The following is a 72,089-nucleotide window of genomic DNA, read 5'->3' as shown; positions in this document are numbered from 1 at the left end:
GGGCTATATACACACTTTTGGAAATTGGGTGTTTCATTCATGAATTTCCAAAGTCTTTGTTAAGCTTGCAGAAGCAATAATGTCTAGCCAGGATATGAATAAGATTTAAAACAAGGTAATGTTTGTCCCAGATATATTTATTAATAACAACAAGGATAAGAAGAAGAATTAAAAAATATATTTATGTAGGGAGCGGTATCTCCAACTACAACTACTCCATATGCTTCTAAACCACAAACGCGCATAGTTGCTTCAGCAAGGCAATTAGCTACTCACTGCTAATTATCAGCTCAGTGCTGCCAAGTGGGCAAATAGCTAAACCTGAAAATAAACTGCAGCAAGAGGCGTTCTAATAAAGGTGAATATGAGTTATTCTCTAAACCCCACTTCATTATCAATCAACTGGAATGGTGATTTGAATGTTATGCTGGTTTCCATGCTCTTAAAAAATGTTAGAAATACCAACTGCCTTCTCAAACCATAAACTATAGTCTGTCAGCTTAAAGGGACACTACAGAAACCCAGACTACTTTATCTCATTGGAGTGGTGTGGGTGATGTGCCCCTGTCCCCTTAATGTAAAACATTTTTGAAAAACTGAAATAATTATATTGCAAGGTTAACTCCACCACTAGTGGCTGAGAGGCGATTCCTGATGCTTCACAGCTTTGAACTTTGCATGAGGAGGTGCAGTGTCTTGAAAATGCCCATAGGAAAGCATTAATTCAAAGCTTTCCCATGGGGAAGCCCTAATGTGCACACAGTGCTTGCCGCGCATGCACTTTAGGTGCCCCCTTTGCTGTGAAATTTAAAGGAGCTGTCCATTTTCCAGACCACTTTCATCTATCGACAAAATATAGGAGGAAGTTTTTTTTTTTTTTTTAAATCATGCATGATGTGCACACAATTTAAATATGGAATTTTTATGGTTTGAGTGTGAATAATGAATTAGTGTGATGGGTCTATGGTTACTGTCTTTGAACAGACCAGCAATTAATTTTAAATAAAGATTAGAATACATCTGCCAGATAAAGTGATGGAGTAGGCAGATGTTACATGCCCCACTGGCAAAGCACACTCCTGTCAGTCTTCAAAACTACCAAAGGTCAGTCCTGGCTAAGGCTGCTTCTGTACTGCGCATAGATGCACAAACAGCATGGAAGTAAAGTACTCCTAATAGGTTGTACTGTTAGGGTTGATGGGGAAAACTTTCAAATACTTCCATTTAAACTGAAAGTACACTCCACAAATGCTTCATGTGCCTGGGTACTGCAAGGCTAGCAATCTTTTTTTTGAGACATCAAAAGCTGCCATTTTTAAAAGGCTTAATTGCAGCAATTTTAATGGAAAATTAAATTGGAGGAGAGGGAGCGCAAAAATAGCTGAACTGTAAAATTCATTCTATCGTGCTGTAGGCCCAGCTTAGCTTTAAATTGCCTAAATTTTGCAATTCAGATTTTAAAGCGGTAGAATTTGGAGTTTAGTGCTCAAAGTTCAACAACTTCAGAAGGTAGATCAAATCTATCTCCCCTTCCTTCACTTTACATTTTGTGGTTAATCTTTTTATTAGACACTTGCAAATCACCAGAGTTCAATGGGAGAGATATTGAGATAAGCACTATCTACAAATACACCTCCTAAACCAGGGGTCAGCAACCTATGGAACGTGTGCCATGCACAGCCATCATGGCTACCAGAGCTAAACAGGCTCTGGCCTATCAGGAGTCCTAGTGGGGCTTCAAATATCTGCTAGAGCAAACTGAACGGTGATGGCAGGTGGTATGGGGCAATCCTCAATTTAAGCATTGCAGCAATTAGAGGAAATGAACATCATATCACTTCCTCCAAGCACTTGTGAACGTGAATCCACACTGTAATAAAGTAGCCCGCAGTAGCTATCACAGCTTCTGCCCTTGACCTGCACCTGGGCAGCACGGACCCCACTGGACTCAAGAGAAGTCACCTACACTGGATATACACAAAGCTGCAGAAGCCTCCCCTCATACAAATAATACAAACATCCCACACATAAACAGACAGTCCCCACAAACACAACATCACTGACAATCCACATACAAATGTATATGCACCCCCCCAAAAGCAGCCTTTCACGTACACACATCACTAAATACCTTATGTGACAAAGCGATACACACAGACACACAAAATTCCACAAGAAGCTCCCATTCACAGGTATCATACAAAATACCACATATTACTCATTAACATATACTATATAACAGTCCACAAACGCACAAATACAACGCTACAGAGCAACGGCAACACCCATACATAACAAAAGCAGTATATGGCAGCATGCACACCTCAATTTAAAAAAAAAAATAGGACAGGCACGCTAAGGGACTTTAAGATCTTGTTTTGGCACAGTACTACCAAAAGGTTGCCTACCCCTGTCTTGGACTGTCAGTTCAGCTGGGCCTTCTGCAACTCTTGATTCTCTGCATGCAATTTCTCAGTTTTGCGTTTTTTTTATGCTCACTGTAACATTTTAAAGAACCCCAAGATTTTAAGAGTAAATATCAACTCAGCTACTCTCCCAATGGAATCACATTTCCAAGCTAAACTCATTAAAGCACCATAACCCTAAAGCCTGCTGTAATGGTTATGGCACTTGGAGTGCTCTGCGTCCTCCCAGTAGTCGGTTTCAAATTTGGGCCCGCCAGTGCTCAGAGACTTTGATTTGTTAAAACATGCAGTTGCTCCTACAGAAGAAAACTGGATGTGGCGCAGAAGCACATGGGACCCAAGTAGGGTCCCTTAAAAATGATTTGGCAAATTATATCAGGATGGCTGCAAAGCACCATAAACAATACAACAGATGCAGTGGTTATGTATTTTGGAATATTTATTTATTTTAATTTGCAGATTTTGGGTGATACATCCAGGTATTCAGTACTCCACAATGATAGAGAAACTTTAAACACGTCAATATTCTGGGATTTGGCCAGTTCTTGAAAATAAAACATTTTTCCTAGGAAAAGCTGCTGACTAAATATGTTAACTTCAGCCAACTGTCTGTGCAAGTACAAAACTAGTGGCCCTTGTCTAGGTTGTCTCCATAGAAAGTTATACAAATATAGTGATATAAACACAAGCTTCCCATCCTGTGCGAATGTACCTAACATGCATAATTATGTGCTCTGTGATACTCCTACATTTTCAGATGGAAGAGAACAGGTCACCCAATTCCCCTTTGCTGTTGAAACAGGCAGCAGAATAAGAGACTCACATGGAACTTTAGAGCATACCAGCTGATAAGGAAATATAAACATATCTAATGGCTGCCAGTCAATCACTACACAGGTAAATTGGGACCAATGAGCACTAGAGCTGATGCTAGGGATCAACCAATTATCAATTTGCCCAATTATTAGAGCCAATATTTGGCATTTTTTAAATAATCAGCATTACCTCCTATAGTCACAGCCTGTTAGCCAATGAGGTGCCATGTTGCACGACATTATGTCAACCCTCCCTGCGGTGAGAACCCTCGTGTGCAGTCCAGCTCAAGGTAAGGAGGTGAAAGTGTGGATTAGAAGAGCATTACTGTCCAGACATGGTGACTTTAGTGAGAGTGATGACTGATTCACTTTTAGAATTTTGCCCATTATTTTTCAAGGCAATCTTGGAGGGTGTGAGGTGGTGGTATAGTTATGTGTGTTGTCACAGCTCTAAACAAACCACAAACAAGCTCATCTACACCCCCTATCCCCTCCTGCACACCAACTCATCTACAGCCCCCCCACTCCTGCAGGCTAGCTCATTCACAACAGCACACTAGCTCATCTACACCTCCCCCCCCCCCACTCTTGCACACCAGCTCATCTACACCCCCACCCCTCTACACCCCCCACCCCTCCCCACCAGCTCATCTACACCCCCCACCCCTCCCCTCCAGCTCATCTATAACTGCCCACTCCGGTACTCCAGCATCTCTACCTCCCCCCCCCCCTCATGAACACCAGCTCATCTACACTACCCACACCTGCACACCATCTCATCAAATCCCCCCACTCCTGCACACCATATCATCAAATCCCCCCCACTCCTGCACACCATATCATCAAATCCCCCCCACTCCTGCACACCATATCAAATCCCCCCCACTCCTGCACACCATATCATCAAATCCCCCCCCCACTCCTGCACACCAGATCATCAAATCCCCCCCCCACTCCTGCACACCAGATCATCAAATCCCCCCCCACTCCTGCACACCAGATAATCAAATCCCCCCCCACTCCTGCACACCAGATCATCAAATCCCCCCCCCACTCCTGCACACCAGATCATCAAATCCCCCCCCCCACTCCTGCACACCAGATCATCAAATCCCCCCCCCCACTCCTGCACACCAGATCATCAAATCCCCCCCCCCACTCCTGCACACCAGATCATCAAATCCCCCCCCACTCCTGCACACCAGATCATCAAATCCCCCCCCACTCCTGCACACCAGATCATCAAATCCCCCCCCCACTCCTGCACACCAGATCATCAAATCCCCCCCACTCCTGCACACCAGATCATCAAATCCCCCCCACTCCTGCACACCAGATCATCAAATCCCCCCCACTCCTGCACACCAGATCATCAAATCCCCCCCACTCCTGCACACCAGATCATCAAATCCCCCCCACTCCTGCACACCAGATCATCAAATCCCCCCCACTCCTGCACACCAGATCATCAAATCCCCCCCACTCCTGCACACCAGATCATCAAATCCCCCCCACTCCTGCACACCAGATCATCAAATCCCCCCCACTCCTGCACACCAGATCATCAAATCCCCCCCACTCCTGCACACCAGATCATCAAATCCCCCCCACTCCTGCACACCAGATCATCAAATCCCCCCCACTCCTGCACACCAGATCATCAAATCCCCCCCACTCCTGCACACCAGATCATCAAATCCCCCCCACTCCTGCACACCAGATCATCAAATCCCCCCACTCCTGCACACCATCTCATCAAATCCCCCCCACTCCTGCACACCATCTCATCAAATCCCCCCCACTCCTGCACACCATCTCATCAAATCCCCCCCACTCCTGCACACCATCTCATCAAATCCCCCCCACTCCTGCACACCATCTCATCAAATCCCCCCCACTCCTGCACACCATCTCATCTAGTCCCCCCACTCCTGCACACCAGCTCATCTAGTCCCCCCACTCCTGCACACCAGCTCATCTAGTCCCCCCACTCCTGCACACCAGCTCATCTAGTCCCCCTCTCTTGCACACCAGATCATCAAATCCCTGAACCCTTGCACACTAGCTCATCAAACCCCGCACTCCTGCACACCAGCTCATCTAGCTCCCCACGCCAGTTCAAACCCCCTCCCATACACCTCCTCATTTACCCCCACATAATATTGGCAAAGGTTATCAACACTTGCCCAAAAAGGAAATAATCGTTATCGTATCAACTCTGGAAAAATTATATTGGTCGATCCCTAGTTTACTGCTAGCTACCTTCTTTTACAAGAAAACAATATTCTTATAAATAATATAAATACCTGCATTAACATACACCCCTAAGAAAACCAGATATGCGGGTAACTGCATACCTAATATTTGGACAGTAGGCATCTGCTAAATTCTAGGAATGCAAAACAATTAACTGAGAAAAGAGGAAAAAAAGAAATCTAATAAAAAAAATAAACACAGAGAAAAACAAAAAACACTGTCATAGAACTTGTAATTCTCCCTTAGTGTCTACTACACTGACGTGTACCGTAATTTACATAACATGCCAAGATAAGCAGAAATTTCAATTTTAAAGTCAAAATAGCTGAACTGGAGTCAACAATACTTTCAGTTTGCCTACTCTGGTCTTAAAGGGATACTGTAGTACCAGAAATATAATGCTGTATTCCTGGCACTACCGATCCCTCTGCCTCCCCCCTCCCACCCAGTAAATAAAGGGTTAAAAAAAACCTTATGTCCCTCGGTGCTGGGTCGAAGCTCTGCCCCCTCCTCTGTCCCGCAACGAGCAGGGTCTAACGTGCATGCTTTCAATGCTCTCCTATGGGGAAAAATCTGACGCTGGAGCGTGAGGACGTCTAGCATCAGATAAAGGACCAAAAGTCTCTTACGATTCCGGAAGCCCTCTAGTGGCTGTTTGGTAGACAGCCACAGAGGGCAGACTTAGAGCTGCAATGTAAATATTGCAGTTCTCTGGAACTGCAATGTTTAACATTGCAGCACTGGGTGCAAAAGGGACACTGCACCCAGACTACTTCAATTAACGTAAATGATCTTTGAATTCTCACTTTACTAAACAACCATGTTAGTTAAAGGGACACTATGAGCACGCAGACCACTTCAGCTCATTGAAGTGGTCTGGCTGCATCGTCCGAGTCAACTTATCACTGCAATTGTAATTATTGCAGTTTCTGATAAACTGCAATAATTACCTTACAGGGTTAACTCCACCACTGGTGGCTGTCTGTCAGACAGCCACTATAGGGACTTCAGGGTGGTTAGTCGACTTTTCGTCGTGCTCAGCATGAGGACATGTAGCTTCATCTCAAACCCCATAGGAATGGGGAAGAAAAGAAAAGAAAGTAAAACAATAATTTTACATTGATAGTAGAACTTAAGTGAATCATTCATACACATTAAGCAAATGTATTTTCTGTAATACGATATCTATATATATATCTATAGATATATATATATAAATAAAAGAGTAGACAATTATATGTACATCAAAAAGGTTCACAAACGATACAGAATCCAAGTAACTTTAAAGGGATACTATAGTCACCCAGACCACTTCAGCTCAATTAAGTGGTCTGGGTGCCAGGTCCCTCAGTTTTTAACCCTTCACATGTAAACATAGCAGTTTCAGAGAAACTGCTATGTTTACATAGCAGGGTTAATCCAACCTCTAGTGGCAGTCTTCCTGACAGTCGCTAGAGGCGCTTCCCCAACGCTGGATGCGAAATTCGCATCCAGCGTGCAGAATGTCCGCAGGAAAGCATTGAGAAATGCTTTCCTATGGACTTTTAGAATGCGCGCGCGGCTCTGGCCGCGAATACGCATTCCGCTCCACTCGGGAGCAGACGTCGGCGGGGGAGGAGAGGTCACCAGCACCAGCGCTGGAATAAGGTAAGCTGCTGAAGGGGTTTTAAGCGCCACGGGAGGGGAACCCTGAGGGTGAGGGTCCCCCCAAGGATGACATAGTGTCAGGAAAACGGGTTTGTTTTCCTGACACTATAGTGATCCTTTAATAACTTTAATAACTGAAAAAATCCTGCATAAATGCAGAAAGCCAGTCTTTTAGCCCCTGCAGTGTTTGTGGGCTATGTTACCCATTAGGCTGGCAGAGCATTATGGAAAACACAGTCTGGATAGTTTGCGTACGTTTCTGATGTCCATATTATTATATTTTATAAAGCGCCAACAGATTCCGCAGCTCTGTGCAATAGGTATAACTATTAAACTTTAGCCCTGCAGTGTTTGTGGGCTATGCTATCCATCTGGCTGGCTGAGCATTATGGGAAACGTAGTCCACAAAGGATGCATTACCAAATGTTCCCCATTACTGCCCTTACATGGCTGTATATATATCCCTGTGTGTGAGGCAGTGCCCAGTAATACAGCCATTATTGGAGCCCACCCAGACCTACCTTGAGGACAGGTGTCAGGTACTCTGCCACCTCCAGGGCCTTGCCCTTCATGGTGTTGATGACGTTCTGCATGGCTCCCTCTGCCCCTCTCACAGTAACAAGTGATACTGGAGGAAAGAGGAGCACACTGTCAGTCACTGTCACACAGCTACTGGATAGTGGCCCCCGGGGGACAGCACGCAAGGGGTTAAAGGGAGAGGGCCACTGTCGCCATAGCAACACCCAGCTTCCAGCCACACACACACACCCCCACTCCCCCAGTTCTCACCTGCTGTCAGGGGTCTCAGGATCTGTGGCTTCTACTGGCCCCGCCCACCTTCCGCTCTGACAGTCACATGGGAAGCTCCATACCCGGATATGGTGTGTGTGCGCAGGACATGAGGGAGGGGGGGGGGGTGTGAGGTCAGCTCGGGTCCTGTGCAGAGCTCCATGTTTTTTTTATGTATATTGTAAAACGTGTGAACATATCAGCACATTATATTTATTGCACAATAAAATTATCTTCAGCTGTAAGCTTGTTTCAGAGGTGTCTTCTTCCACTCTTGTCTCTGTTGCCTGTAAGTGGTGTACTTGCCAAGTATCCCCATTTTATAATCGTAAAGCGCTTCAGAATATGTTAGTGCTGTGTAAATGTTAATAATAAAATTAATATCCCCCTTCTATAATTGTAAAGCTCTGTGGAATATGTTTCACCATGTAAATGCTAATAATAACATTAATAAACCCATTGTATAACTGCAATGTGCTGCGGAATATGTTGGCGCCATGTAACTGCTAAAATTAATTATATATAATAATATATCTTATGCGTATGGTAAGAACTAAATTGTGAGCGTTGTGACTGTACGTACTGTTGATTGTACTGTGACAACAAAATTATTTTGATCAGGGCTGATATATGTTTTGCAAAGCTTGTAGAGCTTTAAATTAAATTGACAAAATGTCCACATTGACTATGCTGCTGGCTGTGAATAGGACAAAATCGAATTAAAAATAACGTAATAGTGTGGTGGAATCTCGGTAAAAATAAATTTAGTAGGCCGAGATTACCACGTGGCATGTGTACGTGCATATGCTGACGTATCGATCAGTTGGTTGCACGAGGCAAGATACGATCAGTAGTGTACGGAGCATGTGCAAGAATACAGGATATAGTATTCCCCCTCCTCCATTGTGCTGGACAAGCCATGCGGTCAAACAGGAAGTTAATTCTTATTTGTGTTGATTGGTCAAGGGAATGTGCGGGTGGAGCTTAATATGGGAGGAGTTATATGCCTATATAAGGAGCCTGCACTATTGTCCGGGGCTCAGAATTTGCTGTATTTTGGTGACATTAGTCCCTCTGAGTCCCGATCGGTGATCCAATAAAGAATCTCTTCCTTCCTGAAGAAACCTGTGTCCATCTCTCTGTGCTTGGCTTCCGTCAGTTTCTCCGGTATCATTTGGTGCATTGGCCGGGAAGCTCATCGTTCAACGGTAGCTGAGAGGCAGAGGCGTGAGACGGTCTATCTTTGCCCACGTTCTCTACGGCTGCACCCCTGAACTTCTGCGTCGACCTCCCTTCGTCTCGGCGCCACTGGTCTGTTGTCCAGGAGATCATCGGCCTCTACGTGAGAAGTGCTGGGGTGTCCCCGTCGATGAGTGTGAACTCAGGTTCAGGAACGAGGAGGTAAGACAACTGCTGTTTTAGACGGCAGGACCCGCTAGGGGTATACCGATTGTGCGGTAGGCCCAAAGGGGTTTTTGAATCTGTATCTGCCCCCTCTGTCGGAGGGAAGGAGCGAAGGCGCACCGCTCGATCGAACGCTCTTTAGTCAGACCGTTTGATTCTGTTAGTCAGGCAGGGCGCTCTGGTGTAAAATAAGCCCTAGCCGGACACCGGTGTCTTGTCTAGACTAGCGTTCTAGGGTGTATATTTTGTTCGCTAGGTCGGAGGGACCGGGAGACTAAGCGGCGTCTGTGTAAATTCGGTTCGCTAGTTCTCATCCTATCTGGGCTAAGTGGGAAGGCGTGTAAATTTGGAACCCACTAGACTTTTGATAGTACGACTAAGAGGCGTCTGTGTAAATTCGGTCCTCTAGCTCGTTGTATAGTGCGACTAAGAGGCGTCTGTGTAAATTCGGTCCTCTAGCTCGCTATATATGTGGTGATTGGGCAGTGTGGCTAACCAAAACGTATGTAGATTGTTTTTAGGTAGTCCATTCAAGGTACTGGCCAATAGTTTAGTTGGGAATTGTAAATGTGTTAACGATTGTTTTAGTAAAGTGTATATCTTGTTAGATAGCGCGAGCTCAGCCGTCTAGCGAGAGTGTTAATAGTGTGTTGCTGTATCATAGTGCACGGTACCATAACCCTGTATATTTACTGACATTGCATAATAAGTACTAATCATTGTCGTCCATTGCATGTTTAACACCATAACCACTAATAATTGTATTGTGACCTTAACTTGTGCTTTGACCTATGCTAACCGTACTGTAACCGCTATTTGTAAAAGACGATGTTACTGGGGTGTGTTATAGACGGGTAATTCATATATAGAGAATTATAGCGTGGGTGACTGTATAGTTACGCAAAAGGGCATAATATTGATTATATAGTGACTGGTGTAGCAGCTGTGTGTGTACGGGAATTCCCTGAGTGTTTATTGTGTTATTGTGTACGTTTCACTTGGTAACCGTACCACGTGGTGCTGTTGCCAGAGGAAACGGGTGTGACTGTTGAATAAGTACGCGTGTATAGTAATCGTTGTCGACGACGTTCCATTGTTAAAAATGGGTGCGTCGCAGTCAACGATTCCGGATCCCTTAGGATGTATGGTTAAGAATTTTAAAAAGGGATTCAAAACCTGTGATTTTGGGGTTAAGATGTCTTCTGTGCGTTTAGTTACTTTGTGCACTAGGGAGTGGCCTACTTTGGTTGCGGCATGGCCGCCACGTGGCAGTTTGGATCTAACTCTGGTACAGCGCTTACACGTGGCTGTATCAGGTAGGCCTGAACTTTACGGCCAGTTTCCTTATATTGACTGTTGGAGACAGGCCGTAAATGACTCGCCAAAATGGCTCCAGACATGCCACGAGGAGCAGTGTCGCCTCATGGTAGCTAGGACTTGTTCGTCCACTAGGACTGGTGTTAGGCCCATTTTGGACACGCCCCCTGAGTCCGAGATCCCTTTGCCGCCCCCTTACTTTCCGTTAAGAGGAAGTGACGCAAACGCAGGAAGTCCTGCACCCCTCCCCTCATTACCCCCATCCACTTCCGCTTCCTCCTCCAGTACAGGATCCACCCCCCCTCGTACTAAATCTCCCCTTCCGGAACCAGAACCCACCCCCATTAGAAACGAATATCCTGATTTGGCGCCACTTCAGACTTCCGGTCAAGCTTCATCTAGCTCGGCTCGAAGTGTTCTATTTACGACCTTTTCCCAAAACCAACCTCCCACATCCCCATACCCTATCTCTCCCCGACCGGAAACCATGACTGACGCTTCCCTACGTAGCCCCATCCAAACCCGACAGTTGACTGGTGCCCAACAATTAAAGCATTATCAGATGCCTCTTCGCCTAAATCCCGGGTCAGCTTATATCGATGCCGCAGGACAAATGGCACACGCTGACCCAGTCTTCGTATATGTCCCATTTACCACTACCGACCTTTTAAACTGGAAGACCCATAATTCCTCGTATACTGAGAAACCACAAGCCATGACTGATCTGTTCACCTCAATAGTACAGACGCATAATCCGACATGGGCTGATTGCCAGCAGTTACTAATGACTTTATTTAACAATGAGGAAAGGACAAGAATAAATCAAGCAGCCATTAAAGCATTAGAAGATAGAGCCCGTGCTTTGAACCAAGCTAATCCAGCAGCATGGGCCGCAACACACTATCCCAATACCGATCCCGATTGGAACGTAAATGGTGCTGATATGGTTCAACTCAGAGCCTATAGAGACGCTATAATTGCTGGCATGAAAGCAGGAGGAAAGAAAGCCATTAACATGTCGAAGACAGTTGAGGTGATTCAGAAAAGCGATGAAGCGCCCAGTGTCTTTTATGACCGATTATTGGAGGCATACCGCTTGTATACCCCCTTTAATCCGGAAGACGCAGACAATTCCCGAATGGTTAACTCCGCCTTTGTCAGCCAAGCATACGGAGATATTAAGCGCAAGCTACAAAAGTTAGAAGGGTTTGCAGGTATGTCCATCACCCAACTAATGGAGGTAGCAAATAAGGTCTATATGAACAGGGATACGGAAAGTAAGAAAGAGGAGGAGCGCAAGATGCGTAAAAAGGCTGATATGCTAGCGGTAGCGATCGCAGGCGTAGATAGACGGGGCCCAGATAGAGGCGATAGTAAGTGGAATGAGGAACCTCTAAGTAGAAATCAGTGCGCTTACTGTAGGGAAGAAGGGCATTGGAGAAATGAGTGTCCGCGAAGAGAACAGTCTGAGAAAGACAGACCTAGGACAGGTTATGGAAACTTTAGAGGCAGAGCGAGAGGTAGAGGAGGCCCCGGAGGGAGTAATGGTTATAGAGGGAGTAATGGGAACAGAGGAAGTGTTAGGGAAGATAGATATATTCCAGCAGCGCAAAGGTCCCGCGATAGAGAAGGTAGGGACTTCGTAGGATTGGCTGACACGGTCATGGAGGACTATTGATACCGACCGGGCTCCATCCCCCTTGGTCGAGCGGAGCCTATGGTCGATGTATCAATAGGGGGGAAAAGGAGTGCGTTCATGATCGACACTGGTGCTGAACATTCAGTGGTGACTAATCTAGTTGCTCCTCCATCTGGAAGGACTATTACTGTGATAGGAGCAACTGGAAGAAGTGCTGAAAGACCGGTTCTTAAAAGTCGACTCTGTACATTGGGAGGCCACGTAGTAAAACACCAATTCCTTTATATGCCTGAATGTCCAGTCCAATTGCTGGGACGTGATATGCTATCAAAATTACAAGCGCAGATTACGTTCCTACCAAATGGAACAACATCTTTAAAGTTTAATGGACCTTCAGGTATTATGACTTTATCCGTACCAAAGGAAGAAGAGTGGCGACTTTATACAGTGTTGACTAGCCAAAACCCTAGGAGTGATGAGACATTGTTTAACATACCAGGAGTTTGGGCAGAGAACAACCCACCAGGACTGGCCCGCAATATTCCACCAATAAAAATTGAACTGAAACATGGGGTTTATCCAGTGAGCCTAAGACAATATCACATTCCGCAGAAGGCTAAGAAGAACATCCAATCCTATCTGGATAAGTTCATACGGTATGGTATCCTAAAATTCTGTACTTCCCCCTGGAACACCCCATTGCTGCCTGTTCAAAAGCCCGGTACAGATGAGTATCGACCTGTACAGGACTTAAGAGCAGTCAATGATGCGGTTGTTAGTATACATCCAGTTGTACCCAATCCATATAACCTGCTTGCTTTAATTCCGGGCGGGGCTACTTACTTCACAGTCTTAGATCTCAAAGATGCCTTCTTTTGCCTCCGAATTGCCGCAGAAAGTCAATGTATTTTCGCTTTCCAATGGGAGAACGCTGTAACGGGCTCAAAACGCCAAATGACTTGGACAAGACTGCCCCAAGGGTTTAAAAATTCACCTACCCTATTTGGTTCAGCCCTAAGTCAAGATTTATTGGATTTCGAGTCTATCCCAGGAGAATGTGTATTGTTACAATATGTAGATGACTTGTTGATAGCAGCAGTTACAGAAGAAAAATGTCAGCAAGCAACGCACGATCTACTACATATTCTCTGGAAGGCAGGATACAAGGTGTCTAGAAAGAAGGCTCAGTTGTGTTTGCCAACTGTCAAGTATCTGGGATTCCATATCTCTGAAGGTCAAATGATTATGGGGCCAGAGAGAAAAGAAGCTGTCTGCCAAATACCAATACCCAAGAATAGAAGACAAGTGCGAGAATTCTTGGGGGCAGCGGGCTTCTGTAGGATATGGATTCCCAGCTATGCGATACTAGCAAAACCTCTGTACGCAGCCATCAAAGGTACAGAGCACGACCCCTTCTTATGGACCCAAGAACAGCAAACGGCATTTGAAGATGTGAAGAAGGCTTTGATGAGTGCCCCAGCATTAGGTCTACCTGATCACACACGACCATTCTACTTATATGTACACGAGCAAAGAAGAATGGCTGTGGGAGTATTGACACAGTACTTGGGATCATGGCAAAGACCTGTTGCCTACATGTCTAAGCAATTGGATGCAGTGGCCAGCGGACTTCCACCTTGTCTAAGAGCCGTAGCTGCAGCCGCCCTGCTAGTAGCTGAAGCCGATAAACTCACTCTGGGTCAAGAACTTTATGTACGAGTTCCACATGCAGTACAGACGTTGTTGGATTACAAAGGAAATCATTGGTTTAGTAACAGCCGTATGACCAAGTATCAAGCAATGTTGTGTGAAAACCCAAGAGTGCATTTAGAGACTGTAAACACCTTAAATCCAGCTACCCTTTTGCCACAACCTACTGAAAGTCAACATGATTGTTTGGAAGTAATGGATGAAGTATTCTCAAGTAGACCAGATCTTCGTGATTTTCCCATCCAGAACCCCGATGTTCAATATTATACCGACGGCAGTAGTTATGTGAAAGAAGGGATCCGCTATGCAGGATATGCAGTAACAACAATAGACAAGGTGATAGAAGCTCGGCCACTGGCGAAAGGAACATCAGCACAAAAGGCAGAATTAATAGCACTAACACGAGCGTTACAATTGGCTGAAGGTTTAAGAGTAAATATCTATACGGACTCTAAGTATGCGTTTTTAACCACTCATGCCCACGGAGCTTTGTATAAAGAAAGAGGACTACTGAATTCAGAAGGCAAAGAAATCAAGTACGCAGCTGAAATCCTACAACTATTGGAAGCAGTGTGGGAGCCGAAAGAAGTCGGTATCATACATTGTCGAGCGCATCTGAGAGGAGATGGTGATGTAACTAAGGGAAATCGGATGGCAGATAGTGCAGCTAAGCGTGCTGCTGAATCAGGAAGACAGGAGTATGTGGGGCATATAGCTGCTCTAATACCAACCCCACTGTCTCAATGGACTCCAGTTTATACAACTCAAGAAGAGGAGTGGTTAAAGACTGAACCGGGAAAGTATTTGGAGAACAAGTGGTATCAGCTAGAAGATGGAAGAATAGTTATACCAGCATCGCTAGCGGTAGAAATTGTCCAAAATTATCATAACGGGACACATTCTGGGAGAGACAGTACTGAAGAATCTCTCCGGAAACATTTCTACATACCAAGATTGTCCAATTTGACTCAGGCCATTGTACGCAGATGTGTAACGTGTGCTAAGAATAATGCAAGACAAGGACCAGTAAAGCCACCAGGAGTCCAGTTTATGGGGGGACTCCCCATGTCCGATCTACAAATAGACTTTACAGTGATGCCTAAATCGGGTGGACATCGTTACCTGCTGGTAATTGTGTGCACCTATTCAGGCTGGGTAGAAGCATGTCCTACTCGTACAGAGAAAGCAGGAGAAGTTGTGAGATTCCTGTTACGAGAAATAATACCCCGATATGGACTACCCTGTTCTATAGGATCGGACAATGGTCCAGCTTTTGTTCACCAGTGCCTACAACAACTGACTCATATGCTTGGTATAAAGTGGAGGCTTCATACTGCATATAGACCCCAGAGTTCTGGTAAGGTAGAGAGAATGAATAGAACTATTAAGAACCAGTTGGCTAAAATGTGTCAGGAAACCCAACTTAAGTGGAACGTTCTCTTACCTATAGCTCTATTGCGAATCCGCAGTACCCCTACCAGAAGGATGGGCCTCTCTCCTTTTGAAATTATGTATGGGCGACCACCTCCCGTACTTGGTAACTTAAGGGGGGATTTGAGTCAGTTGGGAGAAGGAATTACTCGGCAGCAGGTTGTAGAGTTGGGTAAGACTATGGAGGAGGTACAGAAATGGGTACAAGATAGATTACCTGTGAATATTTATCCCCCTGTTCATAATTATCATCCAGGAGACCAAGTGTGGATTAAAGAGTGGAATAATGTACCGTTAGGGCCCAAGTGGAGAGGTCCTTATGTTGTTCTTTTGTCTACCCCTACAGCGATAAAAGTAGCAGAAGTGACTCCGTGGATACATCACTCCAGGGTTAAACCAGCAGCAGTCGATTCTTGGCAAGTTACAGCAGATCCAGAGAATCCCTGCAAGATCCGGTTGAAACGCACTACTCAGTCGGAGTAACGAGGAATTATTGTGGATTACAAATTTTATTGTTACAGGTGTAAGTGAGAAGGCCATAATAAAGCCTGTCCTCTTACCATCACATAGTGTATAAGCCAGGAAAGTCCCGAAGGGACACCTGTGAAGACGAGCAGAACTCCATTCCCTGCAGCCCTCACATCCTGGAAGCTGAGGTTCCATCGCACGGACGAAGACTGAGGATGACGGCGAAAGATGTGCTTTTGATTGTGTTTATTTACATGTGTTTTTATATTCAGGAAGGTAGAGGTACCGACACTCCTAGCTGTGAGGTATGCATTAAGACTACGAGAACAGGTAACCATATTTCCCAAACCCTAATTTGGCATTCACAATACGAATGTAAAGGAGATGTATCAAGATGTAGATACTTAAATATAGACTATAGTGTATGCCATTTAGGAGTAGGAGAACCTAAGTGCTTCAGTCCGGAGTATCAGCCTCGTACAATTTGGTTGACTCTCAGGAATGGAGATCCTCAGGGGACCCTAATTAATAAGACGGTGTTAGAATCCGTATATTCTTCGGGTGTTCTGCTATTTGATGCATGTAAGGCGATATCAAGTGGTAGAAAGCCGTGGAATGTATGTGGGGATCTTAGATGGGAGAGGACGTATGGATCTAACGATAAATATATTTGTCCCAGTAGTAAAAATAAATATGTGAGTCCTAGATGCCCAAATAAAGACTATAACTTTTGCCCATATTGGTCTTGTGTGGGGTGGGCGACTTGGGGACAGACAGTAGATAAAGACATGATAGTGACTAAGTTGCCGACTAGCCCATATTGTAAGTCTATGGAATGCAACCCAGTCCATATACTCATCAATAACCCCGACAAGTTCTTAGATAAGTATGGAAATTTATTTGGGTTTCAGATATACGGGACGGGTTTAGATCCTGGGACATTATTGTTTATAGGAATAGAGACTGATACGGTATCCTCCCAGACTCATCAAGTATACCACTCCTTTTATGAAGAGATGAGTATAGATAATAAGATCCCCCATAGCGCTAAGAACCTGTTCATTGACCTAGCTGAAAGTATTGCCGGTAGTCTTAATGTTACCAACTGCTATGTGTGTGGAGGTACTAACATGGGAGACCAATGGCCTTGGGAAGCAAAGGAGGTAATGTCCGGTTCTGAGGCAGTTGACCAACTAATATCTGCACCAGCCGATTATCATTTGAGTGTTAGAGGTAAATCTGAGTGGAGATTAAAGACCTCCATCATAGGTTATGTTTGCATAGCAAGGAAAGGAATAATGTATAATACTTCTGTAGGAGAATTAACTTGTCTAGGGCAAAAAGCTTATGATGATGATACAAAGAATACAACTTGGTGGTCGGCTTCAAATGTCTCAGAACCATCTAACCCGTTTGCTAGATACGCCAATTTAAAGGATGTGTGGTTTGATTTATCCATCACATCTACCTGGAGAGCCCCAGCAAATTTGTACTGGATCTGTGGTAAGAAAGCCTATTCGGAGCTGCCACAGGACTGGGAAGGGGCATGTGTGTTGGGTATGCTCAAACCATCCTTCTTCTTGTTACCGATTGAAACAGGTGAGACTTTAGGTGTTAAAGTGTATGATGTGAATCATAGGAAGAAAAGGGGACCCTTAGAGATAGGTACCTGGGAAGATAATGAATGGCCTCCCCAGCGTATCATAGATTATTATGGGCCAGCCACGTGGGCTGAGGATGGTACCTTTGGTTATAGAACCCCTATTTATATGCTCAACCGTATTATAAGATTACAGGCGGTGGTTGAGATTATCACTAATGAAACATCACAAATGCTCAATCTCCTAGTGAAACATAATACCAGGATGAGGACAGCAGTATACCAGAATAGATTAGCCTTGGATTACCTTTTGGCAGTAGAGGGAGGTGTATGTGGGAAGTTTAACCTAAGCAATTGCTGTCTTCAAATAGATGACGAAGGGCAAGCAATAGCTGAGCTTACTAGCCATATGGTTAAACTAGCGCATGTGCCTACTCAGGTATGGAAAGGGTACAATCCAAGTAGTTGGTTTGGTAGCTGGTATGAGTGGTTCGGAGGGCTTAAGGCAGTGGTAGGTGGAGTCCTACTGATTTTACTGTTGTGTCTACTCCTACCGTGTCTTATACCCTTAGTAGTTAGGTCTGTGCAAAGTCTGATAGGAAGTATAGCAGAGAGGAAGGCTGCTGCACAGATAATGGCGATATATAAGTATAGGGCTCTAGATCAGGGAGAACCACTGCAGGAAGATGAATGTTGAAGATTCACATCATAAGATAAGTCTGGTCTGGCTCAAGGTAACTTGCGGTGTATGCAAACCAAGGTTAAATGATGCCTCAAGTAATTGTGAAATATCAAGAGGCATCAAAGGGGGGAATGTGGTGGAATCTCGGTAAAAATAAATTTAGTAGGCCGAGATTACCACGTGGCATGTGTACGTGCATATGCTGACGTATCGATCAGTTGGTTGCACGAGGCAAGATACGATCAGTAGTGTACGGAGCATGTGCAAGAATACAGGATATAGTATTCCCCCTCCTCCATTGTGCTGGACAAGCCATGCGGTCAAACAGGAAGTTAATTCTTATTTGTGTTGATTGGTCAAGGGAATGTGCGGGTGGAGCTTAATATGGGAGGAGTTATATGCCTATATAAGGAGCCTGCACTATTGTCCGGGGCTCAGAATTTGCTGTATTTTGGTGACATTAGTCCCTCTGAGTCCCGATCGGTGATCCAATAAAGAATCTCTTCCTTCCTGAAGAAACCTGTGTCCATCTCTCTGTGCTTGGCTTCCGTCAGTTTCTCCGGTATCAATAGAGCAGTTGTTCCCAAACTTTTTAGGTTCAAGGCTCCCTTAAAATTTCAATATTTTCCAAGGCACCCCAAGTCAAAACAATTGTCTAGGTTGTATACATGTACAGCGCAACCTAATCTCAGGAGGGGCACTGGTAGATTATTTAACCCCTTAAGGACACATGACATGTGTGACATGTCATGATTCCCTTTTATTGCAGAAGTTTGGTCCTTAAGGGGTTAAAGAAGCAATCCAGGCACAATCACCACTACAGCATTCTGTAGTGGTTATGGTGCCAGGAGTACCATGGTGCCCTCCCAGGGTAAGTAGTCAAAGTGTTTAAAAACAGTTTGACAACTTACTTGGGGTCTGCCAGGATAGGGGCTGTAGTAGGGGTGTGTATGTGTGCATTGTGTTTGTGTGAGGCGTGCAGTGTGTGTATACTGGGGGTGCATTATGTTTGTGGTGGATGTAGTGTGTGTGTTTGAGGGGTGCAGTGTGTGTTAGAGATACAGTGGGTGTGTGTATGTATTGGGGGGCAAGGTGTGTGTATTGAGGGGAACAGTGTGTGCCTGAGGAGTACAGTGGTGTGTGTTGGGGCAGAGAGAGAGAGAGAGAGAGAGAGAGAGAGAGTGTGTGTGTGTGTGTGCGTGCGTGCACGTGGGGAGAGTTATTGTGGGTCTTTTGGGGGTAGGAGGGGAGATTAAGGGGAGATTAATAAATATAAATGTTTTCTTTTATTTAAAAAAAATACAACATTTTCATTATGTCCTCCTTTTTGCCTTTGTCTGGGAGGGGGGACAGTACAAGGCAATCCCTGGTGGTCCGGTGAATACCTCCTCCCCTTGTCCTGTCTTGGTTGGAGTCCCCCAAGGCTCTGTCCTTGGTCCCCTTCTATGTTCTCTTTATACTGCCTCTCTTGGCAAACGTATTACCTCTTTTGGATTCCACTACCACCTGTACCCTGATGACACCCAGATATGTCTCTCCTCCACCGGACCTCTCCCCTACCGTCCTGCAAAATGTCACTGCTTGCCTTTCTTCCATCCCTGACTGGATGTCCTCCCGCTTTCTGAAACTCAATCTCTCTAAAACTTAGCTCCTTGTCTTTCCTCCTCCTAATACTGATCCTCCTCTTTCACTCTCCCTTCAAATTAGTGGTATCCACATAAGATCATCCTTGCAAGCTTGCAGTCTTGGCGTAATACTTGATTCTGGAGTCACATCCAGTATGTTGTCAAATCCTGTAGGTTCCATCTTAAAAACATAGCCAGCTTCCGCCCCTTTCTTATGCAAGATGCTACCAAGGAGCTTGTCCATGCTCTAGTAATTTTCCGCATGAATAATTACAACCCTCTCCTAATTGGTCTTCCAAAAAGCCGTATTGCCCCGGTACAGTCTGTAATGGCTGCTGCCAGACTGATTTTCCTCTCGAGTCGGTCCTCTCACACCTCACCCCTCTGTCAGTCCTTACATTGTTTTCCTATATTCTATAGGAGTCATTTCAAAGTGCTAACCCATACCTATAAAGCATTGACCAATTCTAGCCCCTCTTACATCTCTTCCATACGGATGCCCCTTCACGGTCTCTCCGCTCTGCCCGTGACCCTCTCCTGTCCGCTCCTCGCAACCCGTACGGCCAACTCACGCTTGCAGGACTTCTCGTGGGCGGCTCCCTTCCTATAGAATAGCCTGCCGCCTTCAGACTCTCCCCTAGTCTTCAATTGTTTAAGAAGTGCCTTAAAACCCATCTCTTTAGGAAAGCTTATGGCCTCCCAGAGTAACCTCTACCTCACATACCTGTCTCTTGCTCTCTCCTAAAGGGCAGCACTCTACTCTCTCCTCCAGCTCTTCTTCACTCCCACCTTATTTGATTGCTATTTCCTGTCCTAATGTGTTTTATACCCCACCTTGTATAGACTGTAAGCTTGTTTGAGCAGGGTCCTCTTCAACCTATCGTTCCTGTAAAGTTTCTTGTAATTGTCCTATTTATAGTTAAATCCCCCCTCTCATAATATTGTAAAGCGCCATGGAATCTGTTGGCGCTATATAAATGGCAATAATAATAATAATAATAATTAACATATATATATATATACAAAACCAAAAAAGTTTGGTAGCACTCACGGTATTTTTTAAAGTAAAAAAATATTTCCTATTTTGATCTATTTGTATCATCACAATACAGTGTGGAAAAAGTAAGTGTGTTCAATGTTTCAGTCCTGGTACGGTATTTTCCTCATATATAGGGCTAAAGATGTCAAAGAGTTTTACCCGGTAAGATACAGTTAGTTTTTGTGATTGCCCAAATAATACCCTGGATTAAACATTTTATTATTCACCAAACAGGTTGTATTAAGTTTATCACATATTGCACCTGGTTTATTGTGCTATCTCCACATACAATTGGCTGGCTTATTGTGTTATCTCCACATACAATTGGCTGGCTTATTGTGCTATCTCCACATACAGTTGGCTGGCTTATTGTGCTATCTCCACATACAATTGGCTGGCTTATTGTGCTATCTCCACATACAATTGGCTGGCTTATTGTGCTATCTCCACATACAATTGGCTGGTTTATTGTGATATCTCCACATACATTTGGCTGGTTTATCGTGCTATCTCCACATACAATTGGCTGGCTTATTGTGATATCTCCACATACAGTTGGCTGGCTTATTGTGCTATCTCCACATACAATTGGCTGGTTTATTGTGCTATCTCCACATACAGTTGGCTGGCTTATTGTGCTATCTCCACATACAATTGGCTGGCTTATTGTGTTATCTCCACATACAATTGGCTGGCTTATTGTGCTATCTCCACATACAATTGGCTGGCTTATTGTGCTATCTCCACATACAATTGGCTGGTTTATTGTGCTATCTCCACATACAATTGGCTGGCTTATTGTGCTATCTCCACATACAATTGGCTGGTTTATTGTGCTATCTCCACATACAGTTGGCTGGCTTATTGTGCTATCTCCACATACAGTTGGCTGGCTTATTGTGCTATTGTGGTGGAATCTCGGTAAAAATAAATTTAGTAGGCCGAGATTACCACGTGGTATGTGTACGTGCATATGCTGACGTATCGATCAGTTGGATGCACGAGGCAAGATACGATCAGTAGTGTACGGAGCATGTGCAAGAATACAGGATATAGTATTCCCCCTCCTCCATTGTGCTGGACAAGCCATGCGGTCAAACAGGAAGTTAATTCTTATTTGTGTTGATTGGTCAAGGGAATGTGCGGGTGGAGCTTAATATGGGAGGAGTTATATGCCTATATAAGGAGCCTGCACTATTGTCCGGGGCTCAGACTTTGCTGTATTTTGGTGACATTAGTCCCTCTGAGTCCCGATCGGTGATCCAATAAAGAATCTCTTCCTTCCTGAAGAAACCTGTGTCCATCTCTCTGTGCTTGGCTTCCGTCAGTTTCTCCGGTATCATTTGGTGCATTGGCCGGGAAGCTCATCGTTCAACGGTAGCTGAGAGGCAGAGGCGTGAGACGGTCTATCTTTGCCCACGTTCTCTACGGCTGCACCCCTGAACTTCTGCGTGGACCTCCCTTCGTCTCGGCGCCACTGGTCTGTTGTCCAGGAGATCATCGGCCTCTACGTGAGAAGTGCTGGGGTGTCCCCGTCGATGAGTGTGAACTCAGGTTCAGGAACGAGGAGGTAAGACAACTGCTGTTTTAGACGGCAGGACCCACTAGGGGTATACCGATTGTGCGGTAGGCCCAAAGGGGTTTTGAATCTGTGTATCTGCCCCCTCTGTCGGAGGGAAGGAGCGAAGGCGCACCGCTCGATCGAACGCTCTTTAGTCAGACCGTTTGATTCTGTTAGTCAGGCGGGGCTCTGGTGTAAATAGCCCTAGCCGGACACCGGTGTCTTGTCTAGACTAGCGTTCTAGGGTGTACATTTTGTTCGCTAGGTCGGAGGGACCGGGAGACTAAGCGGCGTCTGTGTAAATCCGGTTCGCTAGTTCTCATCCTATCTGGGCTAAGTGGGAAGGCGTGTAAATTTGGAACCCACTAGACTTTTGATAGTACGACTAAGAGGCGTCTGTGTAAATTCGGTCCTCTAGCTCGTTGTATAGTGCGACTAAGAGGCGTCTGTGTAAATTCGGTTCTCTAGCTCGCTATATATGTGGTGATTGGGCAGTGTGGCTAACCAAAACGTATGTAGATTGTTTTTAGGTAGTCCATTCAAGGTACTGGCCAATAGTTTAGTTGGGAATTGTAAATGTGTTAACGATTGTTTTAGTAAAGTGTATATCTTGTTAGATAGCGCGAGCTCAGCCGTCTAGCGAGAGTGTTAATAGTGTGTTGCTGTATTATAGTGCACGGTACCATAACCCTGTATATTTACTGACATTGTATAATAAGTACTAATCATTGTCGTCCATTGCATGTTTAACACCATAACCACTAATAATTGTATTGTGACCTTAACTTGTGCTTTGACCTATGCTAACCGTACTGTAACCGCTATTTGTAAAAGACGATGTTACTGGGGTGTGTTATAGACGGGTAATTCGTATATAGAGAATTATAGCGTGGGTGACTGTATAGTTACGCCAAAGGGCATAATATTGATTATATAGTGACTGGTGTAACAGCTGTGTGTGTACGGGAATTCCCTGAGTGTTTATTGTTATTGTGTACGTTTCACTTGGTAACCGTACCACGTGGTGCTGTTGCCAGAGGAAACGGGTGTGACTGTTGAATAGTACGCGTGCATAGTATTCGTTGTCGACGACGTTCCATTGTTAAGTATGGGTGCGTCGCAGTCAACGATTCCGGATCCCTTAGGTTGTATGGTGAAGAATTTTAAAAAGGGATTCAAAACTTGTGATTTTGGGGTTAAGATGTCTCCTGTGCGTTTAGTTACTTTGTGTACTAGAGAGTGGCCTACTTTGGTTGCGGCATGGCCGCCACGTGGCAGTTTGGATCCAACTCTGGTACAGCGCTTACACGTGGCTGTATCAGGTAGGCCTGAACTTTACGGCCAGTTTCCTTATATTGACTGTTGGAGACAGGCCGTAAATGACTCGCCAAAATGGCTCCAGACATGCCACGAGGAGCAGTGTCGCCTCATGGTAGCTAGGACTTGTTCGTCCACTAGGACCGGTGTTAGGCCCATTTTGGACACGCCCCCTGAGTCCGAGATCTCTTTGCCGCCCCCTTACTTTCCGTTAAGAAGAAGTGACGCAAACGCAGGAAGCCCTGCACCCCTCCCCTCATTACCCTCATCCACTTCCGCTTCCTCCTCCAGTACAGGATCCACCCCCCCTCGTACTAAATCTCCCCTTCCGGAACCAGAACCCACCCCCATTAAAAACGAATATCCTGATTTGGCGCCACTTCAGACTTCCGGTCAAGCTTCATCTAGCTCGGCTCGAAGTGTTTTATTTACGACCTTTTCACAAAACCAACCTCCCACATCCCCATACCCTATCTCTCCCCGACCGGAACCCATGACTGACGCCTCTCTACGTAGCCCCATCCAAACCCGACAGTTGACTGGTGCCCAACAATTAAAGCACTATCAGATGCCTCTTCGCCTAAATCCCGGGTCAGCTTATATCGATGCCGCAGGTCAAATGGCACACGCTGACCCAGTCTTCGTATATGTCCCATTTACCACTACCGACCTTTTAAACTGGAAGACCCATAATTCCTCGTATACTGAGAAACCACAAGCCATGACTGATCTGTTCACCTCAATAGTACAGACGCATAATCCGACATGGGCTGATTGCCAGCAGTTACTAATGACTTTATTTAACAATGAGGAAAGGACAAGAATAAATCAAGCAGCCATTAAAGCATTAGAAGATAGAGCCCGTACTTTGAATCAAGCTAATCCAGCAGCATGGGCCGCAACACATTATCCCAATACTGATCCCGATTGGAACGTAAATGGTGCTGATATGGTTCAACTCAAAGCCTATAGAGACGCTATAATTGCTGGCATGAAAGCAGGAGGAAAGAAAGCCATTAACATGTCGAAGACAGTTGAGGTGATCCAGAAAAGCGATGAAGCGCCCAGTGTCTTTTATGACCGATTATTGGAGGCGTACCGCTTGTACACCCCCTTTAATCCGGAAGACGCAGATAATTCCCGAATGGTTAACTCCGCCTTTGTCAGCCAAGCATACGGAGATATTAAGCGCAAGCTACAAAAGTTAGAAGGGTTTGCAGGTATGTCCATCACCCAACTAATGGAGGTAGCAAATAAGGTCTATATGAACAGGGATACAGAAAGTAAGAAAGAGGAAGAGCGCAAGATGCGTAAAAAGGCTGATATGCTAGCGGTAGCGATCGCAGGCGTAGATAGACGGGGCCCGGATAGAGGCGATAGTAAGTGGAATGAGGAACCTCTAAGTAGGAATCAGTGCGCTTACTGTAGGGAAGAAGGGCATTGGAGAAATGAGTGTCCACGGAGAGAACAGTCTGAGAGAGACAGACCTAGGTCAGGTTACGGAAACTTTAGAGGCAGAGCGAGAGGTAGAGGAGGCCCCGGAGGGAGTAATGGTTATAGAGGGAGTAATGGGAACAGAGGAAGTGTTAGGGAAGACAGGTATATTCCAGCAGCGCAAAGGTCCCGCGATAGAGAAGGTAGGGACTTCGTAGGATTGGCTGACACGGTCATGGAGGACTATTGATACCGACCGGGCTCCATCCCCCTTGGTCGAGCGGAGCCTATGGTCGATGTATCAATAGGGGGGAAAAGGAGTGCGTTCATGATCGACACTGGTGCTGAACATTCAGTGGTGACTAATCTGGTTGCTCCTCCATCTGGAAGGACTATTACTGTGATAGGAGCAACTGGAAGAAGTGCTGAAAAACCGGTTCTTAAAAGTCGACTCTGTACATTGGGAGGCCACGTAGTAAAACACCAATTCCTTTATATGCCTGAATGTCCAGTCCAATTGCTGGGACGTGATATGCTATCAAAATTACAAGCGCAGATTACGTTCCTACCAAATGGAACAACATCCTTAAAGTTTAATGGACCCTCAGGTATTATGACTTTATCCGTACCAAAGGAAGAAGAGTGGAGACTTTATACAGTGTTGACTAGCCAAAACCCTAGGAGTGATGAGACATTGTTTAACATACCAGGAGTTTGGGCAGAGAACAACCCACCAGGACTGGCCCGCAATATTCCACCAATAAAAATTGAACTGAAACATGGGGTTTATCCAGTGAGCCTAAGACAATATCACATTCCGCAGAAGGCTAAGAAGAACATCCAATCCTATCTGGATAAGTTCATACGGTATGGTATCCTAAAATTCTGTACTTCCCCCTGGAACACCCCATTGCTGCCTGTTCAAAAGCCCGGTACAGATGAGTATCGACCTGTGCAGGACTTAAGAGCAGTCAATGATGCGGTTGTTAGTATACATCCAGTTGTACCCAATCCATATAACCTGCTTGCTTTAATTCCGGGCGGGGCTACTTACTTCACAGTCTTAGATCTCAAAGATGCCTTCTTTTGCCTCCGAATTGCCGCAGAAAGTCAATGTATTTTCGCTTTCCAATGGGAGAATGCTGTAACGGGCTCAAAACGCCAAATGACTTGGACAAGACTGCCCCAAGGGTTTAAAAATTCACCTACCCTATTTGGTTCAGCCCTAAGTCAAGATCTACTGGATTTCGAGTCCATCCCAGGAGAGTGTGTATTGTTACAGTATGTAGATGACTTGTTGATAGCAGCAGTTACAAAAGAAATCTGTCAGCAAGCAACGCACGATCTACTACACATTCTCTGGAAGGCAGGATACAAGGTGTCTAGAAAGAAGGCTCAGTTGTGTTTGCCAACTGTCAAGTATCTGGGATTCCATATCTCTGAAGGTCAAAGGATTATGGGGCCAGAGAGAAAAGAAGCTGTCTGCCAAATACCAATACCCAAGAATAGAAGACAAGTGCGAGAATTCTTGGGGGCAGCAGGCTTCTGTAGGATATGGATTCCCAGCTATGCGATACTGGCAAAACCTCTGTACGCAGCCATCAAAGGTACAGAGCACGACCCCTTCTTATGGACCCAAGAACAGCAAACGGCATTTGAAGATGTGAAGAAGGCTTTGATGAGTGCCCCAGCATTAGGTCTACCTGATCACACACGACCATTCTACTTATATGTACACGAGCAGAGAAGAATGGCTGTGGGAGTATTGACACAGTACTTGGGATCATGGCAAAGACCTGTTGCCTACATGTCTAAGCAATTGGATGCAGTGGCCAGCGGACTTCCACCTTGTCTAAGAGCCGTAGCTGCAGCCGCCCTGCTAGTAGCTGAAGCCGATAAACTCACTCTGGGTCAAGAACTTTATGTACGAGTCCCACATGCAGTACAGACGTTGTTGGATTACAAAGGAAATCATTGGTTTAGTAACAGCCGTATGACCAAGTATCAAGCAATGTTGTGTGAAAACCCAAGAGTGCATTTAGAGACTGTAAACACCTTAAATCCAGCTACCCTTTTGCCACAACCTACTGAAAGTCAACATGATTGTTTGGAAGTAATGGATGAAGTATTCTCAAGTAGACCAGATCTTCGTGATTTTCCCATCCAGAACCCCGATGTTCAATATTACACCGACGGCAGTAGTTATGTGAAAGAAGGGATCCGCTATGCAGGATATGCAGTGACAACAATAGACAAGGTGATAGAAGCTCGGCCACTGGCAAAAGGAACATCAGCACAAAAGGCAAAATTAATAGCACTAACACGAGCGTTACAATTGGCTGAAGGTTTAAGAGTAAATATCTATACGGACTCTAAGTATGCGTTCTTAACCACTCATGCCCACGGAGCTTTGTATAAAGAAAGAGGACTACTGAATTCAGAAGGCAAAGAAATCAAATACGCAGCCGAAATCCTACAACTATTGGAAGCAGTGTGGGAGCCGAAAGAAGTCGGTATCATACATTGTCGAGCGCATCTGAGAGGAGATGGTGATGTAACCAAGGGAAATCGGATGGCAGATAGTGCAGCTAAGCGTGCTGCTGAATCAGGAAGACAGGAGTATGTGGGGCATATAGCTGCTCTTATACCAACTCCACTGTCCCAATGGACTCCAGTTTATACAGCTCAAGAAGAGGAGTGGTTAAAGACTGAACCGGGAAAGTATCTGGAGAACAAGTGGTATCAGCTAGAAGATGGAAGAATAGTTATACCAGCATCGCTAGTGGTAGAAATTGTCCAAAATTATCATAACGGGACACATTCTGGGAGAGACAGTACTGAAGAATCTCTTAGAAAACATTTCTACATACCAAGATTGGCCAACTTGACTCAGGCCATTGTACGCAGATGTGTAACGTGTGCTAAGAATAATGCAAGACAAGGACCAGTAAAGCCACCAGGAGTCCAGTTTATGGGGGGACTCCCCATGTCCGATCTACAAATAGACTTTACAGTGATGCCTAAATCGGGTGGACATCGTTACCTGCTGGTAATTGTGTGCACCTATTCAGGCTGGGTAGAAGCATGTCCTACTCGTACAGAGAAAGCAGGAGAAGTTGTAAGATTCCTGCTACGAGAAATAATACCTCGATATGGACTACCCTGTTCTATAGGATCGGACAATGGTCCAGCTTTTGTTCACCAGTGCCTACAACAACTGACTCATATGCTTGGTATAAAGTGGAGGCTTCATACTGCATATAGACCCCAGAGTTCTGGTAAGGTAGAGAGAATGAATAGAACTATAAAGAACCAGTTGGCTAAAATGTGTCAGGAAACCCAACTTAAGTGGAACGTTCTCTTACCTATAGCTCTATTGCGAATCCGCAGTACCCCTACCAGAAGGATGGGCCTCTCTCCTTTTGAAATTATGTATGGGCGACCACCTCCCGTACTTGGTAACTTAAGGGGGGATTTGAGTCAGTTGGGAGAAGGAATTACCCGGCAGCAGGTTGTAGAGTTGGGTAAGACTATGGAGGAGGTACAGAAATGGGTACAAGATAGATTACCTGTGAATATTTATCCCCCTGTTCATAGTTATCATCCAGGAGATCAAGTGTGGATTAAAGAGTGGAATAATGTACCGTTAGGGCCCAAGTGGAGAGGTCCTTATGTTGTTCTTTTGTCTACCCCTACAGCGATAAAAGTAGCAGAAGTGACTCCGTGGATACATCACTCCAGGGTTAAGCCAGCAGCAGTCGATTCTTGGCAAGTTACAGCAGATCCAGAGAATCCCTGCAAGATCCGGTTGAAACGCACTACTCAGTCGGAGTAACGAGGAATTATTGTGGATTACAAATTTTATTGTTACAGGTGTGAGTGAGAAGGCCATAATAAAGCCTGTCCGCTTACCATCACATAGTGTATAAGCCAGGAAAGTCTCGAAGGGACACCTGTGAAGACGAGCAGAACTCCATTCCCTGCAGCCCTCACATCCTGGAAGCTGAGGTTCCATCGCACGGACGAAGACTGAGGATGACGGCGAAAGATGTGCTTTTGATTGTGTTTATTCACATGTTTTTATATTCAGGAAGGTAGAGGTACCGACACTCCTAGCTGTGAGGTATGCATTAAGACTACGAGAACAGGTAACCATATTTCCCAAACCCTAATTTGGCATTCACAATACGAGTGTAAAGGAGATGTATCGAGATGTAGATACTTAAATATAGATTATAGTGTGTGCCATTTAGGAGTAGGAGAACCTAAGTGCTTCAGTCCAGAGTATCAACCTCGTACAATTTGGTTGACTCTCAGGAATGGAGATCCTCAGGGGACCCTAATTAATAAGACGGTGTTAGAATCCGTACATTCTTCGGGTGTTCTGCTATTTGATGCGTGTAAAGCGATATCGAGTGGTAGAAAGCCGTGGAATGTATGTGGGGATCTTAGATGGGAGAGGACGTATGGGTCTAACGATAAATACATTTGTCCCAGTAGCAAAAATAAATATGTGAGTCCTAGATGCCCAAATAAAGACTATAACTTTTGTCCATATTGGTCTTGTGTGGGGTGGGCGACTTGGGGACAGACAGTAGATAAAGACATGATAGTGACTAAGTTGCCGACTAGCCCATATTGTAAGTCTATGGAATGCAACCCAGTCCATATACTTATTAATAACCCCGACAAGTTCTTAGATAAGTATGGAAATTTATTTGGGTTTCAAATATACGGGACGGGTTTAGATCCTGGGACATTATTGTTTATAGGAATAGAGACTGATACGGTATCCTCCCAGACTCATCAAGTATACCATTCCTTTTACGAAGAGATGAGTATAGATAATAAGATCCCCCATAATGCTAAAAACCTGTTTATCGATCTAGCTGAAAGTATTGCCGGTAGTCTTAATGTTACCAACTGCTATGTGTGTGGAGGTACTAACATGGGAGACCAATGGCCTTGGGAAGCAAAGGAGGTAATGTCCGGTTCTGAGGCAGTTGACCAATTAATATCTACACAAGCCGATTATCATATGAGTGTTAGAGGTAAATCTGAGTGGAGATTAAAGACCTCCATCATAGGTTATGTTTGCATAGCAAGGAAAGGAATAATGTATAATACTTCTGTAGGAGAATTAACTTGTCTAGGGCAAAAAGCTTATGATGATGATACAAAGAATACAACTTGGTGGTCGGCTTCAAATGTCTCAGAACCATCTAACCCGTTTGCTAGATACGCCAATTTAAAGGACGTGTGGTTTGATTTATCCATCACATCTACCTGGAGAGCCCCAGCAAATTTGTACTGGATCTGTGGTAAGAAAGCCTATTCGGAGTTGCCACAGGACTGGGAAGGGGCATGTGTGTTGGGTATGCTCAAACCATCCTTCTTCTTGTTACCAATTGAAACAGGTGAGACTTTAGGTGTTAAAGTGTATGATGTGAATCATAGGAAGAAAAGGGGACCCATAGAGATAGGCACCTGGGAAGATAATGAATGGCCTCCCCAGCGTATCATAGACTATTATGGGCCAGCCACGTGGGCTGAGGATGGTACTTTTGGTTATAGAACCCCTATTTATATGCTCAACCGTATTATAAGATTACAGGCGGTGGTTGAGATTATCACAAATGAGACATCACAAGCGCTCAATCTTCTAGCGAAGCATAACACCAGGATGAGGACAGCAGTCTACCAAAATAGATTAGCCTTGGATTACCTTTTGGCAGTAGAGGGAGGTGTATGTGGGAAGTTTAACCTAAGCAATTGCTGTCTTCAAATAGACGACGAAGGGCAAGCAATAGCTGAGCTTACTAGCCATATGGTTAAACTAGCGCATGTGCCTACTCAGGTATGGAAAGGGTACAATCCAAGTAGTTGGTTTGGTAGCTGGTATGAGTGGTTTGGAGGGCTTAAGGCAGTGGTAGGTGGAGTCCTACTGATTTTACTGTTGTGTCTACTCCTACCGTGTCTTATACCCTTAGTAGTTAGGTCTGTGCAAAGCCTGATAGGAAGTATAGCAGAGAGGAAGGCTGCCGCACAGATAATGGCGATATATAAGTATAAGGCTCTAGATCAAGGAGAACCAATGCAAGAAGATGAATGTTGAAGATTCACATCATAGGATAAGTCTGGTCTGTTTCAAGGTAACTTGCGGTGTAAGCAAAACTAAGGTTATGTGATGCCTCAAGTAATTGTAAAATATCAAGAGGCATCAAAGGGGGGAATGTGGTGGAATCTCGGTAAAAATAAATTTAGTAGGCCGAGATTACCACGTGGTATGTGTACGTGCATATGCTGACGTATCGATCAGTTGGATGCACGAGGCAAGATACGATCAGTAGTGTACGGAGCATGTGCAAGAATACAGGATATAGTATTCCCCCTCCTCCATTGTGCTGGACAAGCCATGCGGTCAAACAGGAAGTTAATTCTTATTTGTGTTGATTGGTCAAGGGAATGTGCGGGTGGAGCTTAATATGGGAGGAGTTATATGCCTATATAAGGAGCCTGCACTATTGTCCGGGGCTCAGACTTTGCTGTATTTTGGTGACATTAGTCCCTCTGAGTCCCGATCGGTGATCCAATAAAGAATCTCTTCCTTCCTGAAGAAACCTGTGTCCATCTCTCTGTGCTTGGCTTCCGTCAGTTTCTCCGGTATCACTATCTCCACATACAGTTGGCTGGCTTATTGTGCTATCTCCACATACAGTTGGCTGGCTTATTGTGCTATCTCCACATACAATTGGCTGGCTTACTGTGCTATCTCCACATACAATTGGCTGGCTTATTGTGCTATCTCCACATACAGTTGGATGGCTTATTGTGCTATCTCCACATACAATTGGCTGGCTTATTGTGCTATCTCCACATACAATTTGATCACCGGTAGCATGTGTTTTATAATACAATCCCAAGTATTTAATATGTAACATAGAATATAATCACAAGTAGTAAGTGCTTAGTCTAGTCCCTACTATAGCCTGTCTAATAGCATAGCTGTTAAATTAAATGTAAATGAACAGAGGACCCTTGATGAATCACTGTTTATAAGAGGGAAGTTGTGCAATTTGGGCAGGTACTTTGGTCTGTTGGTAAAAACCACTTATGAAAAATGACTCATTTGACACTCAGACTGTACTGGGTATACACCTCTTGGTCTATTTTCTTTCCATATACATTGTTCTCCTTAAAGGGACACAGTAGGCACTACATCTATTTAATCTCATTGAATTGGTTATAGTGACAGGAGTCTCCTGACACTCTCTCTTCATTCATTGATTAAAAAAAATTTGAGCAGATAAACAATGAATGTGGGTCCCTGTCTAAAGCAGAAATTACACACTTCTTTCTAGCCGTATCGATTCATACCTAAATAGGGAGCCTAATTACACGTTAGCCAGCCAAGGCAGCAGCCTAGGGCCATGGCTCAGAGAGGGGCCCGGTGGGCTTTATCTGAGGCGGGAGCTCTAGCTCTGAGTGGGATTTCCCCCTCGAGACAGCATGGAGATCAAAATATGTCCATGTTGGCTCTTTTAAAATGCCTCCCTGGTGGTACCTTGCAGTCCCTCATGATTCTGACAATCTGTGGGGGAGTCAGAGAGCAGGCGCAAGGTTTCTCACCCAGACCGTAAGGCCTGTGGCTGCCCCAGCAGCCCGCCAGATCACCAGGAAGCCAACTGAATTACCAGGGGATGTATTATTGCCTCCTTACTGCACAAGAGGTAAGCAGCCTGTGGGCAAATGGCATAAAAGGCTTTACTACGTGGGGAGACTAACACAGATTCCCCACACACTGTCACTCAACCCACCACACTCATCCCCCATACACTAAAATACAAATACTGGCCATTCTAATTTGCATGATTTATTATATGTGGGTGACGTCAAAGAAGATGATGACCCCAGATGTTATGTAAAATCACAGGAAGTTATTCGGGAAAATAACTTTTGACGGGAAAAAAAAAATTCCCTGAAAATGACTTACTACGTGTGTACTATGTCTTACCGTGCATGTAGCATTGTATACACTGATCAGCCAGAACATCAAAACCACTGACAGGTGGAGTGAATAACACCTGTCAAGGTGTTGGATAAATTAGACAACAAGTGAACCGTCAGTTCGTGTGTTGGAAGCAGTTGAAATGGGCAAGTGAAAAGAGTGACTTTGACAAGGACCAAATAGTGATAGCTAGATGACTGGGTCATAGCATCTCCAAAATTGCAAGTCTTGTGAGGTGCTGCTGGTATTCAGTGGTTGTACCTACTAAAAGTGGTGCAAGGAAGGACAACTCGTGAGCTGGCATCAGGGTCATGGATGCACATGGCTCATTGATGTATGTGGGGAGCAAAAGTTAGCTAGTCTGCTCCGATCACACAGAAAAGCTATTAAACTCAAATTGCTTGAAAACTTAATGTTGGTAATCGTAGAAAGGTGTCAGAACACAAAGTGCATTGCAGTTTGCTGTGTATGGGGCTGCATAGCCTCAGACCTGTCAGAGTTCCCATGATGACCCCTATCCACCAATGAACATGTTTTTAATGGGTACGTGTCAGGGCTCCGCGGGCAGCGGTGAGGGGAGGCTGCAATCCTCTCGCAGCACTCACCCTTGGTCCGTCGCTGCCCGCGGTCCCCCCTCCTCTTACCGGTCGGAGAGCGGCGTCCTCTCCTCTTGACACGCCGTTCGCGTCCTCTCCTCCTCCTCCCCCCAGCGGCAGCATGTCTAACGCTGCACGCTAGGAGCCGGCACGTGACCCGGCGTTAAAGCGACAGTGCAACAATCACAGTGGGGGGTATAGATACCCCCCACGTGTGTTTGTTAATTCTGATTGAAAGTTATCCAATCAGAATTAAGGCAAGGATATTTATACTTACCTTTCCTGTCTCTCAGTGCCCTGTTGTGGTCTTTGCTTTAGAGTATCGATACTGAACGTGTGCTTTCTGGTTACGTACTCCCTGGCTTGTTGACTTTCTGACTTTCTCCTACCCTTTGACCTCGGCTTGCTTCTCGTTATTCTGTTTTCTGGTTCCCCTTACTCGGCTTGTCTCCTGACTATGCTGTGTGTGCTTAACCCGGCCACTCTAAGGACCGGTACTGCACACTTTCTGTGTGTGTGTCTGTGTGTGTGTTAGCGTGTTGGGTTCCCCGAATCGTGACAGTACGTGAGCATCAGAACTGGACCATGGAGCAATGGAAGAAGGTTGACTGGTCTGGTGAATCATGTTTTCTTTCAGATCAGGTGGATGGCCGGGTGCATGTGCATGGTAAACAAATGGCACTAGAATGCACAATGGGAAGAAGGCAGACTGGCAGAGGCAGTGTTATGCTCTGGCCAATGTTCTGCTGGGAAACCTTGGATTCTGGCATTCCTGTAAATGTGACTTTGACATGAACCATCTACCTAGAATTGTTGCAGACCATGTACACACCTTATGGCAATGGTGTTCCCTGATAGCAGTGGTCTCTTTCAGCAGGATAATGCACGCTGCCACACGGCAAAAAATGCTCAGAAATGGTTTGAGGAACATGACAAAAAGTTCATGGTGTTGTCTTGGCCTCCAAATTTCTCAGATCTAAATCCAATTGAGCATCTGTGGGATGTGCTGGAACATCAAACCCAATCCACGGAGGTCTTACCTAGCTACTTGCAGGACTGAAATGATCTGCTCCTAATCTCTTGGCACCAGATAAAGCAGGACATGTTCAGTGTTGTAAAGTCCATGCCTCAACACATCAGAGCTATTTTGGCAGTATGAGGAGGACCTTTATATTAGGCAGGTGGTTTTAATGTTTTGACTGATCAGTATATGTACAGTAGTACTGTGTCTGAGTGTGTGTGTGCAGTATTGTGTGGTGTGTATACTGTGTCTAGCAGTGTGTGTCATTGTGTGCATTTTGTCTGAATGAATGTGTGTATGGCAGTGTGTGCATAGTGTGTCTGAGTGTGTGTATATATCAGTGTTTGTATGCTGTGTCTGAGTGTGTGCGTAGGAAGATTATGTAATGCCATGAGGTAAGTCCTTTAATTTTGCCCTCCATTTTGCCAGCATAGTGCTTAGTTACACAGATAAAAAAAATAGAACGCTTAAGCTGGCAGTTTCCTTGAAGGGTTACTCCAACGTGACGTCCATGACCACTTCTGCTTTTTGAAGTTGTCATGGAGGAAGAAATCTGTTTGTGCAGTGTTTCAGCTTGAAACACTAAACATCCAGAGACACTTTCAATTTTGGCAGCCAGGACCTCTGTTACTGACTGGCAAATGTAAGTTCTGTGCAAAATGTATGTCTTCTGTCAGTGTGCACTGCATGCTTGCGACAGATTTTCAATGATTTAGGCACGTGTCTCCCCTCCCTCCTTCACTGCAGCCCTCGTGCCCAGAGCTGACATGAGTCCCCCCACGGGCCCACCCCTGAGTCCGCTCACAAGGATGAGAACAGTGAATGCAGTGGATGATAGTGGATGCAGTGGATGATAGTGGATGATAGTGGATGCAGTGTGTGTGTCTGTATAGTGGATGCAAAGTATGTGTGTGTGTACAGTGCATTCAGAGTGTGAATGCAGAGAGTGTGTGCAAGTAAAGTGGATGCAGTGTGGTTATAGTGGATGCAGTTTGTGTGTAAAGGGGATGCAGAGTGTTTGTAGTAATTGCAGTCTGTAGTGTAAGTAGTGTGTTATGGATGCAGAGTATGTGTGTAGTGAAGAGAACACTATCAGAGGTGGAACTTGCAGTCTCCTCGGTTTCCTCTTCACTATACCACACAGCGGGAGCATGCAGGGGTATATATATATATATATATATATATAAATATACATATATGTGTGTGTGTGTGTGTGTGTTATAGGGCCTGACACTGCCAGGAAGCCCAGGCCCAGTGCAGCTGTATTGGTGGTACCCCTTGAGGGCGGCCCTACTCCCACCTACCTATACCCTTAATTTTATTTTTATTTTTTTACACTCCTTCCCTGTCTCCCTCCTCATGCCGGCTCAGAGCACGCACATGCACTCTAAGTCGGTTAAACTGTCCAATCTCTGTGAGAAGCCACTGATTGGACCTTGCGACGGCTACCGTGTCATCAGAAGGTGCGTGCTGGGCAGTGCCGTGAGCTTCACCTGGCACTGACTATCAGGTGAGTTATAGTTTATTTTAGCGATTAGGGGAAGACCTAAGAAATAGTGCTAAAAAAAAAAGCATTCAATTGTCATAAAAAAATAAATAAAATAGTTAAGGGTTTGAAGAAATAACACTCAGAGGAGTGTGAAGCCCTTTTTACATTTTATATTTAGTTATGTGATTTTGGAGTATATTATGCATGTATACATGTCTATTAATGCATGAGTATTATATTCCTGTTTGTGAATATATTATAAAACATAATGTAATATCTGCATGCAAATTGAGGTCCTGGCATCCTATCTCATGTGTGCATGGGGTGTAATTAGACCCCTACACAAAATTGCTAATATCTCTGGATGTGCAGTGTTTCAGATTACCAAACTGCACATATAGACTCCTGCCATCATGGCCACTTTTAAAAGCAGAAGTGGTCATGGTAGTTGTAGTAACCCTTGAATGTACAGTAAATGTGTTTAGAAATCAGAATGTGTAAACATTGTTTTATTGTTATTAGTGAGTCACCTATAATTTCTCAGATCAACCTCGCCCCTGGTCACACCCCCACTCCAGCCATAAAATTAAAGTGACTCTGTTTTGTTATTGAAATGTTGCAAGGCATGCACTGTAGTCACTGCACTGAGCTGGAGCAGGTACACTGCCAATCTTAGTGTCCCTTTAATATAAATGTAGAAATCTGGGCTGGTATCATCTTGTACAATCACTGTTATAACTGTGATTTATAATAAACAAGGACCATGGAGTTACAACTGGAGTTACTACTACCCCTATTGGTGGAACAAATATTTCCTTTTAAAATTATTTATTCAAAGCGCTTTGCACGCGAAGAGGAGGCTTGGAACGCATGACGTGCAACCCACTAACCCGGAAGCGAGGAGATGTATAGGTGGGGTTGTTTTAGGAGAGGTGTGCAGTGGATTATTGACAAAACAAGTGGTGACGTTCCATTCACTGGCACTCTGACTTATTGAGCCACGAGGTAAGCTGTCATGTTTTCACTTTATGCTTTGCACCCAAAATAGCTCACAGTCATGATGCCCACTGAAATAACTGGATTTAAAGTTATGTGCACAGGCTGCAGATTTTATGCCTGTTATTCACACGTGTCACAGCTTCAGGACTGGCTTGTCTGAGAGGCAGTGTGCCTTACAGCAGGTTTGCAGAGATAGCACCAAGTGTGTTTACATCTTCCCTTTATTTTTTTATACATTATGTGATGGCATGATAGTGATAAACATTGCAGTAATGACATACTGATCCTCTATAGCAGGGTTCACCCAACTCAGTTCCTCAAGATGTTGCTGAACTACAACTCCCGTGATTCTTTCAATGACATAGATAGCTAGATAATCATGGGAGTTGTAATTCAGCAACATCTGAAGGGCCAGCGTCTGGGGGAACCCTGCTATATAGAAATGACCTGTGTCCTATGTAAAGTATACACACATTCTATAAATGTCTGATTGTCAGTGCTAATTGGTACTGGTACCGGAATGTTCTGAAGAATTCTGTGCATTTAAAGCTAGAACGTTTTTAGGGTTAAACACATTCTGAAGTTAATCCTGTTAAACCTAGTGTATGTTTCATACTCCTCATTTCATATAGTTGGTTGTTCCCAGAGGTGAACAGGTCTAGTCAAATTTTCTGGTATCATGGCTGTAAATTAGGCTAATTTTTAAAGGACAGTAGAATAAATACCACCACGGTTTTAGTTAGTAGACATTCTGTTTTATTTGAACTCAGATCACCAAACATTTATATAAATTCATTGGTTTACTTCTGTGCCAGAGATGATTCTACAAGTGCCTGCTTTATTTATGTGATTCTTGAAACCCTTATTCTGTATCCTGTATGAAGTTTTCTAACCAGTTATTCTTTGGAAACTACTCCACAACTAGTTAGGGAGACTCTGGACATACACAAAATAACTTCTTGTTTTTCCAGTTTTTTTTTTTTTGTTTTTTTTTTAACTCCCATTATATATTTAGAGTTGTTTAAGGCTTACATAAACAATTATAGACATACCTTCACAAAGCTTTTATCTCAATTACTACCTAGTCCTCAGTGTGCCTCACATATGTTATATTCAAGGTAGAAAACTAAACTGCCATATTGAAAGACAGGTTAACTCACATGACAAGCAGGGAGTCTATGCTATTCATGCACAAATAGTTATTTAAATGTTCAAAAACCCAACATAGAAGAGTCTTCTTTGTATTTCTTTGCAAGTAGTTGTGTGGATTCACTCTACGTAAAGTGCGCATTGAGTGTGCACAGAGCCTGCTGGTGGAGCGTATAGTAGCATACTCATTGTTATGGTAGTTCCTAGTTGGAAGCAAAGGTGAGTCCTCTGATTATTTTAAGTATATTAATTTTGTACCCCTAGCAGGTCATGGAATGTCTACTGTTTATTTAGAGCTCCATGGATCACTGATAAAAAGGTACAATAATCTAGCAGTATGGTATCTATTGCTGCCTATGCTGTGAGAACAACCATACACCTTTATATAGGAGAACATTTTAAACATTTATTTTTAACTAATTGTCACTTGACATACTTTTGTTCCTACATGCAAAACCTGTTCAGCTGTATTGACCTTGATATTCTTTTTTTTTTGTTTTGTTTTGGTTTTTAAGAACGCTGGGAATTTAACCATAGATGTGAAATTCAATAGTACCCATGACAGTGTGTGCTATCAGAAGGTAAGCCAAACACACACATGTTGGTGTGACATGCTCAGGGCTGAGTTATTCACATGACTGATAATGTTGTATATTTTCGCCTATTGTATGTTCTGGATCTGATAAACTGATCTATGGATTATACTGTTTAATTCTGTTGTTCACATTGCCATGTGACTAGCACGAGAAGATACTGCTATTATTTGGATACATACATCAGTTTGTTTTATTAAGCTTTTCAATATATGTATTTAAAAAACAGATACAATTTGTATCTAGTCAGAAATGCTTTGGACTTGAGAAAGGGAGGTTCTTCCAAAAACCTGTCATTAAAAAAAATCTGTTTGTCAAATAAAAAAAGAATTACAAAAAACACATTTTATCTATTTTTTACATCTACATCACTGGACTAATACAGCTACAGTCTCTACATATACACTGCTCAAAAAATAAAGGGAACACTTAAACAACACAATGTAACTCCAAGTCACACTTCTGTGAAATCAAACTGTCCACTTAGGAAACAACACTGAGTGACAATCAATTTCACATGCTGTTGGGCAAATGGGATAGACAACAGGTGAAATTATAGGCAATTAGCAAGACACCCCCAATAAAGGAGTGGTTCTGCAGGTGGTGACCACAGACCACTTCTCAGTTCCTATGCTTCCTGGCTGATGTTTTGGTCACTTTTGAATGCGGGCGGTGCTTCCACTCTAGTGGGAGCATGAGACGGAGTCTACAACCCACACAAGTGGCTCCGGTAGTGCAGCTCATCCAGGATGGCACATCAATGCGAGCTGTGGCAAGAAGGTTTGCTGTGTCTGTCAGCATAGTTTCCAGAGCATGGAGGCGCTACCAGGAGACAGGCCAATACATCAGGAGATGTGAAGGAGGCCGTAGGAGGGCAACAACCCAGCAGCAGGACCGCTACCTCTGCCTTTGTGCAAGGAGGAACAGGAGGAGCACTGCCAGAGCACTGCTAAATGACCTCCAGCAGGCCACAAATGAGCAGGTGTCAGCTCAAACGGTCAGAAACTTACTCCATGAGGGTGGTATGAGGGCCCGACGTCCACAGGTGGGGGTTGTGCTTACAGCCCAACACCGTGCAGGATGTTTGGCATTTGCCAGAGAACACCAAGATTGGCAAATTCGCCACTGGCGCCCTGTGCTCTTCACAGATAAAAGCAGGTTCACACTGAGCACATGTGACAGACGTGACAGAGTCTGGAGACGCCATGGAGAACTTTCTGCTGCCTACAACATCCTCCAGCATAACCGGTTAGGCAGTGGGTCAGTAATGGTGTGGGGTGGCATTTCTTTGGGGGGGCCGCACAGCCCTCCATGTGCTCGCCAGAGGTAGCCTGACTGCCATTAGGTACCGAGATGAGATCCTCAGACCCCTTGTGAGACTGTATACTGGTGCGGTTGGCCCTGGGTTCCTCCTAATGCTAGACCTCAAGTGGCTGGAGTGTGTCAGCAGTTCCTGCAAGACGAAGGCATTGGTGCTACGGACTGGCCCGCCCGTTTCCCAGATCTGAATCCAATTGAGCACATCTGGGATGTCTCGCTCCATCCACCAACATCACGTTGCACCACAGACTGTCCAGGAGTTGGCAGATGCTTTAGTCCAGGTCTGGGAGGAGATCCCTCAGGAGACCATCCTCCACCTCATCAGGAGCATGCACAGTCGTTGTAGGGAGGTCATACAGGCACGCAGAGACCACACACACTACTGAGCCTCATTTTTACTTGTTTTAAGGACATTACATCAAAGTTGGATTAGCCTGTAGTGTGTTTTCTCAATTTAATTTTGAGTGTGACTCCAAATCCAGACCTTCATGGGTTAAAAAATTTGATTTCCATTTTATAATTTTTGTGTGATTTTGTTGTCAGCACATTCAACTATGTAAAGAACAAAGTATTTCAGAAGAATATTTAATTCATTCAGATCTAGGATGTGTTATTTTTGTGTTCCCTTTATTTTTTTGAGCTGTGTGTGTGTGTATGTGTGTGTGTATATATATATATATATATATATATATATATATATATGTATATATATATATATTTTGATGGGTTGGCTTGTTGTGTTATCTTTTGCCATATGAAAGCTTACATAACAGCATGGGTCCTCAAACTCCGGCCCCACAGATGTTGCTGAACTACAACTCCCATGATTCTTTGAATTACACAGATAGCCAGAGAATCATGGGAGTTGTAGTTCAGCAACATCTGGGGGGCCGGAGTTTGAGGACCCATGCATAACAGTCTTCTTCATTTCCTTGCTGGAAAACATGGACTTCTTGGGGTCGACACTATTTATTTGTTTACATGTAATGTTAATATATAAAAATATAACAACAACAAAATTCATCAAATAGGAGGTTTCATTCAATAACTCTTTCTTTGAACAAAGTGGCAGCCGCCTTGGGCACCAGTACCCATGTGAATGTCACCCCATTTCTGAGGCCAAATGTCTCAGGTGTCACAGATTCCAAGGTAGTGCTGCTCCCAACATGCATCACGACGAAGTGAGGGCAAAGGGGTATAAACCTCCCGAAGAGCGCCAGAGTGGAGACAGAGGCAAATAGGGTTTGCTCCCATAGAAGATGCAAACCGCTATCTGCAACCACTGGGCCACAAAGGAACTGTACTGCAGGGCTTTGCTCATAAAAGCTAACAGATGTTTCTCCTGCTTACGTGTATCCGGCTCTTACCCCATGTAATAAGTAAGACCATTCAAAAACAGTTTGACTACTTACAGTGTGGGGGCGCCAGGACACTCCTTGCTTCCAAACTACTACAATGAGCTGGAGTGCTCCTTACTAATCTTTAATACATTTGTCTTTACTGCAAAATAATAATTAGGATGACATCTTGTTTAGTTGTGTTAAACAAATGGCTATATAGTTTATTTTCCATTTATCCACAAACTTTAGCAGTGCAGTATTAAATTATTGCAGTTTTGAAGTGATACAAATTTGTGATTAATTTTTTCTGATTTTATTTATTTTTTATTTATTTAAAATACAGTAAATGACAGTTTACATGACCAGCAGCCAGCAACATGAGGTGCAAGCTCACTAAGAACTCAACATGGCTCTCCAAATCCTTGCTGCATACATTCCTACTTGGATTTACCTTTGTGGGCCTTGGTTCAAGTCGGGTGCTGCTTGTGAAATTTTCTGCTAATGAAGGTTTGATTTTATTTTTCTGTTCTTTAGCTATTCTTTCTTTCTTTTTTTTTTTTTTTTTTTTTGTGGTAATGGTGCATAATTATACCCCACACCATCCAAAGAAAAGGCAACAGTGTGACTTAACATTGTGTGATATATTACACTGGGGTTCTTCCTGACACCTGTAAATTACCCCTCCCTAGCCAACTAGGAAATGCTGAATTTACACATACACCTTACCTGTGTCAGTTTTGTTCAACCAGGACAGTGATAATTTGCCAAGAGCAGTTATGACAAGAACAGCTTTACTAATCACTTAAGACAAACTGGTAGCAGCCATACAGCAGCATTGTTTAATGAACCGTGCTATGTGCGCTGCATACAGCAGCAATGTTTAGTGAACCGTGCTATGTGTGCTGCATACAGCAGCAATATTTAGTGAACCGTGCTATGTGCGCTGCATACAGCAGCAATGTTTAGTGAACCGTGCTATGTGTGCTGCATACAGCAGCAATATTTAGTGAACCGTGCTATGTGCGCTGCATATAGCAGCACCGTTGAATGAACCATGCCATGTGTGCTACATACAGCAGTATCGTTTAGTGAACCATACTGTGTGCGCTGCATGCAGGAGCACCGTTTAATTAATCGTGCTATGTGCATTGCATAAAGCAGCACCGTGTAGTTAACTATTCTGTGTGTGCTGCTTGGCTCTCCTGGGAGAGAACACAGACCAATGTGTTTGCATTTTTCTTCCCAATTCTCTGCAGTTCTTCTATGCCATTCTGAGAGATGAGATTATACTCATCACCTTTATCACCTTTACTATAATGTATGGAATGGATTGACGATTTACTGGCTTTCTTACGGCGCTGCAATATTTTTTTCTTTTTGTGTAAATGTATGTTGTCTACATAATGCAGTAAATAAGGGAGGTTGTTACCACTTCCTTCTTGGTGAAAAAGACAGCTGTTAACCATCACCATTTTAAAGTATTACAGAATGTCTTCTGAGAAAGGCTTCTCTAAAGTTCTACATGTACTCTTTTTCATGATAAATCTGTAACCACACTCCACACACATTGTTAAAGATGTTTACTTGCAGCTCTCTTTAAAGTAAGTCTGTAATACACAAATTGTGTACATGACATTCAGGCAAGAAGGTATAGATATATTCTACTGGAAAGCTGCTTTTCTGCTCACTGTCAGTATATTTATATCGGCAGACATTTTGTGTTAAGACCGAAATTAAAAGTGTACTGCCAGTCACACTTAGAACAAAGGTGACTCCATTTTGTCTAAGACAAGACACAAAATTTCTCTCTGTAACTCTATTCATTCAAGTCTGAGCTAAGGAATGCGTTGTATAAACAAGATAAAGGATAAGGCATGATGTCTAAAAGCAGACGGGGGATGGAATACTAACCCAGAGACAAATGTATAAATATTTATATATACATATACACACTATCCACTTATACTTACTATTTTATATTAATCACATATAATTAGTATTATGTTAATAATATAGATAATTGTGGATAAATATCAATGAAGAAATATCATCATATTATTGAATAATGTTAGTGGAATATAAATAATCTTACACACAGCTTCACACAAGAAGACCAGACCAGACACCAATGACCGATGACACTAAGTAATTAATTTTACTCTCTAAATCTTACAAAGTTCCATTGTAAGAAAAAGGGAAATTAAGGTTCGGAGCTGTCAATTCTAGAATTACGATTGAAACGCTCTGTCTGGTGTAAGAGTGAACCAAAGCTTTGAAGTGACGTGTCTTGCGATTGATAGCAGTCATAAAATAGATAAACTCCTCATCAAATCCAGTTAATCCATTATGCATAAAGGCAAATGGACCCCATGACAAGAAATGTTGTTGATGTAATTGCGCCATTTACTGACCAGAAACTAGATGATAGTCTGTAGGGAAGACACACCTACAGTTCCCTATTGGTCCTATCAATTAGTGACGTCAGAGAGTTTGGCCCTTTAAAAAGTAAGGACAAGAGAAGAGAGGGACATTCTGACACTGAGAGATTCAACACTCAGGCATTGGGACACTCATACTCTTTGAATCACACTCAAAATGTTTTTGAAATACTTGGACTCATTTTTACTATTACTTTTCCAACCAACACCACTTTTAACTATTCCCATACAATCTCCATCATACTTGCATTCAAATTCCTAGGACCTATCGGAGAGAAAATCTACAACCTAACTGGTAATTATGCTGGTTTTATTTAATTAATTTAAATTAATAGAAAGTTTACTAATAGCAGGAATATATATATATATCTGGATAAACCTTGGTCAGATTTCAATCATTAGAAATCTTAGTCAGCTAAAGAATATATGGTTATAAAAATTCCATTCCTGCAGGTGGAATAAAGATAACAATATAGTAAAGGTAATATTTGACAAAGATTAGCATGCCACATTTATCCAGATGTGTTGACTTGTTCTTAAATAAGATAGTGAGTCTTATTTAGAGAAATTGAAATTTGGCAAATGTAAAATCTGGTAGATTTATTCGTATTGGATGGTCCAGGAATGGTTAATGATCTGGTATGAACATTGCTTTAATTGAAGAAAAAAAATAAATTGCAACAGAATAGGATATCTTGCCTAGGAGGATTGTAGCCAGCAGTGGAAGGGTTACTCAGTGTGATCTAACTGCTAGCCGAAGTTTTATTGCTTTAGGCTGTTCTGTGTGAAGTTAGTTTCTAAGTGAAGTACCCTATCATAAATCTTGTTAAGTTCTTGACAACTGGTTGTTTTAGCTGCTGTACTGTGTTTAAACCATTGCCATGTTGTATGCCTAAATATTCACTGATTGTCACGCATGTTACATATTATTATTATTATTTTATTATTGTCACAATAAATTATATTTTTATAATCAAATTGTGATCACTGTGTGAAGTAAAAATCCTCTGAATGGCCTCTAGGATCTAAGAGAATGAAAAATCGTGGGTTATTCTCAGCACCCCCCAATTTTAAAATGTAAAAAACACCTGCACATTTTTAAATGTATTTAGCACTGAGCGGTATTTTTTTTTTTTTTTTATGTATTTAGCACTGAGCGGTGCTTGTGTGTTTGAATGTGTGCATTTTTTATGGAGTATGTGTGAGTGAATGTAGGGGTGTGCTTGCATGTAGTGCTGGCATTTGAATGCAGGCGTGCAGTTTTGTGTAGTGTGGTTTTTGAATATGCTGATGTGTGTTTTTAGATACACTGACACACATGCCTACATCTAATGCAAAGAATATATTTTTTTTTTACTGTAAGAACAATAAGGATGTGAAATTCTCTGCCTGAAGAAGTGGTTTTATCAGAGTCCATACAGATGTTCAAACATCAATTAGATGCATACTTGCAAAAACAGAATATTCAAGGATATATTTTTTTCAATGTAGGGTAAAAGCTGCTTGATCCAAGGATAAATCTGACTGCCATTCTGGGATCAAGAAGGAATTTTTTTTCCTAGTTTGTTGCAAAATTGGAAGTGCTTCACACTGTTTTTTTTTTTTGCCTTCTTTTGGATCAACAGCAAAAAACAAATGTGAGGAAGGCTGAATTTGATGGATGCAAGTCTCTTTTCAGCTATGTAACTATGTAACATACAAATACACAGGTACACAAACAGATACACTGATACAAAACTGACACATACAGATAGGCATACAGCTCACAGGCATACAGATACAGACACACATTTATAAGTGTGGTTGGTATAGAGCCTGCATTTAGTCCATGTGGACATAGATCCACCTCATCTCTGTTCTCCCTAATTTTCCAATTTTATCCGCTCCAATTAAAATTGAATTTTTGAATAAAAGCTACTTTTATACTTACCTCTCCCACTGCATCTTCTATCCGGTCTAAGGAGGGTGGTGCAGGGGCGTACCTGGAGCTTTTGGCACCTGGGGCGGATCCTATCTTTGGCACCCCCGCCCCCTTAAAAAAAAAAAAAAAAAAAAACACCTGCAAATTTTTTTCATGTCTTTAGCACTGAGCAGTGTTTTTATTTTTATGTATTTAGCACCAAGCACTGTTTGTGTGTTTGAATGTAAGCATGTTTTTGTATGGAGTATGTGTGAGTGAATGTACCGGTGTGTTTGCATGTATTGGCATTTGAATGCAGGAGTGCATTTTTCTGTAGTGTGGTTTTTGAATATGGTGGTGTTTTTTTGTTTTTTTTTGTAGTGTTGACATTTGGATGCAGGGTTGTATTTGTGTGTAGTGTAGGCGAAATGCTGAGATGTATGCACATATACACACATAGGTACACACATGCAGTTTCATATAAACAGTCATGCACAGACAAACACTGGCACATACAGATAGGCACACATATAGATAAAAACACACGCACAGACACACATACATACAGACACATTGATACAAACAGATACAGACACACATGGACACATACAGATACATATATACCAACACACATACAGAAACACAGACACACATGTATAAGTGTGTGTGTTTGTATAGTGAAGGCAGTGTGTGTGCTTGTATAGTGGATAATGGTGTGAGGGAAGGGGTGATGGTGTGGGGGGGGTGAAGTGAGAGGGAGCTCAGGGAGGGGGGGTGATTGTAAGAGGGAGGGGGGGGTGAAGTGAGAGGGAGCTCAGGGACGGGGGTGAGGATGAGAGGGAGGGGGGGTGAAGTGAGAGGGAGCTCAGGGACGGGGGTGAGGATGAGAGGGAGGGGGGGTGAAGTGAGAGGGAGCTCAGGGACGGGGGTGAGGATGAGAGGGAGGGGGGGTGAAGTGAGAGGGAGCTCAGGGACGGGGGAGAGGATGAGAGGGAGGGGGGGTGAAGTGAGAGGGAGCTCAGGGACGGGGGTGAGGATGAGAGTGAGGGGGGGTGAAGTGAGAGGGAGCTCAGGGATGGGGGTGAAGAGAAGAGGGAGGGGGGTGATGCAGGGGGGACTAAAAAATTACCTTAAATCCCTGGTGGTCCGGTGGCCATCATTTCCGGTCGCAGCTCCGCAGAGCTGCAGACCATGGATCTCGCGAGACCCAATCAGAGCGTTGCCGTGGTAACTCGCGGCAACGCTCTGATTGGCCAGTGCTCGTGAGACACATGGTCTGCAGCTGTGCACACTGCGGAGCTGCAGACTGGACTCTGCGATGGGCGCAGGAGGGGCATTGCAGTCTGCCCCGGGCACCCCTCTAGTGAGTGGCACCCGGGGCGGACCGTCGTCGTCCCCCCCTTAGTACGCCACTGATATCATATATATATATATATATATATATATATATATATATATATATATATATATATATATATATATAGAAAAAAATGTATAGTACCTTGCACTCAGGCTGCCAGTGGATTCCAAAATTGTCCAAAAAAACGGGTGCATTACCAGGGCTGTGTATCCATATATCAAAGAGATGTGGCTGCACTCACGGAAGTTTCTTAAAACTTAACTTTTATTCAATCCATAAAACCGATCGACGTTTCAGTCCAGCATGTGGACTTTCATCAGGATCATATGAACATTAATACAGATATCACATATATATGAATGCATTAATTAATTGACTCACCCCAGGTGCTGTAAGTGGGTGCTACCGGCGTCCTCCCCAGCTGTGTGCGCATGTGCCGCGGTCTCCCCGCCCCTTAATATGACGCTCGTTTGGCGCCGTTGCTATGGGGACGCGGTTACACAAAAGTGCCGTGGTCTCCCCGCCCCTTAATGTGACGTCATGGCGCTCTTATGCCGTCGTTGCTATGGGGACGCGGTTACACAAAAATGTAACCATAACATTATCGAGCACTCAGCAACCACCCGTGTAGTAGCATACTAAACTAGCTACTGCTAATACAGTGATTATATTTATCATCTGAACTTGATAACGGAATAAGAAAGTATATAGTGTAGCATCAATTACCATTCTATGCTGTCATTAAAGTGGCTAGTGCATAGATATCAAGTAGTGTAGTGACTATAGTAAAGCAACACATTAACGTTGCTATCAAAGTGACAAGTGTCACCTAATCATATAGTGTCACATCTTAATGTGATAAGTGGTGTAAGGCAACATGAGTTGCATCAAAGTGACAAGTGCATATTCTAGAGTGTGCATTACACTTCACTGTGTCTTAAAGTGTCAAAGTGAAAAACCAAATAAAAATAAAGTGCAAGGTGCCAAAAAAGTGCAAAACATTCAACATTCTATATATGCATATTAATAACTACATATTAAAAATTCACTATACATATTGCATACTGTAGAGGATCTGAAACGGTCTATATATATTTTTTTGTTACTAAATCAAACTATAAAGTCCAGTTCAATATCATCAAAGTAAATCCTGTTTTTGGGTATTTCATACCCCTATATCTTGTTCCATTTCAATATGATTCATACTCTATACCAGCGGTTCCCAAAGTGTGGGTCGCGACCTACTGGTGGGTCGCAGGGCGATTCCCAGTGGGTCGCGCTGACCCACACATCCAGGGCCGCCGGGCAGTCAGGCAGACTGACATCAGGAGGGAGCACGGCGGCTTGCCCTGTATGACGCCGGGCTCCCTCCAGTCAGTCTGCCCTGCAGCTCCGGTCTGCAGCTCCGCCGGGTGCAGAGCTGCAGACCGTGTGATAGAAGTCTCGCGAGCTCCCAGAGCGTTACCATGGCAACACTCTGGGAGCTCGCGAGACTTTTATTACACTGTCTGCAGCTCAGCACCCGGCGGAGCCGAGACAGGAGAGTTACCCCACCGGACCACCAGGGAATTTTACAGGTAGGACACAGCCCCAGACCATGTCCTCCCTCCCCCCCACGTAACCCCTTCACCCCCTGCCCCCCATGTAACCCCTTCACCCCCTGCCCCATGTAACCACTTCACCCCCAACCCCCCCATGTAACCACTTCACCCCCTGCCCCCTGCCCCCCATGTAACCCCTTCATTCCCTGCCCTCCCCCATGTAACCCCTTCACCCCCTGCAACCTCTGCCCTCCCCATGTAACCCCTTCACCCCCCGCCCCCCATGTAACCCCTTCACCCCCCGCCCCCCATGCAACCCCTTCACCCCCTGCCCCCCATGCAACCCCTTCATCCCCTGCCCTCCCCCATATAACCCCTTCACCCCCTGCCCCCCATGTAACCCCTTCATTCCCTGCCCTCCCCCATGTAACCCCTTCACCCCCTGCAACCTCTGCCCTCCCCATGTAACCCCTTCACCCCCTGCCCCCCATGTAACCCCTTCACCCCCTGCCCCCCATGTAACCCCTTCACCCCCTGCCCCCCATGCAACCCCTTCATCCCCTGCCCTCCCCCATATAACCCCTTCACCCCCTGCAACCCCTGCCCTCCCCATGTAACCCCTTCACCACCTGCAACCCCTTTACCCCCTTCACTCTGCCCTCCCCATGTAACCACTTCACGCCCTGCCCTCCCTATGTAACCCCTTCACCCCCTGCCCTCCCCCATGTAACCCCTTCACCCCCTGCCGCCCCATGTAACCACTTCACCCCCTGCCCTCCCCATGTAACCACTTCACCCCCTGCCCTCCCCATGTAATCCCTGCCCTCCCCATGTAACCCCTTCACTCCTTGCCCTCCCCATGCAACCCCTTCATCCCCTGCCCTCCCCCATATAACCCCTTCACCCCCTGCCCTCCCCATGTAACCCCTTCACCACCTGCAACACCTTTACCCCCTTCACTCTGCCCTCCCCATGTAACCCCTTCACCCCCTGCCCTCCCCGTGTAACCCCTTCACCCCCTGCCCCCCCATGTAACCACTTCACCCCTGCCCCCCATGTAACCACTTCACCCCTGCCCTCCCCATGTAACTCCTTCACTCCCTGCCCTCCCCATGTAATCCCTGCCCTCCCCATGTCACCCCTTCACTCCCTGCTCTCCCCCATGTCACCTCTTCACTCCCTGCTCTCCCCCATGTCACCCCTTCACTCCCTGCCCTCCCCCATGGTAACCTTTTCTCCCTCTGCCCCCCCCCCCACTGTAGCCTTTTCTCCCCCTGCCCCCAACACTGTAACCCTTTCCCCCCGCCTGCGCCACCCCTTCTCCCCCTGCTTGCCCACCCCTTCTCCCCCTGCCCGCCCACTGTAATCCTTTCTCACTTTGCCCTCACACTGCCCCCCACACTGTTACCAGCAAACACACTCCCTCCCACACTGTCACCCTCACCTCTCCCACACACTGTCACCCTCACCTCCTGTCTCTGCGTGTATGTGTATCTGTGTGTCCTTTTGTGTCATTGTATGTGTATTTGTGTGTCTGTGTGTATTGTGTGTCAGTGTGTATCTGTGTACATGAGTGTCTGTTTATCTATGTGTGGGAAACTAGGTGTCATTGTGTGTATTGCTGTCAGGGTGTGTATTTGTGTGTCTGTGTGTGTCTCTGTATGTGTGTGTATATGTGTATACACTTCACACATACTCCATTCAAACACACATTGTGTATATGTATATTTTATAAACACAATACACACACACACACTGCATCCACTACACACGTACTGCAAACGCAAACATTACATACAAACACACCCCGGCATTAAAACACTAAAATTATCTACAAACACCCCTTCATTCAAACACCAACACTCAAAAAGCACACCTGCATTTCAAGTCCGACTCTACATACAAACACCCTTGCATTCAGACGCAAACATTACAAACAAGTACACCACTACATTCCAATGGCAACAGTACATACAAATACACCCATACATGCACACATATACTTAATACAAAAACATGCTTACATTCAAACGCTCAAACACTGCTCACAAAAATAACCCTGCAATGATAAGAAAATGGTAGATCCCCATCTGGTATAGCATTATTGAAGTTCTCCGACAGATGGAGATCTACCTTTTGGCCACACTTGCACTAGAGGGGGGCCCAGAAAACATATTTGCACCAGGGCACTCTCTACATTAGTTCCACCACTGGGATAAGCAATGTGAGGTGCCTGGATGAAAGAGCAGGACACAGCACTTCTGATTCTGAGTCTGTGAGTAAGCAGTTGTATGTCTCTAAAACTGATTGTCATGATTTGCAAAGTTTCTGCCTTTAAACTGCCATGATATCCCATAATTTTGCCTCTAAAACTGCCATGTTATGCCAATTTTGTGCATCTAAAACGGATTGCCATGGTGTGCCAATTTTATGCTTTTAAAACTGATTGCCATGTTGTGCCAATTTTATGCATCTGACTGTTTGCCATGGTATGCCAATTGTATGCCTCTGAAGCTGATTGCCATGATATGCCAAGTTTATGCATCTAAAGCTTGACAGGCTGTGCCAAGTTTATGTATTTAAAGCTGCCATGATGTTCCAATTTTATGCCTCTAAAACTGATTGCCACGATGTTCTGAATTTATGCCTCTAAAGCTGGTTGCCATGGTGTGACAATTGTAAGCCTCTAAAACTGATTGCTATGGTGTGCCAATTGTATGCACCTAAAGTTGCCATGATGTGCCAAGTTTATACATCTAAAACTGATTGCCATGATGTAACAATTTTATGCATCTAAAGCGGATTGCTATAGTGTGCCAATTTTATGCATCTAAAGCTGGCATAATGTTCCAATTGTATGCCTGTAAAGCTGATTGCCATGGTGTGCCAATTGTATGCATCTAAAGCGGATAGTGTGCCAATTGTATGCCTCTAAAGCGGTTTTCCATGGTGTGCCAGTTTTATGCCTCTAAAAGTAATTGTCATGGTGTGCCAATTATGTGCATCTAAAGCGGATTGCTATGGTGTTCACTTTTTAAAATATGCATTAAAAGCAAGTGGGTCTCGAAAAATTACCGTTTTGAAAAGTGGGTCTCGGCCCATGAAAGTTTGGGAAGCCCTGCTCTATACTGTCCTGCAATTATATAAAATATTCTATACACAACTTAATCTTAAACTATATACACTAAAATTATAGTACAAGTCGGGCTTTCAAAATTCACAGGAAAGAATGCAGAGATAGTGATTCATTGAGGCCTCTTGGGGAGACAGTATCTAGTTCATCTATCCAGAATGCTTCTTTGTTTAGAAGCATCTTCCCCCGGTCACCTCCTCTCCTTGACAGTGGAATATGGTCAATCGCCACAAATTTTAACGTGGCCAAGGTGTGTTTCAATCTTAAAAAGTGATTAGCTACCGGTTTGTCCGAGTGGCCATCCCTATACGCCAACCGGATGCTGGACCTGTGTCCTCTGATGCGCTCACATATAGCTGTTTCGGTTTTACCTATGTAGCAAAGACCACATGGACAGCTCAGTTTGTATATTACATGTGTGATTTTGCATGTTATAGTGAACTTAATAGGGTAAACCTTGTTGTTGTGCGGGTTGTTAAATGTCTTCGCCGGAATCATGTGGCTACATGTGACGCATCCCAAGCATCTAACTGATCCCCTAATTTGTACTTACCCACTTAGAGCACCTGGGGTGAGTCAATTAATTAATGCATTCATATATATGTGATATCTGTATTAATGTTCATATGATCCTGATGAAAGTCCACATGCTGGACTGAAACGTCGATCGGTTTTATGGATTGAATAAAAGTTAAGTTTTAAGAAACTTCCGTGAGTGCAGCCACATCTCTTTGATATATATATATATAAAAAAAAAAAAAAAAAAAAACTTTTACAAACTAATAAAATCTGTCAACATTGAAGTTGCTGTTTAGTAGATAGGAGAGTGCGCTGGATCTTGTGTATTTATTGTATATATATATATATATATATATGTATATGTATATATATATATGTGTATATATATATGAAAATCTGAGATGTACCAAATGAGATTGGAGTTGCCACCTTATTAAGTGCACGAATACCTACTGTTTAGAGCCTATACCTTGAAAAGGCTCTATACCATGCGAGTTTGAATTTGAAATGTTAAATTCAAATTATCCACCCATACGTTATTACTCTATTGTGTTTTCGTCTATATTTTTATGTATGAAATACCCCCTTGAAGTTTGTTTTAATGGGGTAAGTGCCCATATTTTATACATCTTTTTGGCAGCACTCAATCTCTCTGTGTAATGGTGAATGGTAGCACCAAAACAGTGGGAGTTTAAATACATTTCTATGCTGTGTGTGTGTTTGTGTAGTGTATGCTGTGTGTGTGTTTGTACAGTGTATATGTTTGCGTAGTGTATGCAGTGTGCGTGTTTGCGTAGTGTATCCAGTGTGCGTATTGCGTAGTGTATTCAGTTGTGCATGTTTGTGTAGTGCAGGGGTAGTCAACCTAGTCCATACCTCCTACTAGTGGGTGTTTGGGGATTTCAGGTGGCCGGTAGTGGGTTCTGCAGAAATCACCAAGTAAGCCTCGATGGCCGTGGACCGAGGCACAAACACAGACTGCTCCTTCACACACGCACTGCCCCTCTCACGCATGCACTGCCCTACACACACACACACACACACACACACACACACACCACCTTTCACACACACAGCACCTCACAGACAAACATAGAAAAAGAAAGTAGAATAGAAAAAATGGAAAAAAAAAAACCATTTAAGTACATATTAAAAAAAAAAAGACTCTTTTCTAAGAAAGAAAAATAAATTGCATTTGCGCTATAAAATTAGTTATTGCGGCACTGGTGGGCAGTAAGGAAATTTTACCATTAACAAAGATACAAAAGTGTTATTAAAAGGTTGACTACCCCTGGTGTAGTGTATGTAGTGTGTATGTGTACTGTAGTGTATACAGTTTGTGTGTGTGTATAGTGTATACAGTTTGTGTGTGTGCATAGTGGATGCAGTTTGTGTGTGTATAGTATATGCAGTGTAGTGTATGTGTGTGTATATAGTATATGCAGTGTAGTGTATGTGTGTGTGTGTGTGTGTTTATATTGTGTGGGATAAGTGCTGGGGGGGTGAGCAGTGTATTCCCATCCCCGCTCCTCCCCGACTCTTATCTGTGTCCAGGGAGGGCAGTACACTAAATTCCCTGGTTGTCCGGTGGCACAGCATGGTTGTCCAATGAAGAGGGGCCCAGGAGTCTCCAAGTTTGTTCCACCTCCAGCAGCAGCAGGTCCTCTGTTCCGCGGGTTGTCATTGCAACACTCCATCTTGCATTGCATGCGGAGCGTTGCCATAGCAACCTGTAGCAATGCTCTCGCAGATTGCAAGAATAGAGGACCTGCTGCTGCTGGAGATAGAACAAATGTGAAGACTCCAGTAAGTGGCCCGGGCCCTTTACATAAGACACAGGGGTGGAAATTTGCCGTCCGTGTCAAAGTGCGCCCGGGCAACCCTCTAGTGAGTGGAGACTCTGCCCCCCCCTTAGTACACCACTGAAGTTGCCATTAAATTTACGAGTCTCATCCCACTATTTGTAGTTTGCATGTGTATTAGGGTTCAAGTTCAACTCTATGGTGAGTAGAAATGTATCCCTAGTGAGCCTGGACCCTCAGGACTTGCAGTTGCGAGTAACTTTTAGTCCTGTCTAGTAGTGAACCACTTGGAATTTTGAGCCCTGATTGCGGACAATAAGTTTCTTGAATGAGAACTACGTGGTTACTTATATTTATTTAAGTACTACCGGAAAGGAAACATTGAAATGTCTCATTCTCAAGTATGTTGTTATTATTATTATTATTGCCATTTCTATGTTCTATGCTAATAACATGGCTGTGGCAAAGTAGAATTAAAATACTAAGGGGGAGATTTATCAAGGCGAAAGTAAGTGTTCTTCTGTGGCAAAGAACTATTCACCATGGAAACAAAATGTCCTCTCTCAAAATGTACACTTTACACCTGAAATCGCACTTGTTTTCCCCTGATAAATCTCCCACTATTTAATTTTCAATGAACTTGCTTTCAATTTGGCTGGCCCTACGTGAGAGTAAAATGTTATACTCTTTAAAGTGATTCCAAGTAATGCTACTTAGGGCATGCACACTTTAACTCTGAACAGCTTATGCTTTTACACTCTGTGCCCTCCAGCGACTGTACTGAGTCCAGACTGGCCAGACAAAACCTAATAAATGGATGGAAAGGCTGGCATTTGATATAGATTTATAATTAAGAAAAACAATGTATGATCTTAAAATATGCTGTCAAAGACATTACTGATGTTTTTCAAAGCACTGATGTAGAAAGAAAACAAGTTATACTTTTGTTTTTTTTAATTCACAGATAATACATATGACTATGTTCCAGCTACAGTGAATGTATGTGCTGAAGCTGTTAAGCTTATCTTCTGCATGATAATGGCTGTCAGGATAATTATAAAAGGTGAGTGTTCGTGCAGTACTGTTTGTTAAAGGAACATGCCAAAGTTAGAAAAACATTTTAGGTTTATGCTCTTAGAGAAGCATTGAAACCAGTGCTTCTCCATTAGAAGCTCTCACCCCTGCCTTGAGTGAGTAATCAAAGTGAGTGAGGAAGCAAACCCTTCCGGCTGTCCGGTTGGCACTCGGGAGGTATTACTAAGGGAGTTTATAAAAGTACTAAATTCTATTGATAAAACATGGTAAATGTGATTTCATGTTAAGTCCTAAAGAATTTCAGTAAGCTGAAGTGATTTAGAGGTTGGAATGTTTCTTTAAGACTGTATTCCTAATCTATTTCTCTGGGGCTGTGTTCACTGTGATGAGACTGACCATTTCAGTACTATTTTTGGTGCAATAATTTAAAGTGATACATAAGTGCCAGGAATACAAATATGTATTGGTGAAACGATCGCTCCCTCTGCTTCCCTCCTCCATCGCGTTTGAAATTTACTTACCTTTTCCCAGGGTCGAAGCTCTGCCCCCTCCGAAGTCCCACGACGAGTGGACGCTAATGCCAATGTGGGCAGACTTAGTGCTGCAATGTAAACATTGCAGTTTCAGTGGAACTGCAATGTATAACCATGCAGCACCAGGTGCAAAAGGGGCACTGCACCGAGACCACTTCAATGAGCTGAAGTGGTCTGGGTGCCTGTCCCTTTAAAAAAAATATATATATATATATATATATATATTTACAAGCCCATTTGCCTAAGCAATAGATTTTATAATACACACAATGTACACAATACACACATTTTTCCAATTTTCTTATTAAATGCCTATTAGAGAAGCACACCAAATAACTGTGTTTCCTTTTGTAGTTAGTGAATGTTAAATAGAGATACAACAGTAATCTTACTGTCGCCCATCTATTTACAGATCTATATGTATATGTTTCTTAATGGCCTTTGCTATAAGCATTGAAAGGTGAATGATCACCCAGAATACCTTGTATAGTGATTAAGCGATTTGTAATAATCTCCCTTTCAGAGAAACGGCCGCGGAGATGCAGTGTGTGCCTTTCTTTAAAGGAGTTTTGGAAAGTCATCAAATGGGCCATTCCAGCATTTCTATATTTTCTGGATAATTTAATCATTTTTTCAGTTATGAGCTACCTGCAACCAGTAAGTGTTTATGCTCGTGCTGCATAGGACCATGTTTGCTATATATTATTTATGTTCTATTTATTATTCTTTGTATTTGTTTATTATTGTCCCTTTTCAATTTGATTTGTACTTTTTTAATGTGCTCATCATATTGAATAAATTGTTGTTAAATTAAGGCATCAAACTAGACCCATACCTTGAGGTTTTTGCATTACACAGCAGTCTTCTGGTTGCATGCTTAGGACACATAACATTTTTAAAAATACAAAATTAAGTCCTCCGCTCAAACTCCCACTACTTTTTGGCAGCAGCAATGACCATAATACACACCAGCCCCAATACATACAATAAAAATCCCTATACACATTTAAATCACTGGAGTTTTTTTAGTGTCACTCTAATGGCCATTACAGTGTAAGCTCACCTGCCACGTCAAGGCAAATCTTAGGTGAGTCCTATACTAATAATTCCCCTTGCTTCTTTCAGCTCCAAGGTAAAAATCTCTGAGAGAGAGGGCATTTTTTCTTTTGTTAATCTCTTTTTTTTATTGAGGCGTAAAGGTATGTGGGTACATAAAATAAGAGGGGAGACAATAAAGTTTCAAACAAGTCAGGGGTAATACAATGCAAGGCATATCATCTCTATATAGTGCTAGCCTCATTTTTTGTGTATAATATTTAGGTTACTTCAGACTGTTATTCAGTTGCTGGATATGTAAATACATGCTAAGACTAGGTTAAGGAATCTATGAGCTGTGTAAAGTCAAAATATACAAGCTGAACAGTGACACAGTACGACTTCTCCTATACAAGGCTGTCTTATGCGATGCCTCGTAGGCAGGCTAAACGATTATTGACAGGAGCAGCTTAGTTATAGTAGTTTCCGCGGTTCTGTAGTCTAGCCCAGATAGGGTGGCTGGGAGATTTAAGGCTAAGCTGTGGCCAACATGGCGCGTGTGTGGGTTTAATGTGCTTGTCATTAACAGGCTTTGTATCAAGGGTCATTTTATGTGAGCATAAGAAGACAATAGGATAATACAACAGTACATACCCCACTTATACCTATGGTGTGAGGCCCATCTAACCACATAACAGGATTAAAACTTATATGAGGCAAGAAGGTAGTTATGTAAAGCCAGTTAGTATGGCTGGAATAAGCAGGCCATGCCCAGTTCTATAAACGTGTAATATAACATGCATAGTAGTCATAGGTAAGCACTGTCTCAGGACTGGTAATACAATCTAGGTTTAAAGCATAGGTAGCGAACTAAGTCATATAGCGAAGAAATACTGATAAGGTTCTATGTCCAAAAGATGCACAAGTGTTGTGCTATTTATGAGTCTGGCTAGATGTCATACTGGGACATCGGAGCTTCGCTGGGTCAAGGGGTCCTGACGGTGACTGTTTCGCAGACCTTGTGGATCAGTCCTGGCGGGGTGTACAGCTCCCGGCTTGGTCGCTGGCCCTGGCCCACCTCCTCAGCCGATCCCTTCCCGTGGCTTTGTGAGGTTTGAAGTTGGAAGGGTCCGCAGGGTGCAGGTGTGTTGTGCTGCTGTGAAGACCTCCGCCTGGCCCCAGGTCTCATGTGGGGTCTGCATCTCGGTGCCACAAACTCGGGTGTACATGTAGGCCGAGTTTTCCCTGCTGGGGCGCCACGGAGGGCCCTGATGGTTCTGCGCCGCCAGCGGCGGTTGGGCCTCCGGCAATGTGGTCGATGCCGTGGAGATAATCTCCCCCTGACCCTCGGACCAGGTGATAGGTCGGTGGTCGGTGCTGGGCTAGGAGGGTGAGTAGTGCCCGGGGTAGGCCCGCTCTTCCCCTGCTTCTCTGTTTCCCCTGTCGGGCCTTCGGGTGGCAGGAAGGGTCTCGTGAGGAGTTGCTCCCACCTGTCCCAGAATCGCTGAAATGCCAGGTCCAGGCTTGTAGGCTGCGGGTTCGTGGGCTCTGGCCTCATGAGTTGGGTTGCGTCCGCCATGTTGCCGGTTCTGGAGCATTCAGAACCCGGGCTTGAGTGAGTTGAAGGTCGATGAGCAGTGTGTGTCAGCGTGGTAGGGACCGGGATAACCCCCGCCGGTCCATAGGGGGGGAACGGGGACTCAGATTCTGCCTTGCTGTACTTGTGGACGGCGGGAGAGCGGCCGTCTCCCCCACCGCCGCCATGCTTGTAGGCCGCAACATTAGGAGGCACTGACCCGCTGTCAAAGTCCACGTTTGTGGTGTCAATTTGCAGGTCTCAGATTCCCCAGTCGAGTGGGTTCCAACTTGAGTCAGCTCGCGGTCTCCGCTTGTCGGAAATCGGCATTAAGTCGGATCAGCTACGGGAGCAGCAGCGGCATGCGTCTGCTCCCTTCTGCGGTCAGGCCCCGCCCCCCGGCATTTTTTCTAAACCCCTACATACTTATTAAAGGACCACTCTAGTGCCAGGAAAGCATACTCGTTTTCTTGGCACTAGAGTGCCCTGAGGGTGCCCCCACCCTCAGGGACCCCCTCCCGCCCGGCTCTGGAAAGGGGAAAGGGGTTAAATCTTACCTTTTTCCAGCGCTGGGCGGAGAGATCTCCTCCTGCTCTCCTCCTCCGATCCTCCTCTTCTCCTCCCCGTCGGCTGAATGCGCACGCGCGGCAAGAGCTGCGCGCGCATTCAGCCGGTCACATAGGAAAGCATTCATAATGCTTTCCTATGGACGCTGGCGTGCTCTCACTGTGAAAATCACAGTGAGAAGCACGCAAGCGCCTCTAGCGGCTGTCAATGAGACAGCCACTAGAGGACATAGGGGGAAGGCTTAACCCATTCATAAACATAGCAGTTTCTCTGAAACTGCTATGTTTATGAAAAAATGGGTTAACCCTAGAAGGACCTGGCACCCAGACCACCTCATTAAGCTGAAGTGGTCTGGGTGCCTAGAGTGGTCCTTTAACCCTTAATAGGGCACACATGAGGTGGCTGGCAGCACTGCAACATGTAACACAAAAGTAAATACAAATATACCAAATTAAGTCCTGCACTCAAACTCCCACTACTCCTGGGCGGCAGCAGCGTAACATTTTTGGTAACTTTTTTTCTGCCCTATCCTAGTCATAGTGTTAGGTGCTATAACTTCAAAAGGCATGTGACATATAGTTTTCTGACCCTAGAGTCAAAGGAAAATTGATTACATGTTACAGTAATGTTCCGTTACATTGTGCACAGTTTACATATTAGTCCTTAGCTAAACATGGAGGGAATTCTTTATAAACTGTTTGAGCAATACTCTGCCTCTCTGTATGTTGTATTCTTTCTGTATGTTGATTATAGCCACATTTTAATGTTCATTAGTTAAGAGACCTGATGTCCACCTATAGTGATGTCTGAAAACCCAAGGGTCTCTGCATACCCCAAGTTTGGGATTATCTGCTTAATGTCTAGAGGGGTGATTTCTCATTATGACACTCAAACCTCTGCTGGCTCATTGCATTAAAGGACCACTATAGTGCCAGGAAAACAGTCGTTTTCCTGGCACTATAGTGCCTTGAGGGTGCCCCCACCCTAAGGGACCCCCTCCCGCCTGGGGCTCAGAGAGAGGAAGGGGTTAAAATCTTACCTTTCTCCAGCGCTGGGCGGGGAGCTTTCCTCCTCCTCTCCTCCTTCCTCGCAACGTCATCAGCTGAATGCGCATGCGCGGCAGGAGCCGCGCGCGCATTCAGCCGGTCTCATAGGAAAGCATTTACATGCTTTCCTATGGACGCTGGCGTCTTCTCACTGTGATTTTCACAGTGAGAAGCACGCAAGCGTTTCTAGTGGCTGTCAATGAGACAGACACTAGAGGCTCTAGAGGCTGGAATAACCCTCAGTATAAACATAGCAGTTTCAAAGAAACTGCTATGTTTATAAAAAAAAAAAAAAAAGGGTTAACCCTAGCTGGACCAGGCACCCAGACCACTTCATTAAGCTGAAGTGGTCTGGGTGCCTATAGTGCCTATAGTGGTCCTTTAAGCATAGCACACAGTCACAGACAATTTCAAGGGGAAAAAAAGAGTTTGTGTCCATTTGTTGTAACCAAGGTTTATGACTTTCTTTGTTTGTATTTTAGGCTATGGCTGTATTGCTTTCCAATTTTGTTATCATCACAACTGCAATATTCTTCAGGTTAATTTTAAAGTAAGTCATGATGTATATTCATGCATGTCTGTCTATCTGATATCATATATGTGTTCTTATTGTCTGTGGTGGCATCCAACAACTGTGGAATCCAAGTTGGCAAGAATATGGCTTAGCTAATTAACCAATAAATTAAGCAGAATAGGTCAAAAAAATAAAACAAAAAGTAAACATTTTAAAGGGCCACTTAAGCCTGGATTTCTCCCACTCTGTTTTACTGTATTGTATAGATAATGTTAAAAAATAAATAATTTTTTTTTTGAAATAATAAATAAAATATCCCCACATTTTAGTTCCTGCATTTGCATCTTTTGTTTTGTTTTTGTATTGTAAAATGGTGTTTATCCCACAGATATCTGTATGCAAACAGAAATTTGCCCAAATGTTAATAAGGCGGCAACATTAGTACAAGTATATGTTTTAAGCAAGATGCATAGTGGTAGTTGCCTGACTCAGTACAGTTTTTTTTTTTTTTTTTTTTAAACTACATTTATATAGTTGTAAACAAGTGCATAACACAATACATATTACATCAGACATTCTGAATGGTACCACATATTTCAAACTTATATGGAAACAGTCACATCACAGGATTTTTAGTTCTCGGTTTACTTATCTTGTCTCCCAGTCAGTCATTGTTCTAAGCGCTGTACCTTGCTCAGCTTAGAGAAAGCATACATAGAAAGAGGAGAATTGAAACCATGTTTCTATTTCCCCTTCCTTATTTGCAATGTTTGCCCTGGCTTTGCCTTGTCTGAAGTGGATTGAGATGTATTTTGATAAATCTTTAAAATAAATTTAAAAGAAAACAAATCACCTCCTGAAAAAAAAAAGCTAATTTCAAGTTATTAGTGATTTGCAATGTTCTATTCCTGGGATAGGCAACCTTTGGCACTCCAGATGTTGTGGACTACATCCCCCATAATGCTCTTACACACATATCTTAAACACATCTGCAGTGCTGAAGGTTGCCTATGTCTGTTCTATTCAATGGTGTGCATTCCAGAGAAGTGACAGTTCCCCTTTAACCAACTGCTGATTTTAAACAGATCAAATCCAACATGCCAAAATTAACAAAGGTTGGCGTTTGACTTTTTTTAGGATGTTATCTCACTCGGTGATATAGTTCACAGTGAGAACTGTAAACTGGGTTAGTCAGTCTGATTAATGTTACATGCTGAATGCGGCACATTCTTATGTGGTAATTCCTGGAAATATCTGTAAAAACTGATAAGATGAAGTATTAAAACTATGTACATGTAAAACCCACACTGCAAAAATCCATGTTATTTGACCTAAGTTCAATACAGCTAGTAATTGGAATTCCAAATTATCAGATCAAAATAATTTGGTTCTGATGTGAAGTTGGGCTGTTAATAACAAGTCAACAACATAGGTACTTCTCTTCCCCACCCACTATAGAAGCCGCCATAATCGGTTCAATGTGCAGTGTTTATATTACACATTATCACTGGTTACATGGATTCCAAAATGGCCATCAATCAACATTAAAGGATCACTATAGGGTCAGGAACACAAACATGTATTCCTAACCCTATTGTGCTAAACCCGCCATTTAGGAGGCTTGCCCCCCTTAGTCCCCCTATAAAAGTTTCAAACTCACCTTATTTCCAGCTCCGCCCCCTTTGTGACATCATCGAAATGGCCGGGTGGGCGGGGCCAGATGCTGTTTTGGCCAATCAGCACCTCCTCATAGAGATGCATTGAATCAATGCATCTCTATAGGGAAAATTAAGCTTCTCCATGCTGAGCGTGGGGACGCTGAACAGTAGGGCTGCTTCCAGTGGCCATCTAAGGAGTAGCCACTTAGAGGTGTTCCTAGAGGCAATGTAAACACTGCGTTTTTATCTGAAAAGGCACTTTTTACATGAAAATGCCTGAAGGGAGTGATTATACTGACCAGAACAAATTCAATAAGCTGTAGTTGTTCTGGTGACCATAGTGTCCCTTTAATTATTGTGGGCATACTCAAAAGTTTAGAATTTTTGTATGTGTTGTTATAACTAAAGTGTTAATAAAACACCCACTACATTTTGGAAGAATATATTTGTATTCCTTGCCTTATTGGATGCTGGCCAGGGCCAATCCACGTAGAAGCCATGGAATCATTGAAACAAAGGAATAGTAGGGCCGGTTAGATTAATCCAGTTGTTTAAAATACAATGTACATATTTTAAATGGTTTTGTTGTGCATATGTATTTTTCTTCATATCCTTTTATAATGCAATGTTATTTGTGGGACTTGCTTTTGATAATTTTAATGACTTATTTTTTGGCACACTTCTTATTCACAGACGCCATCTTTCATATGTGCAGTGGGCATCTCTTCTGATTCTATTCCTCTCTATAATGGGACTCAATTATCAAAGTGGAACCAATAGCGAGGTATCGGTCCATGGAGTCCATCATATATTTCACTCCACCCCATCCAATGGCTGTGTATATTTGTCAAAGTCAGAGACTGAAGACAAAGACTCTCAAAGCACATCACTCAACTATATCACTACCTTGAAATATTTTCCCATCAGCCTCGGTCACCTTTTGATTCTTCTACAATGTGTTATTTCTGCTTTGGCAAATATCTACAATGAGAAAATTCTGAAGGAAGGAGACCAGGTTTCTGAAAGTATTTTTGTTCAAAACTGCAAACTTTATGTCTTTGGCGTTGTGTTCAATGGCCTCACTCTGGTTCTGCAAAAAGAACACTTCAATAAGATTAAGTCCTGTGGATTTTTCTATGGCCATAATGGGTTTTCCATTGCACTTATTTTTGCCACTGCTTTTGTTGGACTTTCAGTGGCCTTCATATTAAAATTCAGAGACAACATGTTTCACGTCCTTACTGCACAGCTAACAACTGTGATCATTACGTTTGTCTCGTTTTTTGTGTTCAATTTCAAGCCTTCCATGGAATTCTTTTTTGAAGCTCCTGTTGTTATTCTCTCCATCTTTATTTATAATGCGAGTAGACTCTCGGAATCTCAAAGCCCTACCAGAGAAAAACTAAAAACTGTGAATGGCAAAGTGTGGGAGCGTCCAAGAGGAGTAAGTATTGCTTCTCTTTTCATCTTGAGGGTAGCACTTTAACATTCTTTATATTGACTACAGTTATTGAGGCTAACATAGTGGTAGCATTTTTAAGCTGTTTTGTAATAGTCTGATACTAAAATTACTATAGGATTGCTTTTGAATCCCTTTGTGTGCATCTGATACCAGAAATACACCTTTTTGATATGTTTAAGTGTTTTTGAGAACTCGCAAAACTCAAAGTCTAGCACGGGCCACATAAACAAGGTCTAAGTTTATGTGGGCCGCAAAAAAGAACACCTTAAATTTTCATAGAAATGTAGGTTTATTTTGAAAAGTACAGTATAAAAAAAAAACAGCATCCCACTCTATTAAATACCAGTCGCCCCTCATATACTAAATCCCAGTCCTCCTCCTCTACTAAATCCCAGCGCACCCCTCTAGCCAACAAGCAGACTCCACTCACATTGCCGCTGCCAGTATGCGACTCCGGAGTCCGGCCTCTGGAATACCCCATATGGTGCAGTCCGTACCCTGTGCCAAATCTGATCCTACCGCTACTTCTTAAAACCCTGTGAGGTGGAGCACGTCGGAATGTGACATGGCGTTGCGTGCCTCCATGCACCTCCAGGTACTCCACTGTCCAGTCGCAGCCAATGCAACACTGACAACACACAGTCACTCACTGACAACACACAGTCACTCACTGACAACACACAGTCACTCACTGACAACACACAGTCACTCACTGACAACACACAGTCACTCACTGACAACACACAGTCACTCACTGACAACACACACACACACACACACACACACATTTACACATTCTTGCACACACATCATTTTCTTTATTGCTCCCTACCTTTGGGAGCCGATGTGGGGCCTCTCCCTGGGGTCCAGTAGGGATCTTCTACCCGCTCCGTCGCGCGCAGTGTAGTGATGCTGGGTTCAGGAATATGATGTCATATTCCGGTGCCTGGCTTCACTACAGATGGCGCGTGTAAGGGAGCAGTGAGGAGCAGGAACACTGAGCTCCCTCGCTGGCCCTCCTCCTCGTGAAATTGTTCCTTTAAACAGATGGGCAGAAAAGGTGATGTGTAACAATTTGTTAACTGGTTTACCACATTTATATACTGTGTTAAATAGTTAATTCCCAATACACAAAATATGTATCTAATTTAATGTACTACATAATATGGCCAGTAGAGGGCACACACAAACATCCACTTACTAGAACCTGGTACAGTATAGTGGTGAAAAAACTATGGTTCAACCTTCTACAAAATAGCACAAATGTGTAATACTGAAAAAAAGAGAACAACAAACTAAAAGGGAGAGTAGACCAAAGAAATCGTATAATCTCAAAGTGTTTTTTTAGACACCGGACTTGCTCCTGCTGGATTTTGAAATTAAAACTCCTTATTACAATGACAGAGGAAGAGTCAAGAAATAATAACGGAGACTAAGATGGGGTATCTTAATGGGTTAGACCAGGGATAGGCAACCTTCGGCTCTCCAGATGTTGTGGACTACATCCCTCATAATGCTCTTACACACATAATGCTGGCAAAGCATCATGGAAGGTGTAGTCCAAAACATCTGCAGAGCCGAAGGTTGCCTATCCCTGGGTTAGACCAAGGAAGAAAATCGGCATAGATAAACACAAATCTTGCTAACTATATCTCTGTCTTAAGCAATCATCAGGGATGACCCCCTGATGAGCAAAATGTGAACACGCTAGGAGTACAGCTCAGTTATAGCATTACCGGTTTTCTAAAGATAGAAATATAGTTTGATAGTTTCTTCTTTACTGTCTAAACCATTAAAGTGAGCCTGTTGTGAAAAATACAACTTACCTGAAATCGCTCCCATATACATTGAATACAACATTTATATCAAAGATATGTGGTGTATTTAAATAGACGCTTGTGGTGCACATTCTCCACACTAGGTAACAGAGCCAGGATAAGTATAAATGAAGAGTGTGTATCAAAAACCACATAGGGAGTGATAGTCCCAAAACCAAATGTAATGGTGATAAGTAATCATAACATACAACCTGAAACATAGGCAGCTGGCAAAATGTAATCTACAAAATATAAAAAACGGAACATAACATAGTGTGTACTGTATAATACAAGTGTATGCTGAAATAAAGGTGGACTGTCACTCACATTTAGCAGAGCCGTACCAGGCTCTGTATAACAAGCTCAAGGGTGCCAATTCAGGCTGACAACACTCCAAGAAATGGCTGGACAGGTTCCGTAGTAGAAAAAGCGTATATTTATTTGAAGATAAAAATATAAAGTGAACTCCTGGTTATAAGGGAGTGGAACCCTGATATAATTAATATAAAAAAGAGGGGTATCCACTTACCCAAACAGTATTAACCTTTGGAGTGGTATAAAACAAATATATAAAATACAAACAAATGTGGAAATAGCAGCAAACGCGTTTCGGCTCGGTAGCCTTCTTCCAGTGCTGTTTCTCAAGTCCTCATGGCTTGTTTAAATGCGCCCGGCATTTCTGATCACCTGTGCGCATTTTTCCTTCCGCATACGTCACTTCCGGTATTTTCGAGCGATGTCATTTCCGGTTTTGCCAGTTGGAACGCATGGTGGAACGCAAACAGCGTTCAATCATTTCCGGAATCGAAGAGAATATATGTCTTAGAGCAAATACATAATATAAGAGACAGAAAATATAAATAAAACAAAATGCAATAGATGAACGGCCACATAAGTGGCTCAGAAGCTGTCAACAGTTATCTATACACTATTATTGGCAAAAGTCAATATATGGAAAAATACATCTAAATAGGATGGAAGAGCTGGCAAAATAGAACAAAAGGGAAAAAGGATATGTAGTCAGATATTAATCAAAAATATATAATATAAACAAATATGGCAAAAAAGAAAATATAATATGTGGAAAAAATATTTTAATTTAAAAAATGAGAAAACTCAAAATCTAAATTTAACCCATTTGGAAATAAGCAGTCTACATCAAAGATCCATTTACTTTCTATCTTTGCCAGCTCCTTTACATTATTTTCACCCCTCCAATTTTTCTCTTTCTTAAGAATAGCCATAAACGACAATACAGATGGATCGCTTCTATGTTTTTTAGCAAAGTGTGCTGACACACTGTGTTTCATATACCCCCTCTGGATGTTGCCCATGTGTTCCGCAATCCTCGTTTTTAATGCCCTAGTGGTCATCCCTATATACTGCAGGCCACATGGGCACCAGAGGAGGTATATGACATTGGTGGAATGGCATGTCAGAACCTGACTGATATACTTTCCCTATCCGTCAGGTTCTGACATGCCATTCCACCAATGTCATATACCTCCTCTGGTGCCCATGTGGCCTGCAGTATATAGGGATGACCACTAGGGCATTAAAAACGAGGATTGCAGAACACATGGGCAACATCCAGAGGGGGTATATGAAACACAGTGTGTCAGCACACTTTGCTAAAAAACATAGAAGCGATCCATCTGTATTGTCGTTTATGGCTATTCTTAAGAAAGAGAAAAATTGGAGGGGTGAAAATAATGTAAAGGAGCTGGCAAAGATAGAAAGTAAATGGATCTTTGATGTAGACTGCTTATTTCCAAATGGGTTAAATTTAGATTTTGAGTTTTCTCATTTTTTAAATTAAAATATTTTTTCCACATATTATATTTTCTTTTTTGCCATATTTGTTTATATTATATATTTTTGATTAATATCTGACTACATATCCTTTTTCCCTTTTGTTCTATTTTGCCAGCTCTTCCATCCTATTTAGATGTATTTTTCCATATATTGACTTTTGCCAATAATAGTGTATAGATAACTGTTGACAGCTTCTGAGCCACTTATGTGGCCGTTCATCTATTGCATTTTGTTTTATTTATATTTTCTGTCTCTTATATTATGTATTTGCTCTAAGACATATATTCTCTTCGATTCCCGGAAATGATTGAACGCTGTTTGCGTTCCACCATGCGTTCCAACTGGCAAAACCGGAAATGACATCGCTCGAAAATACCGGAAGTGACGTATGCGGAAGGAAAAATGCGCACAGGTGATCAGAAATGCCGGGCGCATTTAAACAAGCCATGAGGACTTGAGAAACAGCACTGGAAGAAGGCTACCGAGCCGAAACGCGTTTGCTGCTATTTCCACATTTGTTTGTATTTTATATATTTGTTTTATACCACTCCAAAGGTTAATACTGTTTGGGTAAGTGGATACCCCTCTTTTTTATATTAATTATATCAGGGTTCCACTCCCTTATAACCAGGAGTTCACTTTATATTTTTATCTTCAAATAAATATACGCTTTTTCTACTACGGAACCTGTCCAGCCATTTCTTGGAGTGTTGTCAGCCTGAATTGGCACCCTTGAGCTTGTTATACAGAGCCTGGTACGGCTCTGCTAAATGTGAGTGACAGTCCACCTTTATTTCAGCATACACTTGTATTATACAGTACACACTATGTTATGTTCCGTTTTTTATATTTTGTAGATTACATTTTGCCAGCTGCCTATGTTTCAGGTTGTATGTTATGATTACTTATCACCATTACATTTGGTTTTGGGACTATCACTCCCTATGTGGTTTTTGATACACACTCTTCATTTATACTTACTTTGATTTAGTGTCTGGGAAACACTGCTGTATCATCCACTACTGTTGTATATCCACTTTCATTCCATTTTTGGAAGCGCCTACTCACTATTGTATACTTTTATATAACAGAGCCAGGATGTTGGAAGTTCAAAAATAAGATGTCACACGGCAGCACTGTCTGGTAATTTACCGAGTGGGAGAATGTATGCAATTCATTTATTCTGACCTAACCTTTGCCGTTCCTTTTTTAAATCCTCCACACAACCACGAATGGGTAATAAACATTCCAGTATTGCACATAACCTATGTCCCACAACCTTTGGTTTGCAAAATCCTTTATATTATATCCCAGAATCCATTGCTCCTGAATGCATTGCACATTGAAATTTGCCAGAGTGGTTATGTTGCCTTTGAGAGCGTATGGTAGCCCAGGAATGATCATTAGCCCCATGATGGCATACCATTTGCAAAAGTAGACAACCCAAGGTATTGCAAATGGGGCATGTTCAGTCTTTTTTAGTAGCCACTTAGTCACAAACACTGGCCAAAGTTAGCATTCGTAATAGTTTTTTTTTTTTTTTTCATTTTTAATACACAATGAATATAAATGCTAACTTTGCCCAGTTTTAGTGACCAAGTGGCTACTAAAAAAGGCTGGACATACCCCATGTTACCTTGGGTTGTCTACTTTAAAAAAATAAATAAGTATGTGCATGTGAGGTGTGATTCAGAGATTTATTAAAGATGACCATGTTACAATGTCACTATTAATACATTTTAAAATTATTAATTTTGAAACTGCAATGTCCTACTTGTACTTTTACAACTTGCAAAAAAAGAGAGCTAAAAATATGTTAACATTGGGTATTTCTAAACTCAGGACAACATTTAGAAACTATTTAGTGATATGATATGATGAAAATAATGGTATCTTTAGAAAGACCATTTAATGGCAAGAAAAACGGTATATAATGTGTGTGGGTTAAGTAAATGAGTAAGAGGAAAATTACAGCTAAACACACAGCAGAAATGTAAAAACAGCCCTGGTCCTTAACGGTAAGAAAATTGAAAAACGGTCTGGTCACTAAGGGGATTACCATGCTTTTGGTCCACATAAAGTTAAATACAAGCCCATACAGATTCACTAAATCAGCTTTTGTGCTGCCATTTGTGGGCAGGATTTGGTCCACAACTCTAATAGCCTCATAGACAAGATATCAGATATGCCCGCACCCACCTGATATCAGAACTACCAAAGTGCTCACGACTGTGTTAATCTAAAATTTAAATTTCTCTTGCCAATTCTTTACAACTCAAGATTTACAGGGTTATTTAGTAAACTCTGAATTGTTGCAAATTAAATTGTCAAATCAAATGTCAATATTTTGACAAAAATAGCTGATCTCCGCTGACATTTTTTGCCTTAAATTTGCAATTTAGATTTGAATTTACTACAGTTCGGAGTTTAATTAAAGGACCACTATAGGGTCAACAACACAAACATGTATTCGTGTCCCTATAGTGTTAAGGATACCATCTAACTCCCCCTTGCCCTCGCTTAAATATAGTAAATCTTTCCTTTATTGCAGTCTGCTGCTGCTGGAGCTCTGCCCTTGATCTGCCTGCTTGGCTGACATCATCAGACATGGTGTTCTGAGCCAATCACACTGCTTTCACATAGGAAAGCATTAGATTGGCTGTGCAGATCAGGGGCAGAGCCAGCACAAGTCAAACACAGCCCTGGCCAATCAGCATCTCCTCATAGAAATGAATTGAATCAATGCATCTCTATGATGAAAGTTTAGTGTCTTCATGCAAATGGTGGAGACATTGAATGGCAGTGATGCACATCGTGCAGAACTGCCCCAGGTATCACCTCAAGTAGCCATCTGAGGAGTGGACCCGGGAGGTGCCTGCCCCTAAGCTCTAATGTAAACACTGCCTTTTCTCTGAAAATACAGTGTTTACTGCAAAAAGCCTGAACGGAATGATTATACTGACCAGAACAAATACAATAAGCTGTAGTTGTTCTGGTGACTGTGTCCCTTAATAATTCCTAACCATAAATAAACCACACGTTGTGATTTTAAAGGCAGCATGCCCTGTAGGCTTCTGTTGAGATAAGACTGAAGAGAAGTGTTCCATACCACATCATGTAGAGATCCATATGTTTGTATTTGTCTGTGGAATGTTTTGCCTTTCAAGCACAAGTCATGCATATGTGTACATTTATCACTGCAGGATGGCCACGAACTTGAGGAACTGACCAGAGCAGATGAATATTCAGAAACTGATGATGAACTTTTCTAACCAAAAAGAAGAAAAAACTGGATACTGGAAGGAGAACTGCAATTTTGTATTTTCAATGAAAAGATAGTTCCTCGGTGCTTATGGGTCTGAGGTGTTTTGTATGTCCTGGAGTACTTGAAATTGATGCAAGGGATATTTTAATATCCGATTAATTTAAATAATAATATGACAATATTCAATGTGAAAATAAAATCGTAGTTTCCTTGCCACCTCATCCTCAGAATGAATGTAGTTAAAAAGTAGACACTTTTTAGTATTTATATAGCGCCTTTCTCCCAGTGAGACTCTAAGCACTTTGAAGCACTGGCTCTAGGAATTAACCGCAGCTGAATAATAATAGATATTATTATTACCCAAGTGATGGTAATCATTTATCGACCTCAGAATGATGAAGAGCTGAGTTGACCCTGCGGGATTTGAACCTTTGACCTTGCTACAGGCTCTGTAGTGAGGGAATTTACCAACTGAGCTATAAGCCTACCTGTGTTGTAGTAAAACAGTTCCCACAATGCTTTGCCAGTTTATAATGTGTATTCTATAACTGGATATCTGCCAGGTCTAAAATGGTGGCAAAAAATGATTTTACTAGGGTGGCTTTTGCTGGTGAGAAGAAAAGTGGATTCTGGGATCATTTATAGAAAAGATTGATGTTAGAACTTTAGGTACATAGAATGCAGAGTTTAGAAACCATACTCTGTAAACTGTTTGGTTAATAGGACCGACTTTCTTATTCTATAAAGTTACTTCTCTTCTGATCTATATGGAAGTTTTGAGTATATTTTCTAAACAAGTGCCTTATCTAATTTTTTAACAATTTGGAATATGCTTTATGTTTGCAAGTTTCGTTACATACATATAACTTGATTACAAACTAAGAATAAACCTTCTAATGAATATTGAAAATATTGTATTACCAAAGTTATTTAAAGCAATGGATATTGGTAAAAGGGCCTGGTAGTATTTTTGTGTAAAATGATTTAATGGTGTAAATAATCATCCCTTAAAAGAAACTATCTTGCTGTGTCTCTGTATAAAATGCAATGCAAGCTGTCAGTAGCAGACTTGAATAAGCCTTTCCCTTTTGCATTACATTGTGGTAGAAACATATGATTCAAGCTTGTCTTCTGGATGTTGCTTAGAGATTTATTGAATAATCTTGTGAGCAACACAGAGAGAAAGGACATAATTAAATTGCCTTTTAAGGACTAGACCAGGGATAGGCAATCTTCGGCACTCCAGATATTCGAGACTACATTTTCTATAATTCTCTTACAAGCTAAATGCCGGCAAACATCAGAGGGAATATAGTCCAAAACTTTTGGAGTGCCCAAGGTTGCCTATCCCTCGGTTAGGCATTGCAAAAGGTGGGGCTTCTCACAGATGGTCCAGCA

General features: G+C 43.1%; 2 protein-coding genes across 4 annotated transcripts in view; one reads left to right on the top strand and one right to left on the bottom strand.

The window, feature by feature from the left end:
- ATG3 (autophagy related 3) overlaps positions 1 to 8,000 on the bottom strand; it is a 25,867-nt gene extending 17,867 nt beyond the window's left edge. Inside the window, exons 1-2 of the mRNA XM_063450148.1 lie at positions 7,934 to 8,000; positions 7,666 to 7,772 (exon numbers count right to left, since the gene is read on the bottom strand). Of these exons, the coding sequence (XP_063306218.1) occupies positions 7,666 to 7,737 (72 nt within the window). The 5' untranslated portion in view covers positions 7,738 to 7,772; positions 7,934 to 8,000. The remainder of the gene's footprint in view (positions 1 to 7,665; positions 7,773 to 7,933) is intronic.
- A 27,407-nt stretch (positions 8,001 to 35,407) lies between these two features.
- Positions 35,408 to 71,640, top strand: SLC35A5 (solute carrier family 35 member A5). Of its 3 annotated transcripts, XM_063444273.1 has the most exons (9): positions 35,408 to 35,428; positions 37,113 to 37,186; positions 38,938 to 39,022; positions 42,045 to 42,182; positions 55,333 to 55,431; positions 56,460 to 56,593; positions 60,643 to 60,710; positions 63,026 to 63,776; positions 70,630 to 71,640. In XM_063444273.1, exons 4-9 carry the CDS (start codon positions 42,053 to 42,055, stop codon positions 70,696 to 70,698), a joined length of 1,251 nt encoding a protein of 416 aa, XP_063300343.1. In that variant the 5' UTR covers positions 35,408 to 35,428; positions 37,113 to 37,186; positions 38,938 to 39,022; positions 42,045 to 42,052; the 3' UTR covers positions 70,699 to 71,640. The 3 variants fall into 3 exon arrangements, with proteins under 3 accessions (XP_063300343.1, XP_063300342.1, XP_063300341.1); XM_063444272.1 differs by lacking the exon at positions 35,408 to 35,428 and having other exon boundaries at positions 37,178 to 37,279; positions 38,938 to 39,003; positions 42,019 to 42,182; XM_063444271.1 differs by lacking the exon at positions 35,408 to 35,428 and having other exon boundaries at positions 37,178 to 37,279.
- The last annotated feature ends 449 nt before the right edge of the window (positions 71,641 to 72,089 follow it).

The sequence above is a fragment of the Pelobates fuscus genome, chromosome 1 (assembly GCF_036172605.1).
Source record: "Pelobates fuscus isolate aPelFus1 chromosome 1, aPelFus1.pri, whole genome shotgun sequence".
NCBI classification, from domain to species: domain Eukaryota; kingdom Metazoa; phylum Chordata; class Amphibia; order Anura; family Pelobatidae; genus Pelobates; species Pelobates fuscus.
The sequence above is the reverse complement of the archived record's forward strand: the minus strand, read 5'-3'. Positions and strand labels throughout refer to the sequence as shown.

Coding starts and splice junctions, on each gene's coding strand:
- SLC35A5 (XM_063444273.1), top strand. CDS start 42,053: ATGAGGTGCAAGCTCACTAAGAACTCAACATGGCTCTCCAAATCCTTG. Junction 55,432..56,459: donor TGTCAGGATAATTATAAAAG/GTGAGTGTTCGT, acceptor TCTCCCTTTCAG/AGAAACGGCCGCGGAGATGC. Junction 63,777..70,629: donor TGTGGGAGCGTCCAAGAGGA/GTAAGTATTGCT, acceptor TTATCACTGCAG/GATGGCCACGAACTTGAGGA.